This window comes from Choloepus didactylus, chromosome 6 (genome assembly GCF_015220235.1).
Source record: "Choloepus didactylus isolate mChoDid1 chromosome 6, mChoDid1.pri, whole genome shotgun sequence".
NCBI classification, from domain to species: domain Eukaryota; kingdom Metazoa; phylum Chordata; class Mammalia; order Pilosa; family Megalonychidae; genus Choloepus; species Choloepus didactylus.
Window position 1 is genome coordinate 20,650,296 of NC_051312.1, and position 60,948 is coordinate 20,711,243.

At 39.7% G+C, this 60,948-nt stretch overlaps 1 protein-coding gene and 1 pseudogene across 1 annotated transcript; one reads left to right on the forward strand and one right to left on the reverse strand.

Moving 5' to 3' along the window:
* The first annotated feature begins 13,152 nt into the window (after positions 1-13,152).
* LOC119536666 lies at positions 13,153-20,038 on the forward strand (annotated as a pseudogene).
* A 1,787-nt stretch (positions 20,039-21,825) lies between these two features.
* Positions 21,826-56,134, reverse strand: LOC119536236 (fatty acid desaturase 2-like protein FADS2B). The gene is made up of 12 exons (XM_037838952.1): positions 55,814-56,134; positions 46,438-46,548; positions 43,447-43,644; positions 42,075-42,176; positions 36,285-36,410; positions 30,313-30,373; positions 28,507-28,583; positions 28,213-28,310; positions 26,393-26,489; positions 24,469-24,548; positions 23,151-23,276; positions 21,826-21,891 (listed from the first exon to the last, which is right to left on the reverse strand). Exons 1-12 carry the CDS (start codon positions 56,132-56,134, stop codon positions 21,840-21,842), a joined length of 1,449 nt encoding a protein of 482 aa, XP_037694880.1. The 3' UTR covers positions 21,826-21,839.
* Positions 56,135-60,948: the final 4,814 nt, after the last annotated feature.

Genomic DNA, 60,948 nt, shown 5'->3' on the forward strand with positions numbered 1-60,948 from the left:
GCTTATCTGTTCTTCCTGGATTATTGTTCCCCCTTCCTTAATTGCTCTCTACTGCTAGTTCCCCTACATTCTACATTATAAACCATTTGTTTTACATTTTTCAAAGTTCACATTAGTGGTAGCATATAATATTTCTCTTTTTGTGCCTGGCTTATTTCGCTCAGCATTATGTCTTCAAGGTTCATCCATGTTGTCATATGTTTCACGAGATCGTTCCTTCTTACTGCCGCGTAGTATTCCATCGTGTGTATATACCACATTTTATTTATCCACTCATCTGTTGAAGGACATTTGGGTTGTTTCCATCTCTTGGCAATTGTGAATAATGCTGCTATGAACATTGGCGTGCAGATATCTGTTCGTGTCACTGCTTTCCGATCTTCCGGGTATATACCGAGGAGTGCAATCGCTGGATCGAATGGTAGCTCTATATCTAGTTTTCTAAGGAACTGCCAGACTGACTTCCAGAGTGGCTGAACCATTATACAGTCCCACCAACAATGAATAAGAGTTCCAATTTCTCCACATCCCCTCCAGCATTTGTAGTTTCCTGTTTGTTTAATGGCAGCCATTCTAACCGGTGTTAGATGGTATCTCATTGTGGTCTTAATTTGCATCTCTCTAATAGCTAGTGAAGCTGAACATTTTTTCATGTGTTTCTTGGTCATTTGTATTTCCTCTTCAGAGAACTGTCTTTTCATATCTTTTGCCCATTTTATAATTGGGCTGTCTGTACTATTGTCATTGAGTTGTAGGATTTCTTTGTATATGCAAGATATCAGTCTTTTGTCAGATACATGGTTTCCAAAAATTTTTTCCCATTGAGTTGGCTGCCTCTTTACCTTTTGAGAAATTCCTTTGAGGTGCAGAAACTTCTAAGCTTGAGGAGTTCCCATTTATCTATTTTCTCTTTGTTGCTTGTGCTTTGGGTGTAAAGTCTAGGAAGTGGCCTCCTAATACAAGGTCTTGAAGATGTTTTCCTACATTATCTTCTAGGAGTTTTATGGTACTTTCTTTTATATTGAGATCTTTGGTCCATTTTGAGTTAATTTTTGTGTAGGGGGTGAGGTAGGGGTCCTCTTTCATTCTTTTGGATATGGATATCCAACTCTCCCAGCCCCATTTGTTGAAAAGACCATTATGGCTCAGATCGGTGACTTTGGGGGCCTTATCAAAGATCAGTCGGCCATAGATCTGAGGGTCTATCTCTGAATTCTCAATTCGATTCCATTGATCTATATGTCTATCTTTGTGCCAGTACCATGCTGTCTTGGCAACTGTGGCTTTATAATAAGCTTCAAAGTCAGGGAGTGTAAGTCCTCCCACTTCGTTTTTCTTTTTTAGAGTGTCTTTAGCAATTCGAGGCATCTTCCCTTTCCAAATAAATTTGATAACTAGCTTTTCCAAGTCTGCAAAGTAGGTTGTTGGAATTTTGATTGGGATTGCATTGAATCTGTAGATGAGTTTGGGTAGAATTGACATCTTAATGACATTTAGCCTTCCTATCCATGAACATGGAATATTTTTCCATCTTTTAAGGTCCCCTTCTATTTCTTTTAGTAGAGTTATGTAGTTTTCTTTGTATAGGTCTTTTACATCTTTGGTTAAGTTGATTCCTAGGTACTTGATTTTTTTAGTTGCTATTGAAAATGGTATCTTTTTCTTGAGTGTCTCTTCAGTTTGTTCATTTCTAGCATATAGAAACATTACTGACTTATGTGCATTAATCTTGTATCCCGCTACTTTGCTAAATTTGTTTATTAGCTCTAGTAGGTGTATCGTTGTTTTCTCAGGGTTTTCTAGATATAAGATCATATCATCTGCAAACAATGACAGTTTTACTTCTTCTTTTCCAATTTGGATGCCTTTTATTTCTTTGTCTTGCCGGATTGCCCTGGCTAGCACTTCCAGCACAATGTTGAATAACAGTGGTGACAGCGGGCATCCTTGTCTTGTTCCTGATCTTAGAGGGAAGGCTTTCAGTCTCTCACCATTGAGTACTATGCTGGCTGTGGGTTTTTCATATATGCTCTTTATCATGTTGAGGAAGTTTCCTTCAATTCCTACCTTTTGAAGTGTTTTTATCAAAAAGGGATGTTGGATTTTGTCAAATGCTTTTTCAGCATCTATTGAGATGATCAATTGATTTTTCCCTTTCGAGTTTTTAATGTGTTGTAATACATTGATTGTTTTTCTGATGTTGAACCATCCTTGCATGCCTGGAATGAACCCCACTTGGTCATGGTGTATGATTTTTTTAATGTGTCTTTGGATTCGATTTGCAAGTATTTTGTTGAGGATTTTTGCATCTATATTCATTAGGGAGATTGGCCGGTAGTTTTCCTTTTTTGTAGCATCTTTGCCTGGTTTTGGTATTAGATTGATGTTAGCTTCATAAAATGAGTTAGGTAGTGTTCCATTTTTTTCAATGTTTTGAAAGAGTTTGAGTAAGATTGGTGTCAGTTCTTTCTGGAAAGTTTGGTAGAATTCCCCTGTGAAGCCATCTGGCCCTGGGCATTTATTTGTGGGAAGATTTTTGATGACTGATTGGATCTCTTTGCTTGTGATGGGTTGGTTGAGGTCTTCTATTTCTTCTCTGGTCAGTCTAGGTTGTTCATATGTTTCCAGGAAATTGTCCATTTCTTCTACATTATCCAGTTTGTTGCCATACAGTTGTTCATAATATCCTCTTATAATTTTTTTAATTTCTTCAGGATCTGCAGTTATGTCACCTTTTTCATTCATTATTTTGTTTATATGGGTCTTCTCTCTTTCTGATTTTGTCAGTCTAGCTAGGGGCTTGTCAATCTTGTTGATCTTCTCAAAGAACCAACTTTTGGTGATATTTATCCTTTCTATTGTTTTTTTGTTCTCTATGTCATTTATTTCTGCTTTAATCCTTGTTATTTCTTTTCTTGTACTTGGTTTAGGATTGGTTTGCTGTTCATTTTCTAGCTTCTTCAGTTGATCCATTAGTTCTTTGATTTTGGCTCTTTCTTCCTTTTTAATATATGCGTTTAGTGCTATAAATTTCCCCCTTAGCACTGCTTTTGCTGCATCCCATAGGTTTTGGTATGTTGTGTTCTCATTTTCATTCGTCTCTATATATTTAGCAATTTCTCTTGCTATTTCTTCTTTAACCCACTGATTGTTTAGGAGTGTGTTGTTTAACCTCCAGGTATTTGTGAATTTTCGAAGTCTCTGATGGTTATTGACTTCTAATTGTATTCCATTGTGGTCAGAGAATGTGCTTTGAATAATTTCAATCTTTTTAAATTTATTGAGGCTTGTTTTATGTCCCAGCATATGATCTATTCTGGAGAAAGTTCCGTGAGCACTAGAAAAATATGTGTATCCTGGTGATTTGGGATGTAATGTCCTGTAGATGTCTGTTAAATCTAATTCATTTATCAGATTGTTTAGGTTTTCAATTTCCTTATTGGTCTTCTGTCTGGTTGATCTATCTATAGGAGAGAGTGATGTGTTGAAGTCTCCCACAATTATTGTGGAAACATCAATTGCTTCCTTTAGTTTTGCCAATGTTTCTCTCATGTATTTTGTGGCACCTTGATTGGGTGCATAGACATTTATGATTGTTATTTCTTCTTGCTGAATTGCCCCTTTTATTAGTATGTAGTGGCCTTCTTTGTCTCTCAAAACATCCCTGCATTTGAAGTCTATTTTATCTGAGATTAATATTGCTACACCTGCTTTCTTTTGGCTGTAGCTTGCATGAAATATTTTTTTCCATCCTTTCACTTTCAGTTTCTTTGTGTCCCTGTGTCTAAGATGAGTCTCTTGTATGCAACATATTGATGGTTCATTTTTTTTGATCCATTCTGCGAATCTATATCTTTTAATTGGGGAGTTTAATCCATTTACATTCAACGTTAAAACCGTGAAGGCATTTCTTGAATCGGCCATCTTATCCTTTGGATTATGTTTGCCATATTTTTCCCTCTCTCTATTAATATCCTTTATTGTACCCATACCGAATCTCTTTAGTACTGAACCTTTCTCCAAGTCTCTCTGTCCTGTCTTTGTTTCTCTGTCTGTAGGGCTCCCTTTAGTATCTCCAGTAGGGGAGGTCTCTTGTTAGCAAATTCTCTCAGCATTTCTTTGTCTGTGAAAAATTTAAGCTCTCCCTCAAATTTGAAGGAGAGCTTTGCTGGATAAAGTATTCTTGGCTGGAAATTCCTCTCTCTCAGAATTTTAAATATATCATGCCATTGCCTTCTCGCCTCCATGGTGGCTGCTGAGTAGTCACTACTTAGTCTTATGCTGTTTCCTTTGTATGTGGTGAATTGCTTTTCTCTTGCTGCTTTCAGAACTTGCTCCTTCTCTTCTATGTTTGACAGTGTGATCAGTATATGTCTCGGAGTGGGTTTTTTTGGATTTATTCTATTTGGAGTTCGCTGAGCATTTATGATTTGTGTATTTATGTTGTTTAGAAGATTTGGGAAGTTTTCCCCAACAATTTCTTTGAATACTCTTCCTAGACCTTTACCCTTTTCTTCCCCTTCTGGGACACCAATGAGTCTTATATTCGGACGTTTCATATTATCTATCATATCCCTGAGGTCCATTTCGAGTTTTTCAATTTTTTTTCCCCATTCTTTCTTTTATGCTTTCATTTTCCATTCTGTCATCTTCCAGGTCACTGATTCGTTGTTCAACTTCCTCTAGTCTTGTACTATGAGTGTCCAGAATCTTTTTAATTTGGTCAACAGTTTCTTTAATTTCCATAAGATCATCCATTTTTTTATTTAGTCTTGCAATGTCTTCTTTATGCTCTTCTAGGGTCTTCTTGATTTCCTTCATATCCCGTACTAGGGTCTCATTGTTCATCTTTAGTTCTTTGAGTAGCTGCTCTAGGTGTGTCTCTTCTGGTCTTTTGATTTGGGTGCTTGGGCTTGGGTTATCCATATCGTCTGGTTTTTTCATATGCTTTATAATTTTCTGTTGTTTTTGGCCTCGTGGCATTTGCTGTCCTTGATAGGGTTCTTTTAGGGTTTGTAGACCAGTTGAAGTCCTTATCTCTAATTTATCAGATCTACAGCTTCGTGGAGTACACTTTCTCTAACTAACCAGCAGGTGGCGTCCACGAGCCACCTGTTCTCCACAAGCCAGATCTCCCCTGCTTAGCCTTTTTGGTGAGTGGGGGAGTGAGTCTTGTGGGGCCCAATTGGTGTCCCAAGCTTGCGTGTGTAGTTGGTGTTGCCTGCCCTGTATGTGGGGCGTGTTTCTGGGCAGTTGGGGAGGGGGGGTGGCCCTAACAATCAAATCTCCCTGATGATCCTAGAGTTTTAAAGCTACTGCAATAGTCTAATCCTTCAGTTCAGTCCTGCCACAGTTTGTCTCTGCCACTGACCCACAAGTCTTTGGTATTGGTGTATGGCTCCTGAGACTTGCAAGTGGGCCCCTCTTCCAGGCTGTGCACCCCGGGTCCTCTGTTGAGGGATGACTGTGCTATGTCACAGGTGAGTGCCGTCCCCCCAGGGCAGTTCTGGGCTGCTGGGCTGTGTTGGGAGGCTCCCAGTCTTCTCAAATGATGGCTGAATGGGGCTCTGTTAATTCACACTGCTCCCCCTTCCCAGCTCTGGAACATTCAGCTGAGGTTGCAGGGAAGGCTAATGTCCACGCCCAGTTTTGTGGTGTGTGCCTGTTATTTGAAGCACTTCCGTCACACTGGGTTGTCTGGGGCAGCTCTGGGCTATGGGGCTGGCGATGGGCAGGAGTGTTTCCTGTCCACCAGGATGGTGGCTGTGAGCGGACACCCCCCTTTTCTTGGGAAGTTGTGTTGTTTAGTGAATTTTCTCAGCCACTGGATTATTGCCTTTTGTCTCAGAGCTCTCTTAGTTCTGCTCTTGACTTGACGTGCCCAAATTTCAATTCTTTGAAGCTTTCTGTATTGAGCTTCTTAGAGTAATTGTTTTAGAAAAAGCAAAAAGGATTTAAAAAAAAAAAAAAAAAAAAAAACGGCCCTCCTCAGAGATCTAATGGGTTATTGAAATGCTAATAGACAAAGCAACCAGGGCCATTAAGGAAAGGTGCCCTGGGCAGAGAGATCAGCCTTGCTTCGGGATTTGCATATGCGCCTCAAGGCCTGATCTCCGCCCTTCCCCTTTCTGTGTTCACCAGAACTCCAAAAATCCTCTGCTTTTACTTTGGAGCTTCTCGTGTTGTTTTCCTTCTATGCCCGTCTCCTCTCTGCTGGGCTGGCTGCTCTCAGAGTCTCTGGTGTCTGGCCTCAGTCTATCTATGGTTGGAGTTTGAATCAGTAGAATGAGTTTCCGATGAGAGCAGCCACTGCAATTCTCCCTTCTCCTTCCTGGAGCTGACAGCCCCTCCTCCCCCGGGACTGAGCCTGGCAGGGAGGGGCGCGGGTCCCCTGGCCGCAAAAACTTACAGATTTCGCTGATCTCAGCAGTTCCACGTTTTCATGAGTGTTGTATGAAGTATGCCCAAAGACAGATTGCTCTGTGGTGTCCAGTCCACGCAGTTCCTGGCTTTTTACCTACTTTCCTGGAGGAGTAACTAAAACATACAGCTCACCAGTCTGCCATCTTGCCCCGCCTCTCGCTACTGTTGTTTTTGACACAGCCCTGGGCTGTCTTAATTTTATCTTTCTTTTTAATCTATATTAGTCTTGTCTTCTTAATAAAATTGTCAACTCCTCGAGGGCAGAACAATGGCTTGCCATATGCCGTGTACCTATAGTGTGTATTATCCACAATATACGTGCTCCATAGTTACTTGCTGGGTTCTCTGAAGCCTAGCAGCAAAGCTCTTCTTCAAATATTACTCCTTTGGATACTCTCAATGGAAAATGTAAATTCCAGTCAGGCTCAGGCCTTGTACCCTCTGCAGGACCCCTGAGAGTTTTTTTCTGATGGCTTGAAGGAAGGAAAAAGCAGTAATTCAATAACAAATTTTTATTGAGCAACACCCCTGTTCTCAAGGAGATAAAATTGTTTTCCTAGTCTCATTCTCCCTTATAAATAATAAGTACACACTTAGATTCATTTATTCATTTGCTAGGCATTTTTCTGGGTTGTCTTAATACATATTCTAATGAGTTGAGTCTGAAAAATAAATAATTTCAAATGATGTTGAATATTATGAAGGAAATAGAACAGGTTAATATTAGAGAATGGTAAGCAGCCATCATGGTGGGGGAGGGCATAGGGATTGTACACTTAGATTAGATTAGGTATTATGGGAAAGCCTTTGTAGGAGGTGACCTGAATGATACAAAGGAGATCCTTATGCAAATATCTGGGAGGGGGCAAGTAGATGGAACATCAAGTTCAAAGGTGCTGATGAGACTGCAGAGTGGAAGTGGAGAGCATCTAGAAAGCTAATGCAAAAGGCTGTGAATGCTGACCAGTGCCAGGCATTGGACTGACACCTTCACATTCTTAAATTTTTAAAATTGAATTGAATTTTAAATTAAAACATTAAATTAAAATAGAAACAGCATTGCCTTGCATTTTACTCATCTTCTATGGATGAAGGAGGTAATCTCTAGAGAGGAAGGGTCAACCTCCTGATCACACAGATTGTTGGGAATAGATGTGCAACCATTTATAGGACCCAAGTTCAGTGCTCTGGTCACTGCATCCCCATGGCCAGAGACTCCACAGTGTGTCTTAGGACAGCCTTGCTTTCTTGTCTCTTCACCTCCACTCAGCTTTTCCCCAATAAATCATGTGTCAGAATATTGGTGTTATTCTCCACATCCTCATGGTGTGAGTCAATGTTTGGGTTTGTCTCAATGAGAAGAGAACACCCTTATGTAATCTTTCTCAATTAACTGAGAAAAAGGTCCCAAATTACAGGTTTTAAACATTCCATTCACTCAGACTTTTTTTTTTTTTTTTTTCCATCCTCATGCTGAACAGAAAGCACCTGATAGTTGGATTCTGGAGAGCAATTGCCAAGAATTTAGGGATGCTTTGTCAGAAGAAAAAAGGTTAATCATTGTTTTCATCACTAAGGTTACGCCATTGTGCTTTCAGTGCATCCAAGGTATAGACATGAAATTTAATTTGGACAGGATATTTGTTTTTTGGAAATAAGCTGCTTTCTCAGTATATTCAACAAGGAACTTTCAATAGTATAGAAAATTACTACCCTGCCACTCACCCACCCTAATTTTGGGGCAGATTGGAGGGTCCTGGGGGAAGACATAGAGTGGCTGGGAGAGGGGTCTATGGGACTCAGAGCAGTGCCTGTTCACAGGCTGACATTCTAGTATCTCAGTCTTTTAATAAGTTAATATTATCTCTACCAGTAAGATTTGCAGTGAAATCCAGGCATGTGTGCTTTGGTGGTATAGACCAGAGTTTTCAAGCCCATGTGCTGGGAAACCCTGATATGCTTACATATTGATCCCCCATTTCTCTGCTTAGCCAGGTGGGGACTGGGCCTTCACAGTTTCTGGGTGGGTCATCTTGGGGGATAAACATCCTTTTCAATTTATCCTTATATTCCATATAAATATTGAGATTTTAGGTTTGTGTTATTACTGGAAAAAAATTAAAAAAAAAAAACTGGAGGTAGTAAATATAAGATCCTTATCTTTGTGTTTTAAATGATGCCAAACTTTGAAAAGTTACCAAAACAATCCTTTTAGACCATAGTGACATGTTCAGTTCACTTTCTTCAGTCTAGAGGCTTAGTTGCTTCTTGATATGAGCCCAACTCAACTGTTTCAGATTGACCAATGTTAATCAAACTTGAAATTAAATAGGCTTTTCTAGCTAATGCCTCCTCTCAGTCTTTGACTTTGTTAGCTCCATCTCTAAACTTTCTCCTCCCCCACCTTCTGCATCATGTACTCTCTTGATTTTTTTGTTAGGCCTCAGCTGATTTTTAGCATCGCTGGTCCCACTTTCTCCTCTCTCCACTAGAGTGAATACTTCCTTGAGACTATGTGTTAAATTGAGTCTCCTCCTCTACTCTTTCACTCACTGACCTCATGTATCAGCTCTTTGGAGAGTATATCCCTGTTGGTATCTCTTATTCTTCTTGACCTTCCAAATTCCAGGACCACATTTTTCCCAAGTATCTGCTGGGCATTTCCACTTGGACTTCCTATTAATTACAACAAACTTAGTATGTTTAAAAGCAACCTTTCAGTTTCATTCCCAAACCATTTACTTTGTCTCTATTGGATAACATCACCACCTACAATCAAAACCCACGGTCATCTTTAGGCTGCCCTACTTGCCGTGTTCTGTGGACTCGGCCTCCACAACGTTTTCATTGATCCCTTTCAATTTCATATTCTTTACCACCAGCCAAATTCAGGTTCTCATCATCTCTCACCAGGTTCTTGCTTTAGCCATCTACCTACTCTCCTCACCCTCATTATTCTAATTCTCCTTTTGCATTTCTTCAAGTTGGGTATTTCTAAAGCCCTGTTCCAATTACACCAGGCTCGTAGAGTCTTTGTGGACCCATGTAATCTACTGCACCTAGTATATATTTTCCAGCCTAGATTTTCAGTTATGTTTTTTGTTTTTTTTCTTTTCAATATGAACCTAATTTAACTTTCCAGGCTTATTTACCTTTCCTGTAATTCACTCATTCACTTATTAATAATTCACAAAAATATTCATTGAGCAACTACTCTATGCCAAGCAATGAACTGAGGTTGATGACAAAATGATAAATAACAGCATGCAGGGTCCCTTCCATCATAGGAAAAGATAAGTTGCATCAGTGAGGTACACATGGCATGCGAGCCTATAAAGGGCAACTTAGCCTGCTCAGTTAAGTCTGGCAGGTCTTCTCTGAAAACAATTATTCTTAACCTGACACAGAAGGACAAAAAGGGGAGATAGAGCTTTCCAGGCAGAGACTGGAGTATGTGCAAAGGTCCTGTGGTAGTGGGAAGCATGCCAGACAAGGCCCATGTGGCTGAAGCACAGAGAAAGAGGAGAAAGGTATGAGATGGGGTTAGACAAGTGAAGGGGCAATCTAAGTCAGTGTTCACAGCTTTGTCTCTTCCCTGAGAGCAATTCCCATGGCAATCTTCACACAAACTCTATACTCTGCCCAAACCAGAAAGTTTGTTTTCTGAACATGCCCAAACTTCTTCACCTCTGCTTTTATACACGCTGTTTCTTCTACCTAAAGTGCCCTCACGCCCTTTTCTTTCCATGGAAATCCCACTTATCCTTCAGAACCCTCCTTAAATACTTCTCTAGCTAGACCTTTATCAATGAAGTGTAGCATCTCCTTTTGTTCAACTCTATTACATTTTACCTGTACATTCTTAAAACTTTAGTTTCTTGTACTTCAGAAATATGTGTCCATATCTTAATGCCACTTCTGGATCAAAATTTCCTGAAACCAGGTCATGTGACCTGTATATCCATAGAATTCCTCTAGATGGTTGTTTTTTCATTGTATTCACTGAGGAACTCACTCTAGGTATTTTCTACAAATTGTGTTTATGGTTTACAGACACCCTCTATTGAAAAGAAACTTCTCCCAAGAGAATGGGACATTGTTCTCCTCCACCCCCACTGGAAGATTGGGAGTTCTGAGAGGTTAGAGCTAGAGTCTTCTACTTATCTTCACATCCCCCTGCCTTGTACACCTGGCCCATAGTTAAATGGGCACTGAATGGGATAAAAGGGGCCTGGGCAGGGAGCAAGGTCAATTGCAGGGGTGGGGGGGATGGACAGTGACATTTTAAACCTCATTCCTACAGGTGGGATTAGAGCAGTGAATCAAAGATTCCAGATAAAAGTGAAATACTTAGTGGAGAGAGGAGACAGCCTGAGCTGTGCACTGAAGATCTATAATTAGAATTGTGTCTTTTCATGGGCTTAGTGATAAAATTAATATGATAAGTGAAAACTGCAATAGCAGAATAATAATAATTTAAGCAGATGCTATATGTAAGGTGCTGTCCAACACTTTACAAATATTAGCACATTTAGTGAGGTATATACTACTAAAGTGCCATTTCATAGATGAAGAAACCAAGGCACACAGAAAGGTTAAGCAATTTTCCCAAGATTGCACAGCTCTTAGAGCTGAAGAAAATAGTTATGAGAAGTCCTAAAATTACCCATAAATTATGTTGCAAATGGCTTTGCATATACACAATGCAATTGTGACAAAGAGAAAGGCAAATTCAATTCATCCATCTGATGTTCACTCCAGGGTACACCTTTGCTGAGTGGAATGGTGGACAGAACTCCCTTCAATTAAATGTAAGTTGTGTCCATGGTAAATTTCTTGGACCAGAAGACAGAAAGTTCTGGGAAGAGCTAATGGCTTCAAGTCAAATCCCCAAATTAACTGGAAAACAATACATGAGCTCAGATTCTTGAGAATGCTACTCTTACAAACACTGTTTTCACCTACTGAATACATATAACCACAGGAGCAAGTTGAGACAAGGACAAGGTGACTGAAGTAGAGGCAGTGTGGAGTGAGGGTGAAGCAGAAAGAACCCAGGTCTTGGAGGAATAAGACAAAGTGCCTATATTACATTCCTTTAAAGATCCAGCTGCTACAAAGCAATCCCTGGCTCTGCTCCCATGAGCTGTGGCTTTGGGCAAGTCACTGTTTCTCTCTGGATCTGTCCTGGTTTGTAAAATGGGAATAGTAATACTCCTTCTTTGGGCTGTTTAGAGGATTACAACTGAGTACATGATGCATATTAAATGCTCATTCTTTTTTATTGGTGCGAATGTCTTACATGAATAATAGAAAATTATTTTGAATGCTGCTGAGAAGCCAAGTCAGACTATATCCATGACACTGAGGAAACAACCTTGCACACTACTCCACAGCCACGTAGGCCTCCTACTCTGTCCTTTGAACAGAAACTTGTTCCTGCCTCAGGGCCTTTGCACTTATCTCTGATGATCCCACTTATCAGGATGTCAGGCAGGCTCCTTCACATTCTTTTAAGCTGCACCTTCCATGATCCCCTTATCTAAACTATTCCCTTGCCTGCTATCTCTCACAGCACCCTTTATATGGTTCTTCCATTTACTTGTTTATTGGCTGCCTTCTCCAGTAGAATGGAGGCTCCAAGAAGGCAGGGTTCCTGCCCTTGTTGCTTACATCACTGGACACATAGTAGGTGCTCAATAAATGTCAACAAATGAGAGAATATATGCATGGGAAAGTTTCTTCTGATTTGAGTTAATAGTTAATTTTGCAGACTGTATTATATTATTTTAAAGATCGAGGTGTTTCACATTTTTTACCAATTCTTTATGGGGAAGAAAAACTATTTTGTTGTGTTCATATTCTGAGGTTTATTTCTAAAAGTAAGCCCCTGGGAATTTACTTTGAAGTAAGTAAAAAAAAAAAAAAAAAAAAAAAAAAAAAAGCTGAGTTAATGGTGGGTAGATGGGCAGACATGGGATAAACCAAATTTACTAAAATGTTAATGTTGAAATCTAGGTGAGAACTATACAGATGTTCACTGTAAAATTATTTCATCTTTGTTGTTTGTTTGCAGACTTTTATAAACAATGTTGGGGAATAAAGAGTACCTGAGTATGTTCCTGCCTTCAGCAGAGTTTTAGTACAATCTCGCATACTTTCTGTACCTTTAGGATTGTATTAGAAAGGTAGATAATTAGCAAAGAAACCATCAAGAAAGCAACAGTTATGTGCCAGTTAAGCAACAACTGGTATATTTACGTTTGGTAGGATTTCCAACAATGAGAATCGTGCATTCTCATGGTTAACCCAAAGTCTGGGTAAGCAGAACTCCTGGGCTTCTCCCCCTAGAGCCTGGAGTCTAAATGCTGGTCCCAGGAAATTTAGTACAGTGAAACGAGGTGCAGAGCTTGGCTTCTGGGTGTTAACCTGTTGAGACAGGAGAAATCATTTTCTCACTTGTAATTCATAAGCCCCTCCTCTGGGGGGAGGTGCCCTCTCGTTATTAAAATGATAATTTGTCTTTCCGTCCTGTGGGCCTGTGTGGCTCTGTGGCTTTCTTGCATTTTGGGTGTGCCTATGGCGGGAGGAACCCTCTCTATAATCCTAACAATAAGCAGCATCTGAATGGGTGTTCCCAGCTTGTGGAATCATTCCAGTCATTTGGTTTGGTGGTCAGAGTCATGCCACGATGCAGGTTGTATTCAGGGCCACACCCATTTCACGTCTATGGAGACTGGCAGTATGAAGTACGTGAGTGACCTGACCAAGCTCATAATAGGGTAATAAATTAGGGAGCTGAAATTATAATCTAGGTGCCTGATTTCTAATTTCATCATCCTTCCTTAATGTTTGAGTAAAAATGTGGGCAATTTCTCACCACCTAATTTTACCAATGGGAATGAAGCTACAGAGGAAATAGGGTCTCCAGGAAGACTGCATGCAGATAGCCACAGGGAAGATGAGTTTTCCCTGCATTGAATTCACACCATTTTGCCACAAAATCTCAAATCCATTTCTCCATCCTGTTCCTTGTATTTAACGCAGTCTCTTCTTAAAGGTTAAGTCAGTTTGACTCCTCTGAACTGGATCCCCATAGTTCTGTGCACAGACTCTCTTTTAGGACTGGCAAGTAGAAGTTGGTCAGCAAGGACCCTTTCTAAGAAAATGCTGTGTTTGTCACAAGCTCCTTTCGCCTCCCTCCTCTGGCTGCCTGTTCTCACCGAGTGGAAATTTACTTGCCTTTATGCTCGTTCCATCAGCTCCTGGGAAGCTAACAGAGAAATTCTCCAAAAGTCAGCTGCATGTCTTCTAATGCCACTTACTCCCTCTTACTTTGAGTTTCCTACATGGCAATTTAAGAAGCAGTGACTGTGGAGTAAGGCAGTGCTGGGTCTAAACCTTTACCCCATCACTTCCTACCCACTGCCGCAGGCAAGCTGCTTGACCTCTTTCAATTTCAGTGTTTTCATCCTTAAAATGAGGATAATTTATAGCAGCTGCCTCATGTGATGATTAAATGGGCACTGGCCACAAAGGGCATAACACAGTACTTACTGCTTATTTGCTGCTCATAAATACTGATGATCATTTACAAAACAAGTTAGAATACCAAAGTGCTTCTCATATATTTGATAAAATTTTTCTATTTAATTAGAAGGAAGTATATCAACATATTTTTATGATCAGAAAAAAATCTTTCAATTAAAAAGAAAGCCTTTCTTATGCACACTTTAGACAACCCTTTTTAGGTTCTAAAGAATTGGGGTAGCTGGTGGTGGATACCTGAAACTATCAAACTACAACCCAGAACCCATGAATCTCGAAGACAGTTGTATAAAAATGTAGCTTATGAGGGGTGACAATGGGATTGGGAAAGCCATAAGGACCACACTCCACTTTGTCTAGTTTATGGATGGATGAGTAGAAAAATAGGGGAAGGAAACAAACAGACAAAGGTACCCAGTGTTCTTTTTTACTTCAATTGCTCTTTTTCACTCTAATTATTATTCTTGTTATTTTTGTGTGTGTGCTAATGAAGGTGTCAGGGATTGATTTAGGTGATGAATGTACAACTATGTAATGGTACTATAAATAATCGAAAGTACGATTTGTTTTGTATGACTGCGTGGTATGTGAATATATCTCAATAAAATGAAGATAAAAAAAAAAGCCTTTTAAATGATTCTCTAGCTATGGAATATAAACTTAAGCTGCAGCAGTAAAAATTAAGGGTCAGGAGAATCCTCATGTTGAGTTGTTAAACACAAGGATGAGAGCAGCCATGAAACCTTTTTTGTTTGGAGTCCCTTAGAATTAGCATCTCTTTCCTACCCTCTCTCCCTCTGGTCCTTCCATCCTTCCTTCCAGTCTCTTTATTGTGTTCCAATATGTCAGGCAGTCCCTGCCCTCATGGATATTGCAGTTTGAAGGGGGAAGACAAACAATTAGTTAAGGAATCATAAAAAAAATGAATGTAAACTGATACCTGTGGTAATTGCTACAGAGCATATCCCAGGAGTCCTTGGTTTAGTACGGGAAGCCTGGGAAAGCTTCCCTGAGGATGTGATAATGGCACTGAGATCTGCAGGTGAGTAGAGTGGGGCCAAGGAGGGTGACAGAGACGTTCAGACACTGGAATCAGGAGGAAAGAACTTGTGGCAGAAGGGAGTGGGGTGACTTGAAAGAAACCAGAGAGGCCAAAGCAAAGGGCAGTGGGGGGGAAGTCTTTGGTGGTGGTGGGGGGAGCTCAGTGGAAAGAGCCAATGCAGGCAAAGTCTCTGGCAATGTTGGGGTTTAGTCTTTATTCCAAGAGCCATGGGAAGCTATTGGAGGTTTTGGGAAGGACTAACATAACTCCCAGGTGTCATTTAGTTTAAAGAGGCAGGAGCCTATTTAATTAAGCCACCTTCATTTATATGGCCATAGAGTAGAGGGCTATAGAGCACAAAGAACAGAAATTAAATGATCTGGAGGATCGATATTCTAAATTTTAACCCAGTGCTTGGTGGTCTAGGGAGTTCTGAAAGCAGCAGGCATTTGGTTCACCACCTCTGGGAAGCTAACTGAACAGGCAACATAAATACCCAGTCACTTTCTCTGCCAAATGCAAATATCAGTCACCATAGTTGAGAGAGAAAAATCATTTGAGATATTGAATTCAGGAAAATGATTTTTTTTGACCAACAAACCATTAAGCTGATCATCAAGTGTTTACTGAAGGAGTAAATTTTAGTTCTTACCCAGCACTTTCTAAGAACTGATATCACATGTCCTCCCTACATAATCTATCTAAATGAAAGTTGAACAGTAACCAACTCCATTTGGAGAACTACAAAGTTGGACTAGTTTTGACACTGAAGGGGGAATGCCTTTGAGGTAGCAAGTTTTTCTAAGGAGTGATCTTGTTGCTATTTCTAACCACCAGGAGAATAAATAGTGCTTGAGCTTCTCTCTGGGAGTAAGGCCAGGCAAGAGAAAGTATCCCACTCCCAATTCCAACACTGATTTCCTGCAGGAGGAATCATCTATATATCTACAAGCAGAAGAATCTGGGCTCTTGCTGCAGATTCATCTGGGACTTGCTGCAGTCCATCTGGGACTCATCTTAATCATGAAGTCAACAGAACTTTTCATTCTTCTCATCCCCTGCCTACCTCTTCCCTACTTAACACTATGGCCATTCAAGGCTCCTTCCTCCCAGGCAATGGATTCTTGTTTTTTTAACTTTGATATGCATGGCTAACTTCCCAGGAGCTGTGAGTGATTAAATGTGTTGTCCTTCACTGGGGATTTAATTAAGAAACATGAACAAGAAGTGTTTTTTTAAATATTAATTTTTTTTTACTTTTTTGTGTTTTTTTGGCAGAGTTTGGCGTAAAGAAATGAATGCTTACTAGTAGGATTAAAGACAACTGACATAAACCAACAGTGTTGACTTATCGGGATCTGGGAAAGGAAGCCTGTCATGTTGTGCTTTCACACCCTGCAGACTGACGTCAGCTTGAACCATGTCCCCCATGAATAGATGAGAAAAAGTATAGACACTAGAGTTCAGTGTGCTACTGAGAATGCCCACTAACCTTTCCAGCATTGGTATTGGTGAGATCACTATCATCCTAAGACATGTTAAATTTGGAGCCATGCTAGAAGAATGCCTTGACACAGACTGGGGCCAACGTATAGAAAACAAGATCTTTCTTTCATCAGGGTCACCTGATAATGAGGTATAGTGGTTCTGCTGTGGGAGCTAGGGAGTAGGTGGTCAAATGTCATCCCTGGGGACCTTAGCAGAACACAGAACACCCTTTAAATATAGAATCTTAACCTGCTTGATCAGTTGCCATTGGTACTGGATGCAGGAAATTTCTTTAAGAGATTAAATAGAAATTCTAATTTCTCCCCTTGGAATCAAAATGTATACACACACTAATTATACATACACAATTACAATAATGAAAATTCCAAAGTGAATATTGAAATATTTAAAGAGATTTTAATGTTCATTATATTCAATTTTTATGGAAAAGAAGTTCACAAATTTTAAAAAGAAATCAGCAGAAATATGTGCTCAGCAGGTACTTCTTAAATCCATGATTCCTTTCTAAGAGCAACCACAATATTTTCCAACATACCCTTATCAGATATTTCTCCTTTGGCCCACTTTGTCCATTTCATCAGTAAAACTTTTACTTGATTCCTATGTTTATACCCCCTTGGCAGAGATGATCCAACTAATATCTCTTGGTAGGACTAAGTTCAAGATCTTACTGAAAAAATAAAACCACTGGACTCCCATTTCCCTTTTGTCACCCCGGCCAAAGTCATCTGTGCTTCCTCTGTTTCTTAGAGAAGACTTTGAGGAAGCTGTTATCATCCTTGGGCTTTGCACTCCTGGCACACTGAGACATGCCAATGGCACTGGCAGTTAAGCAGGGAAGACCTCTTGCACCTTCACCAACCCCCTTCAGAGATGCGATTAAATGAGCATTGAGGACAAAGAGAGTAACAGCCTGGGGCACGCCATGCGGCCGGGTCGCAAATAAGATGGCGAGGGCGAGTTAAGTGAGTACATTGTTCACCTCTCGTAATTGAGCTCTCCAGAGTCCATTGTTCCCGCAGGCCGCCTCTCAGCTGGCGGGAACTGGTCGCTGGCCCGGTGCGGGCGGAGGGCTTCCCAGAGGCGCGACGCTGCCACCCGGGCCGTGTGAACCCTGGCCGCCCTTCGTCTAGAGTGGGGCGGGGGAGTGCGCTGGCAGCACCCGCCCGAGAATACCAGCTTTGCTCACCTACTGCCTGTCTGGTTGTTGAGTGAAAATCCAAAGGAAGACAGTTGTCAGCTGAGCTATTAACAATGCAACCACAGGAGTTAATGTCCTTCAAAGATGTAAGTGTAGACTTCACCCAGGAAGAGTGGGCATTGCTAGACACATCCCAGAGACAGCTGTTCAGAGAAGTGATGCTGGAGAATATCAATCATCTGTTCTCAGTGGGATGTGAGGTCTGCAAATCAAATATGTTTTCCCAGCTGGCCCAGGGAGAGAGTGTGGAGAGAAGGAAATGAATGTCTCCAAAACCAGAGCCCAGATATCTCACACTCAGAAGAATACCTTTCAGTGTAATTATTTGCAAGAGGATTCCACCTGCAGATCCAAAGTGACCAAACATGCATTAATTCCCATGAGAAAGAAACCATATTTAAGAAAACCACTTGGAAAATTCCTCAGTGACCAGTCATCTTTTAATAAACATGAGCAGATTCACACTAGAATTAAATCCTATGAATGCCATCAAGATGCTAAAGCCTTTATTAAAAGCACTGGCCACAAACAATACAGTAGAACTCAAGCTGGAGATAAACCATACAAATGCTTTCTATGTGGGAAAGCAGTCATTGGATTTATTGATTTTAGACAACACAAGAACAAACACTGGAGAGAAACCCAATGAATGTAACCTATCTGGAAAAGCCTTCAGTCAATCTTCTAATCTTCAACAAAATGAGAGAACTCACTCTGGAGACAAACCCTATGAATGCAATGCATGTGGGAAAGCTTTCATTTATTTTTCTACCCTTAGAGTACATGAGAGAACACACACTGGAGAGAAACCCTATGAATGCCATCTATGTGGTAAAACCTTCAGCCAATATTCTCATGTTAGATGACGTGAGAGAACACACACTGGAGAGAAACCTTATAAATGCCATATTTGTGGGAAAGCATTCAGCCAATCTTATTATTTTAGACATCATGAGAGAACACACACTGGAAAGGAATGCCCTGAATGTCATCTATGTGGGAAAACCTTCAGTCATTTTTCTTCTCTTAGGCAACATGAGAGAATACACACAGGAGGAAAACCATATAAATGCCATATATGTGGGAAAGCCATCAGTGGTTGTTCTACCCTCAAACAACATGAAACAACTCACACTGGAGAGACACCATATAAATGCCATATATGTGGGAAAGCATTCAGTGGTTGTTTTTGGCTCAAACAACATGAGAGAATTCACACTGGAGAGAAACCCTACGAATGCCTTACCTGTGGGAAGGCCTTCATTGATATCTATGCCCTCAGACAGCATGAGAGAACTCACACTGTAGAGAAACCCTATGAATGTCACTCATATGGGAAAGCCATCAATGATTGTTCTACCCTCAAACGACATGAGACAACTCACACTGGAGAGAAACCCTATGAATGTCTTACATGTGGGAAATCCTTCCTTGACATCTATGCCCTGAGACAACATGAGAGAACTCACACTGGAGAGAAACCCTATGAATGTAATCTATGTGGGAAAGCCTTCACTCATCCTTCTAATCTTCAACATCATGGGAGAACTCACACTGGAGAGAAACCCTATAAATATTTCTCATGCTCAGAAGAATTTCTTTAAATGTAATTATTTGCAAGAAGATTCCATCCTCAGATCCACAGTGACTCAACATGCATTAATTCCCATGAGAAAGAAACCATCTTTAAGCAAGCCACTTGGAAAAGTCCTCAGTGACCAGTCATCTCTTAAGAAACAAGCTGATTCACACTAGAAGTAAATCTTATGAGTGCCATTGAAATGCTAAAGCCTTTATTAAAAACACTGGCCAAAAACTACAATAGAACTCAAACTGGAGATAAACCATACAAATGCTTTCTATGTGGGAAAGCATTCATTGGATTTACTGACTTTAGACAACATGAGAGAGCACACACTGGAGAAAAACCTGATGAATGTAACATATCTGGAAAAGCTTTCAGTCAATATTCTAATCTTGAACAAAATGAGAGAACTCACTCTGGAGACAACCCTATGAATTCAATACATGTGGGAATGCCTTCATTCATTATTCTACACTTAGAATACATGAGAGAACACACACTGGAGAATATCCCTATGAATGCCACCTATATGGGAAAACCTTCAGCCAACATTCTCATCTTAGATGACATGAGAGAACACACTGTAGAGAAACCTCATAAATTCCATATATGTGGGCAAGCCTTTAGCCAGTCTTATTATCTTAGATCTCATGGGAGAACACACACTGGAGAGGAATGCCCTGAATGGCATCTATGTGGGAAAAACCTTCAGTCATTTTTCTTATCTTAGGCAACATGAGAGAACACATACTGGAGAAAAACTGTATAAATGCCATATATGTGGGAATGCCTTCAATGATTGTTCTGGCCTCAAATGACATGAGAGAACTCACACTGGAGAGAAACCCTATGAATGTCATACCTGTGGGAAAGCCTTCATTTGTATCTATGCCCTCAGATGAGAGAACACATACTGGAGAGAAACGCTATGATTGCCATATGTGTGGGAAAGCCTTCATTTGCATCTATGCCCTCAGACAACATAACTCACATTGGAGAGAAAACCTATGAATGTAATCTGTGTGGGAAAGCCTTCACTTGGTCTTCTAGTCTTAAACAGCATAAAAGATCTCACACTGGAGTGAAACCCTATGAATGCTATACATGTGAAAAAGCCTTCATTGATTTTTCTACCCTCAGATAACATGAGAACACTCTGGAGAATCCTGGTGAATGCCACACATGTGATAAAGCCTTAATTTGGTATTTTAATCTTAAACATGAGAGAATGCACACTGGAGAGAAAACCTATGAATGCCATCTATGTGGGAAAATCTTTGGGCAATATTCTAATCTTACACACATGAGAGAACACACAGCTGAAGAGAAATCTTATGAATGTCACATGTATGGGAAGGCCTTCGGTCATTGTTCTACCCTCAGACAACATGAGAGAACTAGACTGGAGAGAAAACCCAGGAATATCATCTATGTAGGAAAGATTTTGCTCATACTTCTGCCCTCAGGCAACATGAGAGAAGGCTCAGTGGACAGAAGCCATAAGAATGTCATCTGTATGGGAATGCCTTAATTTTTCTAAACTTAGGCAACATGGAATTATTCAAACTTGTGAGGAAGTCAATGAATGTCATCAGTTTCAGTCAGTATTCTCACCTTAGATGGAATGAGACAACTCACACTAAACATCTGAAATATGGAAAAAATTTCATCCATAGTTTTAACCTTTACACATCACAGAATTCACATACTGAAAGGATTCTGTGTAATCAGTATGATAGCACCCTTAGTCATCAGCTCCATTTTAGTTAATATAGGGAAACTTGTACAGGAAAGAACCCATAGGAATATCATCTTTGTAGCAAAGCCCTAAGTAGTTTGTGTGATGATATGCCATATTAGACTACTCACAATATACAGCTAATGGAAGCTGAAAGTCCTCATCTATCACTGAAAGGAAGCCAGAGTAATTACATGTGAGGTATTCTATGTACTCATTATGGGAGTGCCTTAATTTGTAAATCATCCTTTAAAGTGTGGACTCCATAGGAATGAATCACTAGATATGTAATTACTCTGTACTGTTCACTGAAACACAATGCCGAATTTGAGCATAACCACAATACCATGAATTGAGAGGGAAATGTCACAAAAACAAAACAATAGGGAAATGTCTTTATTAGCAGGATGATATCCTGTAAGGAAGATACAGAAATTTCATGATAGAGAATGTATTCAATTTAAAATGATGGTAAATCATTTATTAAGTAGGGGAGGTTGTGGGCATCTGTTACTGTGTCTCATTGAGGATTATTGTTTGAGGGGATTGGACAAATTATTGGCTATTTAATGGCTTAGTTATATAGACCAGTGGTGGAAATGATATACTTTGGGGATGGGATAATGTGAAGTCTGTTTTGGGAGTTTTCTAGGGTGAACGAATATGCTTCTTTGGTTGCCTCTAGTGGATCAGTGATGGACATTTTTTGTCAGTGATTAAATTTCTGAAGGGTAAAAAAAAAAAAAAAAAAAAAAAAAAAAAAAAAAATGAGCATTGAGGCTGATATTCTGTATCATGTCTCATAATAAGCTTCTATCCAGAGGGCTGCAGATTTCTTCAAGGCCCTGTGAAAAGAGTAAACAAAATCATTAGGAGGTGAGATTTGAAGGTAAAGGAGCTCCTCGATGGGACATTTGCTCCTATACCTGGTTTTAGGCAACTTTGTCATGTTCAGGTTTATCTGGCTCCTGGCAGAGGAGTCAAATACACTGAACTGTTTTTAGCAGGTAAATTCATCTTTCCATTAAGGATGAGCTTGGGTTTTTTTGTTTTGTTTTGTTTTGTTTTTTTTCTATTTTATTGTCTTCTGTACCCAAACCTTCATCATAACTTTTTCTCTAATAGTAAATAAACAAACAAACAAACTAAACTCTGAGCTCTAAAAAATCATGCATATACCTGTATATCACCCCACCATCTATATCTACCTACTCAAGCTGTTTTACAATGTGAAATATTTTTCCAGACTCTGGGAATGTAACAATGAATTGGACAGAAGTGAGTCCTGTCCACTTGGAGCTCTTGGTTTAGCTTGGGAGACATATATGCAACAATTTATTACCCAATATATTATCAAATCCCTATTATGATGAAGATCAGGAGTGAAGAGAACCAAGTGCTGCAAGAGCATGCACCAAATATAATGCCTGGTGGGTACAGAGGGAGGTGGGGAGCTGTGGTGAGTCCAAAGCTGGAACACCAGGCCTCATACATGATTCTTTCTTTTTGTTCCCCCAAGCAAAAGGAATCTTTTAAAAATTCTAATTTCTCCACCTGGAAACAAAATGTGTATGTAACTGGCTGTTAATTTGATGGGCTCAGTGTTCTTTAGGAAATTGTATGTGAATGCCCAAAGAAGGAGGGTGGATTTTCAGTTCCTGCAGCCCCACACATCTTGGTCGGTCACTCCAGCTGGTTCACACATTGAAGTCCCTGCAAACCCTACAGGCATCTAAGCATCTTAAGTTTGCAACCCTGGAGCTGATGACTTGAGAGTCCCTTCTACCACTTGAGTTCTAAAGCATGTACAAGGCCTTCTGGGAGAGACATAGTTAACATATCACCCTGGTTTCAAGAAGCTTAAAATCTAGTATGGCAGTAAAGCAGTTTCCCTAAGAATACCTACAAGGAAGTGGGTAAGTGGGATTGATGCCATCGTGGTGGTTGTTATTATTCTCTGTTGAGCCTTCTGTACCTTCTGGGCAAGTGGGTGCCCCTTAATCAATGACTGTTGGATGAATGCTTCAAAAGCCAGTGAATAGTATGGGGACCCCAATAATGAGGAGGGCAATGAGAGATGTGAACTGAGAGAGGATGTTATTACCTGGGTATATCGCCAAGCGCCTTCAACATGGACTTATTCACGTACTGCAATCCATGCTTCTTGCACAGTGACTTCACCAGAGGTGCCACCTTGTGGTAATTATGCCGTGGCATTGTGGGAAACAGACTAAGGAAGGAGACAAGGGAGACTTGGGTTTAGACCTAAGGAGAAACCCAAAGATGTTTTCTTTTCCTATTACCAAATAAAATCATATCAGTAATACAGTCCCAACCTTGACCTTGCACAATACATTTTTTTCCTGGGCAGTTCAAAAACTGTGACCCAAACACTATCATTTTATCATGTAACACCTTCATGAGCTCTGTGGGCTGCAAATGTTTGGGAAATGCAAAAAAGAATAAATACTAGTCCCATTAAATATGTTTATTTTTGGCCAGGTCAAATAAAGGGTATAGGGTTATTGATCATTTTGAATTGTCTAGGAGAGGTGAAGGTCTCTCTCTCTCCCTTTAATAAGTCAACCCTTGACCCATGAATAGATGAGCATTCAAAAGTTCCAGTCCTGGTATATGGGGAAAAGTCTTAGGGGAGCAATAAGAAGTGAGGAGATGTGTGTTTTTCATCCAAGGTTTTTCACTAATCAGCCAGGTGACCTTCTTGTGTTTTGAGTTTGTCATTGATAAAATATCAGTAATAATCCTTTCTTGTTTTGCTGAAGCTCTTAAGAATGAATATGAAGCAAGGGCAAGAAAATCCATGAATAGGTGTAAAATCTCTCCTCTCTGTCGATCCCAGAAATGGCAAAGTAAAGAGGACCCAGAAAAGATCTCTCCTGAATATTCTGGAGATGTTGAATCTCAGAGTTTCTCTTTCTTTAAGACATATTCATCTAACTAACCCATTGGTAAAGTATTTCTAGATGCCATTTGGAAATTGCCTCAGAGACTGGCTTACATTGTTGAGGGTTTGTAACCTCAGCTCTAAAGAGATAAAAATTTAAATTAAATTTTAATTAAGTTTCAACACAACTTGGTTACCCAAGTAGTATAATTTTGGGAGGGTTCAGAAACAAACCAAATGCAAAGGAAACAATCACCAATAGCTAAGCCCGTAGGAACCTGGAAACTGAGTCACTGGTACATTTCCAATATTCCACTTCATTTACTTACAAGTGTCATGCCTCCTTCTTGTCTTTCTCCTCCCCTTACCATTGAGCCTCCTAGAAAGATGGCAATGTTTGAAGGAGCCTGGCTTATATTTTTTTCTCTGAGACCCTGAGGGCTTTGTTCTGGCCTTTATGAGGACCTGTTACCAGTAACTGTCCTTGCTCCTATCCTGGACTGTTTCTATTACTCACTGGTGTTCAATTTGGAAGTTCAGATGCCCAGTGAACCAGTCATTGAAAAAGGACTGCTCAATATTACAGGTGGCCAAGACCTGCAAAGAAAAAGTCTTACATTAGATATAAATGGGCTCAAGTGTCTAGCAAAGAAATGTTTATTTTTTTATTCCATCAGTCTTTCAACAAATGCTTATAGAGTATGTACTTTGTATAAGACACTGTAAGGGATATAAAGGATATACATTCAGAGGTCTGAAGGAGATTAAGGCCAACACAGCATTTTGCTAAGATGTATCTACAAAGCAAGACCTATGAAAGAGTTGAGGGGACTAAGCCACTAGCAGACCCTGGAAATGGCAAAGACTAAGGTGTTGTGGCTGAGGACTGGGTGTTTCATAGAATTTGGTAGATGGAAATGAGATTGTAGGGATTAAAGTCCCATAGGATGGACTGGAAAGACTTCTAAATGAAAGGTAAAGCAATCAAGGGTTCTAACAAGGGCTCTGTGGATGGAAGTGTATTTCAATGTGAGTGGCTTCCTTTGTAATCTCATGTATTTTATTTTATTCATTAAAAAACATTATCCTGAAAACAAGTTCATGGGCTTTTCCAGACTGCCAAGGGGACTAATCATACAAAAATGATTAATAATGCCCATGATCATCATCTTATTCAACACACTTTCAAGGTTTAATTCTAGCTAGGATTGTTGTTATTTCTGAGGAGCTCTATGCCAGTGTTCCTCAAAGTGTGGCTCAAGGAACCATGAGGTTCCCCAGGACCCTTAACAGGGAATCCACAAGGTCAAAATTAATTTCATAATACTTCTAACACATTATTTGCCCTTTTTATTCTCATACTCTCATACTTGTGCAGTGGAATTTTTCAGAGGCTACAAAACATGTGACGATATCAGCACTCTGGCGTTAATATGTATTGGTCTTATTCTTGTGATTTCAAAATGGATAAGAAAATAAAATATTTAAAAATGTCCTGCTTCTAATTTCTAATACTGTAACCAGCAGCAGATATAACCTACATAAATAAAAGCTCTTTGAGATTCTCAATAATTTTTGAACATAAAGTTATCCTGAGACCAAAAAGTTTCAGAACCACTGCTCTATGCCCTCCAGTGGGTCCACTTAGTTGTAGGTATGAGCTTGGAGAAGGAATCAGTATAATGATTGGTTTTCCCAGTCAATTGCAACATGGCTCAGTGGAAAGGACATTCATCTTAGAATGTAGGGGTGTTTTAGGATGGTCACAACTCTGTTCAACATTAATGGCATGTTTGGAGAAGAGGCCATTTCCCCTCTTGAGTTGCTTTATCTTTTAAATGGAATGAGACAATTCCCAGGTCCTCCTAGTTGTAAAATTATTCTGTAATTCTAGGAGTCTCAGATTCACTTGGAGGAGTGCTATGATTCAAGAGTCTGGGTCATGTGAGGTTTTGAGCAGGGATTAGAAAAACTCTTCTGTAAGGTGCCAGATAGTAAATATTTTAGGTCTCTGCACAGCTACTTGACTCTGCTGTTGTAGCATGAAAGCGGCTACAGATAATATATAAATAAATGAGTATGGTTGTGTTCCAATAAAACTTATTTACAGAAAAATGTGATAGGCTGGGTTTGGTCCCTAGACTCTAGTTTACTGACTCCCTGGTTTAGAGCAAAGACTCTGAAATCAAACTGCCTAGGTCTGAAACCTGCCTGTACCAACTGAGTGATCTTGAACAAGTTACTCAACCTCTTCAGGCCCCAATTTTATCATCTAGAGAGAGGGAATAATCATAGTGCCTACCTCATGTAGTTATATGCAAAACATATAACAATACCTGACCCCTGGCAAGCATTTGATAAGTGTGAGTTATTTTATTTTTCAGTAACCAGACTGTAAATCAGCATGGTGTGAAGAATCTTCTCAGGAACTCCATCATTACCTGAGTGCTGAACCAGTCATGGTTCTCCTCTGTGCTCATTTTCATTGGTATGTGGCTCATCTGGGTAACATATGCAATCCAGGGACTTTCAAGAAACCTTCAGAGAATAAAAGGAGGAAGTGATGACTCTTTGCAGAGTTTCAGTTCCAATTGCAGGTCTTGCATAACCCCTGGCAGAGCTGGCTGAGAACTGGAGGTCATGGAAGGGACTCAGGTTCCAGTAAAATGTAGGTGATTTGTTTTCCTACTTGGAGTTCTATTGCAGGGCCCTTTATATCCAGAGTGACACACTTGACATTCAGCCTCATGACCTGCTCTACCAAAAAAATTGAAAGGAACAGTGCCTCCATTGTTTACTGTGGCACTGGTGCAAGGATCAAGATACCTGGGGAAATTAGGGGCATAGGCAAAGAATTTGGAAGCCTGGCATTTCACCATCAGTTAGATCTGGATTCAAGTTCCGGCTTTGCACTGGCACTTGCCTTTACTTTCTCTAAGACAATTGAGAAAGTGATTTAATCTTTCAATCTGACTTCAGTTCCTTTAGCAGAAAAATGAAGGTTATATTATCTACATTGCAAGGTTATTTGAGGATTACATCAAATAACACATATGAAGCCTTTAGCAAAGAACCTGACACACAGTAGCTATCAATATCTTTACTATTATCCAGTATTTAGAATAATAATGCAACAGAATGAGGGAGGGTAAATAGGAAAGTGGAAGAGGATTATTCAGTCAAATGATAATCTGAAGTTGCTTTGATTTGGTAAAAATCTCTAGTCATAAAAGAACTTCAAGAAACTCCTACCCTGCCATTATTTCTGACAGAGCTTAGGTTGTCCAACTGGATTAGAATTTTTAAGGACTTGGGGATCAGCTGGAGTGCTGCAGTTGTGAGCTTAGCAAGTGAAGACAAATGGAGATTGGGCAAATTCTTCTTCCAAGCAGTTTATCTTGTTCCTAAACTTGGCATGAATCTTCAAAATCATCTTTACTTGCTGCATTGTCTCAGACGTGATAACTGAGAGGCCTAGCAAGGGGTAGGAGGTTTATACGTGTCGGATCGCTTACAAAAGAGACTTCTGAAGTCATCCCCCAGCACTGAGGGCTCTAAAGTCATAGGGTGCAACTTCTTTCTTTCCTTTAGTGTGTCCTACTGATTTGAAGGGATAATGAGGATTTTAAAATCACTTTAAAAACATGTTTTAAGATTCTTGATATTCCAAGTGCCCCAGGCCAAGAGCCATGGCATAACCTGGGAATTTGTGGGAAGTACAGAATCTCAGGCTCCCACCAGACCCATTTAGTTGGAACTTATATTTTAATACTTTAAAGTGTCAAAAGCAGTGCCCTTGGCCTTCTTTGAGCCCTTAGCAGCTTGGATAATTCTATGGCTTGAGAAAAGCTCAGCCATGCCAAGACAATGTGGAAAGAGCTGCAGGGTAAGAGTCAGGTTTCTCTCTCCTTAGCTCTCTTTTGTAATGTATTTGGATTCATGCTATTTGGTATATAGACCAACTCAGTCACTGCACTGAATAGCCATTCTAAGGCAGCTTTAGGCAGTCCACTCTAATCACAAGATTGTCCTTGACAATCAAAAAAAAACCTCTTTTTTAAGTAGAGGAGAAGGGAGCAGACATTTGGAGAAAAAAGAAGCCCCAGTTTTCTCAACTATTTCCTTTCACATTTGCTTGGGAAAGACTCAGTTCCTGGGAATGAGACAGGGTGCCATAATCTGCTAAACATAATCAGCTCTGATAGGGAAAGTAAAGGATCATCTGGATTGTGGGAATAAGAGAATATTCTTGCTTTCTTACTTGACCAAATATATGAGCAATAATGTTCCGAAGATTCCATAGAAAGGGCTAAATGTGAGGAAGTGGCGGATGTAAAAGCTGCTGACCATGGCGATGTCCTGCAGAGAAAAACACTTGAAAGTCATATGCTGTGAATACAGTTACATTTCTCCTTGTTTGGATCAGGGTCCCTTCACATACTGGCTAAATCTTATGCTCTGTTATTCAGCACAGCTACATCTGGAAGATACCAAATATTTTTGGTTCCCCTCTTCTACTTGGTTCTGGTTTTAGAGAATGAGACAAGTTACTCACTGCCCAATACCTTCGAAGGTACATAACTTGCATGGATTGCCCGTTAAAATATACAGGCATGAGAAGGGGAAGTCCAACTGAAAAAGAACAGAAAAAGAGGGCGAATAAATGAGCAGAATGAGACCTCAATGCAAGCCAGCAAGCTATCTCCTTACCATGTCACCCTGGAGTGTTGCCCCTGAGAAGGTGTACAAAATGGAGATCCCAGAGCCATATATTAGACTCCAGTGGGCTTTCTGAGTCTCAGAAGATGAACCAAAAAAGGGTCTGGTCCAAAAAAGACTCAGGAAGCTCCGTGGTTTTGGCTTCAGGTTCAAGCTCCCTCTAGGGACTAGGGAACCTTTGAAGATTTGAGACATTTTTAATGGAGATGTCCCAGAAGAACTTCTCTGTGAACTTTCAAGCTTTTTCAAGGGCCATGGAATCCCTCATCCCTCAAAGTCCTTGGGATTTGGTCCTGTAATAATATATTAGGATGTCAGAAATAAACAAGGTGCTTTCATATTCCGGACAGAGAGTTAGTTACCTGCATCTCCCCCAGGACCAGGAGGCTGCCTGAGAACAAAGGAGTCTCAATTGTACCTGAGATGCTAAACTGGCATTTGAAGGAAAGGACACAGTGAGGAAGCTCTTGGTGTTAGTGTGGTCTGTGAGGCAGGCATTCAGCAGTGAATCTGCACTTCTCATTCATTCCTTATGAGCTAAGGAATGTCTCGACATACAGACAGGGAGGTAAGATACACTACTCAAAAAAGTTTGGGGAAGGAACTCCAACAGCTTTTTTTACATGAACATACATCTAGTTAAGTTAGGGATCAGCTAAAATGGGGCACCAATGTCCTCATACCCGTTTGGTCATATGAGAGGAGGGGTGAGCAATTAGTATAAGATGGGGACTCTAATTCCAGTAGTGGAAGGGACATCAGTGATGGTCAGCCCCCACATCTCAAAGAATGGGCTCACAGGCCATCGTCCTCAGCCAGGCTACTGGTGGTCACTAGTGGCCAACACTTAGGCTAACCTGATCATCCATAGTAGGGTTTCTGATCCTCAACACTATTGACATTTTGGGTAGGATAATTCTTTACTTTAGGGACCTGCCCTGTGTATCTTAGGATATTTAGCAGCAACCCTATCTTCTACCCTGTGGTTATCAATGCCACCATCCTCCCCTCCATTAACAAAATGTACCTAGACATTGACAAGTGTTCCCTGGGGGACAAAGTTGCTCCTGCTTTAGAATGCTGGTATATGGGAAATATTTGGGTCCTTCCCTGAATTTGGTTTATTTCCCAATTCCACAAGAATGTTTTGGATGAGAAGAGTTTGGGGCTTCTTGAAATCTTTCTCTGTCATGATTTTGGTTGAGAGCAAAGCCTGATCATTAACAATGTTCTTTTATTGGTATCAGAACTACTCAGGTACACATCTTTTCTTTCAATCCTGGGCCCAGGTTCATATGTATTTGCTATGTATAGGCCTCTGTCTGCCAAAATATCTTCTTGCAGCTATATGGAGGCCATGGCAAAAGTTAATTTTTTTCTCTTCAGACAATCTGTAGGTGACTTTTATTCCCAGACTTCTACCACAGTGATGAGATGCTTGTATAAAAATGCCCATTCACTTCTCTTCTTTCCTTTTTAGTTTTTTACCCCAGTCAATCTGAAGCAAGACAAGCTGCCTTTCTCAGTACCCAGAAGACATGGATTGGTCTCTTTGTGAGAGGATTCCAGTCATGCCCTCTGGCTTGACAACTACTTGCCTCAAGGAAATGGGATGATGGAAGGTGGTTCCAAGGAGACTCACCTAAGTAGAAGTACAGGTGCTGCTTCTCATAGTCAATATATTTGATTTTCTTCTTGCCATACTGAATGGAGAGAAAATAAAACTAATATAAGAGACAACACAGAGGTCATTACACTCAAAGACATGTGATGATATTATACATATATAATCTCACTACTTAGAATTTGAATCATTTCCTAAGGGGGGAGGGTCCCTTTAGTTAATTTAGCATATGCTTAGTGCACAAAGACAAAAAACACCTTTATATAGGAAGTATAGAAGTAATGGCTGTATTTCCAGGACCTGGCAGACACTCAATAAATGCCAATAAATGCATGACAATTCACATCTGCTCTATATTTTTGCTGCATGTTCACTCAGTTACAACACTATGGAGCTGTTCAATACTTGCTTACCTCATTCTTTTATATCTTCCTTTCTAACTGCAGATTTCTTTTGTCAGTCTAGCTAAAAGCTTGCTGATTTTATTGATCTTCTCAAAGAACCAAGTTTTGGTTTTGTTATTTCTATTGTTTTTTGTTTTCAATTTCATTTATTTCTGCTCTAATTTTTCTAATTTCTTTTCTTATTCTTGCTTTGGGATGATTTTGCTGTTCTTTTTCTAGTTCCTCCAGGTGTGCAGTCAGGGCTTTGATTTTTAATGTAGGTGTTTAGGGCTATAAATTTCCTTCTCAGCACTGTCTTCACTGTATCCCATAAGTTTCATGTGACATGTTCTTGATTTCATTTGCTTTAAAATATTTACTGATTTATCCTATAATTTATTATTTGACCCACTGATTGTTTAAGAGTGTGTTGTTCAACCTCCATATATTTGTGACTTTTTCAGTTTTCCACCTGTTATTGATTTCCAACTTCATTCCACTTATGATCAGAGAATGAGCTTTGTATAATTTCAATCTTTTTAAATTTATTAAGACTTGTTTTGTGACCTAACAAGTTGTCTATCCTGGAGAATGATTCATATGCACTTGAGAATAATGTATATCCTGCTGTTGTGGGGTGCAATGATTTGTATACGTCTGCTGGGTCTAGTTCATTTATCATATTATTCAAGTTCTCTGTTTCTTTATTGATCCTCTGTCTAGATGTTCTATCTATTAATGAGAGTGGTATATTGAATCCTCCAACTATTATTGTTGAGGTGTCTATTTCTCTCTTCAGTTTTGCCAGTGTTTGCCTCATTATTTTGGGGGCAACCTGGTTAGATGCATACATATTCATGATTGTTATTTCTTCTTGATGGATTGCCCCTTTTATTAATATATAACATTCTTCTTTTTCTCATTTAATAGTTCTACATTCAAAGTCTACTTTATCTGATATTGGTATAGGTACCCCAGCTCTTATTTGGTTACTGTTTGAATGGAATATCTTTTTCCAACCCTTCACTTTCAGCCTATTTATAACATCGAGTCTAAAGTGAGTCTCTTGTAGACAGCATGTAGATTTCTCATATTTTTAATCTATTCTGCCAGGCTGTGTCTTTTGATTGGGGGAGTTTAATCAATTAACATCCAATGTTATTATTTTAAAGGCAGTACTTACTTCAACCATTTTATCCTTTGGCTTTCATATGTCATATTTTATTTTTTGTCTCTCATTTTACCCTTTTAGTTACCCTTACTGTGCCAGTTTGAATGTATTATATCCCCCAAATGCCATTATCTTTGATGTAATCTTGTGTGGGCAGATCTATCAGTGTTGATTAGATTAGAATTCTTTGAGTGTTTCCATGGAGAAGTGCCCCACCCAACTGTAGGTGATAACTCGGATGAGGTAATTTCCATGGAGTTGGGGCCCTGCCCATTCAGGGTGGGCCTTGATCAGTGGAGCCATATAAATGAGCTGACAGGCAGAGGGAACTCAGTGCAACTGAGAGTTATATTTTGAAGAGGAGCTACAGTCTAGAGGGACACTTTGAAGAAAGCACAGGAGCTGCAGACAGGAGACAGTTTGAAGACAGCCATTGAAAGCAGGAGCTACAGCCAAGAGGGACACTTTGAAGAATGCACTGGAACTGAGAGAGGAGCTTCAGCTTACAGAGACTTATTGAAGATGGCATTTGAAAGCAGACTCTTGCTCCTGAGAAGCTAAGAGAGGACAAATACCCCAAGTGCAACTAAGAGTGAGATTTTTGAGGAACTGTAGTCTAGAGAGGAATGCCCTGGGAGAAAGCCATTTTGAAACCAGAAATTTGGATCAGATACCAGCCATGTGCCTTCCCAGCTAACAGAGGTTTTCCGGACACCTTTGGCCATCCTCCAGTGAAGGTAGCCAATTGCTGATGTGTTACCTTGGACACTTAATGGCCTTAAGACTGCAACTGTGTGACCAAATAAACCCCCTTTTATAAAAACCAATCCATCTCTGTTGTTTTGCATTCTGGCAGTATTCGCAAACTAGAACACTTAACTGATAATCTTCATTTCCACATTCTCCTCCAAGCCTCTTTTGCCTGTTTTTCCTTTCAGCCTGCAGTATTCCCTTTAGTATTTCTTGTAGAGCAGGTCTCTTGTTAATGAACTCTCTGTTTCTGTTTATCTGTGAATATTTTAAACTCATCTTCAATTTTTGAAGGATAGTTTTGCCAGATAAAGGCATCTTGACTGGTAGTTTTTCTTTTTCAGTATCTTAAATATTCACCCTACTACTTCCTGCCTCCATGGTTTGTGATGAGAAATCTGCACTTAGTCTTGTTGCGTGTCCTGCATTTTGATGAATTGTTTTACTCTTGCTGCTTTCAGAATTCTCTCTTTATCATTGGCATTTGACATTCTGATTAGGATGTGTCTCAGAGTAGGCCTATTCATATTTATTCTATTTGGAGTATGCTGTGTTTCTTAGACCTGGATATAGATGCCTTTCATAAGAGTTGGGAGATTTTGAATATTATTTCATCAAATATTCTTTCTGCCACTTTTCCCTTATCTTCTCCTTCTAGGACAACCTTGACATGTAATGTTATGTGCTTTGGTGTTGCACTCAATTCCCTGGGACTCTTTTTTATTGTGTTCCATTTTGGAAGCCCTGTCTTGTAACTCACTGATTCTTTATTCTGCCTGTTCACATCTGCTGCTGTATGCCTCTAATGTATTTTAATCTCACCTATTGTGTCTTTATTCTCACAAGTACTTTTTTTTTTGCATGCTTTCAATTTCTTCTTTGTGCTTACCCAGTGTCTTCTTAATATCCTTTATCTCTTTAGCCATATTTTCCTTCATGTTCTTGAATTGATTTAGGATATTTGTTTGAATATCATTGATTAGTGGCTTCGAATCCTGTGTCTCATCTGAAGTGTTAATTTGTTCCTTTAACTGGGCCACATCTTCATGTTTCTTAGTATGGCTGGTCTTTTTTTGCTGATATCTAGGCATCTGATTATCTTGATGGGTTTACTCTGATGTTCAGTTGCCCTCTCTTGCCTAGGGTTTTATTGTTGATTGACTTTGTGTTATGGCTCTTATTTGACTCTTGGTTCAGCTTATTCTAGACCTTTAGAATTGCCTGTGGTCAAAAGCAGAGCTAGGGACCCATGAATGGGGCACACATCAGTTCCAAAGGGCTTAAGGGGTAGGTATAGGAAAGATGAAAAAAAGTCTCTTTTTTTTCCTTTTGTCTCCCCAGAGGTGCTCTTTCTTGGCAGAAGATCAGATAGTCCTCTGCTGCAAAACTTTCCCTGCAGCAGAAGGAGCGTATTTTTTCAACCTCCTTGGGCAGTGTTGAAACAGTGGCCACTGAAGTCCCTTTTCCTGGCAGGCTAGAACAGCCCTTCAGAGCTGGAAACTAGCAGTCCAAAATAGCAGATCAGAAGCCTTGCTAGGGATTCGACCATGCACCACTCCCCCAACCCATTCCCAGGAAGGAAGGCTTTCCCACCCCTATCTGTCTGTGGAGGCAGCTATGGACAATGCTTGAAGCAAGCCATGAGGCTGCGGGTTGGGCTTCAGCCCTGCAGGAGCAACTGACTCACAATTTCTGCTGCACTTTTCAGTCTTCTTGTTCTGCTCTTTCCTGGGTGCTATACAGTGCTCCCTGGCCTCCAAAGCCCCAGAACCATTGATTCAGACAGTTTTGTCCTATACTGTAGCTGTTTTTCATAGAATAAATGGACCCTATCATCCCCCAATGCTGCCATCTTGTCTTCCTCTAGATTTCTTTTCTTATCTGAATAATAGAGTTGGTCCTTTCTTCCTTAATTGTCACAAATAAAAAATCTCATAGTGATGAAGTAACAATAGTTATTTAATCCTTGCAGTTAATCCCAAGCCACCACATTTTCAAATAATGGGAAATATGGAAGAGGGACTAGGTAGAAAATGCTTGGGAGTTGGCAAACCTAGAAGGAGGGCTGATTTTGACTTTCACCACAAAAGAGAACCCGATGTCTTCCAAGATATAAGCACATTACCAGGCACCTAGAAGATTTATCAACGCTTATTGGAGGAATGAATATTTGAAGAAAGTGGTGGAAAGACTGGCAGTAAAGTGGGAAAAAGTAAAGATCAGGGCTCATCTAACTATTTTTTTTTAATTAGAGAAGTTATAGGTTTACAGAAAAATCATATATAAAATACAAAGTTCTCATACACCTATTTTTTGATGTGGAACATCACAACAATCTTTTGAGTTTAAATGATTTTAAGTGATACCTTGCCCAGAAGCTTTGAAACTATCTTATATAGAACCTTAAGGTTCTAGGGATATGTCCCAAGCTTAGCTGCAGAACTTGAAGGGGTGACCTCCACCACCAGTGAAGAGGCAGCATGTGTATTGAATGCAGCTCTAAAGAAGGGGATCCTAGAGAGCATCATGCTGCTTCATGAACTTTAGTTAGACAAACCTCCCTTGCTCTGGGGAAACTGAGATAAATCAACATGCTTCAACTCTAGAGGTGAACATAGGAGTCCACAAATATCAGGGATACCCCACTTGCTGTGGAACCATTGCAAATTTGTGATCATAGCCAAGGATTATATATATATTTTTAAATCTAGGCAAGAGACTTTGTTTCCTGATTCAGCTGGAGAAGAGGATAAGTCTCTCAACAATGGGAAAACCTGTTTACAAAGAATGGAACAGTTTTTGGTCTGTTTACCACAGGGCTAGGCAGCAACTGACAAAGCTACACTTTGTTTTCTTCTAGATGAAGATATCAACCTCTTCCTAATTAGCCAATTCTTAGGATCCAGCATTTCCCCCTTAGAAAAAGTTAGATACTTTTCTCTGGTCATCCTTATACCTCCTTTGTTTAAGGAAGACTCTCTCAGAAAAAGCTTGGTAATTCAAATAGTCCTTTACCTGATGGTTTAGGGTTAAAGTTTAAAGGAATCAATAATGGAGAAACACTAGATATGGCATTTTCCCTTTGTTTTTCTATTGTCCAAGAAGCCCAAATTAGAGGTGAGTATTGTAGGTGTCTTACAAGGCATTTGGGCTGTAACCAAAATGAGCATGAACAACAGAAGCACAGTTTCTCATCTAACTAGGTTAGAATTAGTTGAGAAAATGAGATATTTAGATGTTGGTGATCTAGTGCTTATTCAGTGTAGTGACCTATTTTCTCTGGGTGAATGTCTCTCCATGTCCTTGTCAAACATGGGAGAGCCTTTACCAACCTCAGCCACCTAGTTCCATGATACAACATTGGCTTGTGTTGCTTAGAGGAAGTGAGCAGGCACTGGGCAGGGTCCCATGTGTCACTGGGATTGCTCAAGCAAAGCAATATGAGTTCTCATATTTCCTCCTTTGGGAATTTGACCTTTAAGATCACAGTCATATACTCCAAATCTCCTTCTTGTCTTACAAACCCAGAGTCAGTTATTTCAAATATATACCTTGGACCTACAAGTCGAGAGATGATCTCAGATGTACTAGAATCTGGAATTTCCAGATTGATCTTTCCAAGACAGGCTGGAGAACTTTCCAGGAACCATTTTGCATTTCCCTGCTATCCAGGAGCCTAAACATACCTTGACAGGTTGTGAATCTCCAAGAAGAAAAAGTGGGCCCATGTCAATGTCTGGGTCTTTGGGGTAGATATTTGGTTTTACATGATGCTGGAAGTGTCGGTAGTTCCACCAGTCTGCTGACAATCCCTGAGGAGAAGAGAGTGTTCATTACCTTAAAGATATACCTGAAATAGCCTCTATTATCAGAGTTTTCTGCATGCAAGCCCAAAGTCAAAATAAGATATCTGAGCTTTTTTATCTTGCCCCCACCACTGGGTCAGAATGATTCATTAGACAGAAGCTCTCATAGCCTATAAACAAATAAGTATTTGGCCCAGGAAGACACCTTCAGGCTAAAACAATTCCTGTTGATGAAAATCATAAAAAAGCTGTTGAAATCAGATGTTTATCCACCTTTTATTTATTTGATCTTCATTAAAAACAAAACAAAACACAAAATTCTGAAGGTAGGTGGGGCAGAGATTATTATTCCTACTTTACAAATAAAGAAACATTAGCTCTGAGACTTTAATTAGTTCTGGGAAAAGAAATGGCCCCAGGTATCCTACTTCAATGAATATTTCAAAAAATCATGGATCTGAAGTGATCTCAAGAGGAAGACTTGGCTCAGATCACTGCATGTCAAGGTTTCAATGTGCTCATATAAAAATAAATGAGAATAAAAGTCTTTTAGCTGGTGCCAGGCTTGAATCATTTTTGATTAGGTTGTTTGTGATTCTTTCTCAGTGAAATTCTCCAGTGAAATTCTGCTGGTTTTAATAGACCAAAGAATTTGGAGGCACATCAACCTAATCTCATATATTGGCTGCACAAATGCTGGCTTTGTGGTTTAGGCAAATTCTCCACCCTCTTTGAGGCTCAATTCTCTCTCAAGTAAATATAGTATAATGTTGACATTTACCTCCATGGGTGGTTTTGAGGAGACATGAGATGATGTATACAAAATGCTGGTACATAGGAAATATTCAATTTCTTCCTCCTTTCCCTACTATGTTAATCAATTATGGAAGAAAAAGCAGCAATGTTAGTTTTCTGTTGTGTATTTGGATCTGTTGATAACTAGTCTATACATACTGTAGACTTGTGCTGTCCAGTGTGACAGCCACTAGCCACATGTGAGTACAGAGCCCTTGAAATGGGGCTAGTCATAGTAAGATGGGCTGTAACTGTAAAATACACACCTGATTTTAAATTCTCAGTACAGAGAAAGGAATGCAAAATATTTCACTAATAATACTTTATTTGATTAAGTGTTGAAATGATAATATTTTGGATATGTTGGGTCATAAATTTACTTTCAAAAATTGTTAGAACATTCAAAATAGTATATATCATTTTAGTGTGGTTTGCATTATTTTTCTGTCAGACCACACCGGTCTTGACACTATACATCTGTGGCAGAGGAGGGTGGATATTTTTGGAAATCTCTAAGTGTTAGCACTGTCTTTCCATCATTTTCTTGGAGGGATTCTCTCTTGCAACCTGCCCCCACTCTCCTCAGCAGCAGTATTCCCTTGTCATCTCTAAAATTCTACCTAACACTCTTACAGTGAAATCTCTCTCTCCAGGCCAGTTGTCTCTCCTGAATCTTATTCCAGTATGGACAATCACTTTCTGAACATTTCCTTTCGGATGCCTCATGAGATCTTATACTCAACCATGCTCATCAATTTCTTTTCCCTTTAATGGGACCCATGACACTGTAAACTTCTCCCATCGAATTGCCTACCACCCACTCACTCCTTCATTTGTGCATTCATTCATTTATTCACCCATTCATTGTTTAGTTTGAAGTACATGTTTTGTGTCAGATACTGAGCTACATATTGGGAATACAAAGATAAACATGATAAAATGGAGTTTCCAAACTTATGGAACACATAATGCAAAGGGAGTAGTAGACAAACAGGGACAGTGCAATGAGCAATGATTTTGTCTTTCAATTAAATCCTCTGAGACCCAAAGTTTTGGCTTCTTCCACCAGCTGATGGTTACCCTTTTCACTAACAACCTGCTGTAGTTGTAATAAGGGAGACAGGTCTTGATTCACCATTAGTCAGGGAGCAGCTCTTAAGCTCAAGGCCCTGGAGCTTAGAACAATTGTCTGCCACCAGGGTTATTATGGATGTGATCTAAGCAGCTGGCTCCACCCTGCTCCCCTCTGTTTGGAAGCTGGAAATACCAGAGACAGGGAGAGAGTATTCCATGGGAAAGGATTATCGGCTTCATGCAAAACATGCTACCTTGCCCCAGGTTCTTTACATAAACCACCTTAAGTCATGCCTTATTTGCAAGTTAGGCCCTTTCTTGGTGCAGTATAAAGAACCCCGGCTTTGGACTGAAATTGACTTGAGTTTAAATACCCCACTTGGCACTTAGCCCACTACTGTGGTGTATGACTTTGGATAAATTCCTCATCTGAGAAGTAGTAGAAGTTTGCCAAGAGGATTACAGAAAATGACACCTTTGACAGTCCTTCCCCCCAAACTGTTTTAGAGTCTACTCACAGAAACACTATAGGCCAGATTTTCTAAGAAAGTGTTAATTTCCATTATTCTGCTCCAGTATCCCTGAAAGAACACTTGATTTTTATAGTTTTCAAAAGGTGCACACTGGGTAGTTTGAAAAAAAAAATATGCTACAGGGGTCTATTTTGATTTTACTGTTGTATACAGGTCCAAAACATATGCACACATTTCATGGTTTAGTTTTCAGAAGGGTTCTTTTTGTTGGGCAAACATGCAAAGACCAACCATATATATATTTGCGCAGTGAGTGAATGAAAACTTGAAAGAATCTGAATATCTGTGTCTTTTCTGGGGAAGGGATCAATTGATGTGAAATCAAGTTCCAAAATTATAAAATTATGATGCAAGTATAAGACAGGGATGTGGCAGTTCATATCATAATTTTCTTTGTCACCTCTTTCCTGCACACCTTTCCTACCCACAGGTAATTTTCTCTTCTGCACAGAATTGAATCCTACATTCATTTTGCTCATGAATCACTGATTTTGCCTGCAAAAAGGCAGAGTACATGTGATTTGTTTTTACAGCCATTTCCCATTTCCTCACTTTATTCACAAGTCATCGAGTTTATATTCATTTCACCTAGTGTAAAATTGTTTCTGAAGACACAATTTATATAGCTGCATATAAACTTGAACCAATGGAAATGAAGTAATTTTTAAAAGTACCAGCAAGGGTGGAGCTGATCTGTAATATTCACCTACTGGTACCAAATTCAACTGCCAATTACCACTAGGGCAGATGAGTCTCACATTTTCTGCATCTCTGACTCCTCAGAAAAGGGGAGGGAAGGTCGGACTAACTGTTCCTTGAATCTCACAAGGACATGAGAAACTGTCTTTGCTTTCGGTCTGTGGTGAAGCTTTCTGAGTGAATACAGAAATACCTCATCTATCTGACACTCATGGCTAAGGGTAGAAGAGCATGTCTACAGGAATTTTCCAGTTAAATGAAACTTGTCTCTTAAAATGACTGTATATTATCCATCTAACCATTTTGGAGGATAGATGTATTTCTAAGATGAATTGAGACCCAGCTCTGAGTTATTTAATCTTCTTAAGTTCCAGTTTGCTTAACTGAAAAGAGTAGATAAGATTAGGTGACTCCACAGACATCCAACTCGATGATGCTCTGACTTATTGTCTAGTTCTTTACCTTCTTAATGCTATTACAACTGAACATTTTTCTTTATGATTCTGCATCCTCATTTTCATATCTGGAAAGATTGCTTCTAAATTAATAATAGCTAACAATGATTATTTCCCATACGCCGGGGACCCAGGTTAAGCATGATGCATGAATACCACATATAATTCTAAAGGGCCCTATGAAGTTGAGGCCATCATCACTACTGTACAGTTGAAAAAACTAAGGTTCACAGATATTAAATACCTTGTTCAAAGTGACCTGGCTAATTAGTTTTTGATTTCCTACTGAAGCCAGGTCTGTTTTTAAAGCAATGGTTTCTAACTCTGGCTGCAGATGAGAATCATCTGGGAAGCTTTCAAAATCATGCTGACCCCTAGACCCCATCATAGATGAATTAAATCATAACCACTAGAGATGCTGCCAGGCATCACTGTGTTTTAAAATCTCCCCAGATGACTTTGAATGACAGCCATCATTCATCAAAGGCTTACTGAAGGCCTATGATGTGCCAGACACTCTTCTAGGCACTGCATGACCATGGTGCATAGGACAGTGTTTTTCAAAAGCTCCCCAGTTAACTGTTGATGACAGCTAGAAGTAAGAAGCACTGCTCTGGAGCCTATGCTGTTTAATCCTGTGCTATGACTTCTTCCATTTACCAGTTTATGGGATATTGGCTTAAAGAGTTAACTCCTTTGAACATCAGTCTCACCTGTAAAATAGGGGTGTTGTAATCCCCATGTGATCAGGGGACTGTAAGAATTACATGAGACAGTAGCCTAAAGGGGCTAGTTCAGAACCTGGCACTTGGCAGATTCTCATCTGCCCTCCTTTATCATTTGATATCGGTAGTAACTGCTCACTACTCTCAGTAGGCCTTTTGTTGGTCACTTCCAAGTTGCCAGGTAACCTGGGCAGTGTAGAAATAGATGTGTATATATAATCTACAGATAGAGAGAAGATATCCCTGTCTATATGATATGTCTATGTCTACATCTATATAGATCTATATCTACATCTCCCTAGTTATCTGGTTTTCCAGATATCTATTTATCTCTCATCTATCTGTCTGTCTTTCTATCTATCTATCTATCTATCTATCTATCTATCTATCTATGATGTTTTTTTCTAAGAGGCCCTGGCTTAGAGGCATGGACTTGGCTTAGTTGAAGACTCAGAGGCATTTCCCCTCATTTTGGGCCAGAGCACATAGTTACCAAATCTTAGAATGTCATAGAAGAGCAGAGATATAGTTTAATTCCTAATATCACAGATGGGAACACTGAGGGGCAGATTTAGAATGTGACTTACCCAAGATCACAGAGCTAGCATTGTCAGAGCCAGCACTAGAATCTGTACTGTTACCTTAGTTCATTTGTTCATTCATTCATTCATTCATTCAACAAATTTTTATTGAGGGTCAACTATGTGCCAGGCAGGCTTCTAGATGCTGCATTGCAGTGATGCAGAGAACAGCATTCCTGCCCTTCTGGAGCTTACACTAGGAGGACTAAGACCAGCTGCCATCATTGCCACCTGCTTTCCTCAGCAGTCTGGGTTTCACAACTTTCAATCTTGAACACAGCCATTTGGTCTTCCCTGCACATTCTTTCTCTTCCTTTTTAATATTTATCTGTTCCCCCACATCTTTGCCTTTATTTCTTCACAGCCATATCCTTCCAGGGCTAATCAGGCCTTCTGGGGATTCTCCTACATTCTCAGCAACAAAGTGTCCAGAACCCTTCTTAGAATATTCCCATTCCTGATTTTACAGGCACGTCTTTATTTTGAAAGGCACAACAACCCTTCTCCTGAGGAGTGGTTTCTTTGGGGAATGAGGTGCCAGGAATTGGGCAAAATAGTCTATTGGGGTAAGGAACAAATATTAGGACTTCCTAGAAAAATAAAAATTTTCTTCATAGACATTTGAAATTCTATTTTAGTGTATATTTTATAATATTGTGATATATGTTATCTACATTGTTAGTATATTTATAATACTAACATACTTTTATTGATAGGAGTGCACAATTAAAAAAAAACAATTTGGATACCACTGCCTTAAGGAATGACTTTCAAGAAATTCCCATTATTCTCTCTGAATATCCTGTACCTTGAGATGACCCATCACAAATCTGTGCATCAGATGATTCCACTTGGTTTTCTGAAATACGGAAAGGTGTCCTATGTCATGCTGCAAAAATGCACTCTGAGCCTAGAAGAGACAAAGTCATTGTTAGAGAAGTCGGCAATCCAAAAAGAAATCAGTAACTGAGCCCATCAGGGCATTCAGGAACACATTTGAGAACAGTGGGAGATCTCATTTAACCTCAAGCCAAGTTTACTTTGTATTTCTCATACCTGTCATGTTCTTTCCCACCTTCGTGCTTTTGCACAGTTTGTTCTCCCAGCCTAGAAAGCTCTCCTGGCCCCTGTCGAAATCTTCCCATATTTGATTCGCAGTTATCCTGTGGTTCTGAAGCTCAGTTTCTCCCCTTATAAATGGGGATAATAACAGACTCATAGGGCTGTTGTACAACTTAAATATGCATAAAATCCTCTGCTTATAGTAAGCATCAAAAAAAAATCTTTGCTTCTCTTCTTGTTTCCAAATATCACTCTTTAAGGTGTAAGGTTAGTTGGCTTTTCAAGAAAAAAAAATCAACATAAAAACTTCTGGAATCTGGACACACGTTGCTGCTAATTCTCTACCCAGCCTTCTCCAGTTGTTCCAACCATAATTAAATGCCTCTTTCTACTCCAATGGCACATGAGTTTTTCCTCTCCTTGGCACTGATGCCATTCTGTCATGTAGTATACTCAGTTGTTTGAAAGACTGTCTCTCCCATTGGATGACACTTTTCTCAAGGTCTGGGACCATGTACATTTCTCTTTGCATCCACAGCACAGCATGTAATACTCATTGAAGGCTGAATTCAGAGGTTCATATTTCATTCAACAAAGATTAACCAAATGCCTTGTTATGTGCTGGTTGCTATAATGTCAGTCATGGCAGACCCATATGTTCTTATTCTCTTATAGTAAGTTATAGTCACTGCCCTTGAAGAATTCATGGTCTGATGCATTGATAAATGGTGGCTGGTTAAAGAATGAAAGATAAGGATGAGTATTGCATGAATGAGGACAAATTGTCAAAGACTGAACTTGTGTGGAAAGATGGGGCTAACAGTGGCAAGTATCATTAATTGAACATGTACCATATACCAACCACTGTGTAGGTGTTTTATGCGTTAGCTTGTTTTGTACTCCTCAGACTAATTCCATAAGGAAATTACTATCTCCATTATACAGATGAGGGAACTGAGGCCCAGTGAGGTCCAGTAACTTACTGGTAAGTGGTACACTGGTGAGAAGCTTGCCAGGAAGTGTCAGGCAGTAGCTGACACATATCTAAAAAGAAGACAGGAGAAGAGCCTCTGAACCTTTCCCCAAGGCTACTGCCTGGGCTTAGGATACCTGCTCACCTGAGAAATTGTCAGAAGAAAGGAAATGAGTATTGTAACAGTCCAGCCACTGCCAAAATACCACAGTGTTAGCCAAGCCAGGGCTTCCAAAATCAAGATCTGGGCCAGATGAAGGAAAAAGAATCCCAGGTTGGCTTTGAACATGTTCATATCCTCTAATGATCTTCTCAGTTCTTGGAAATCTTCCACCAACTGGGACTTTGAAATAAATATGCAAGAAAGAAATTAGTATCTTTAGGGGAAAGGGTACACAAATCAACATATTAATAATAAAATAGCTACCATTCATTGAGCTCTTACTATATGCTAGACACTCTGCTAGGTTGCTAAGTGTTTTAGCAATTCTCACAAAATAATGAGGTCAGTACTATTATTTTCAAGCAAAAAAAATATATTTTATTGAAATCCTATCTGTGAAAATATCACTTAATTTGAGACCTCTCTCTCCACAATAATTGGGTCAATTGGCCAGAATTAAAACCAAAGTACAATGAACAAAGAAACAAAAACTTGAAGAAAGATTATGCATTTTTTTCTTTCCTGAAGAAGAGAGAGATAAGTAGCTTTTTTGTGAACTGTTTTCAAACTGCTGTTATGGAACTCAGATTTCTTTTTTCTTGGAGGGGGAAGGGAGTGGAGGTGTCAATAGAGATATACATAGCCTTAGAGTTGCCTTCTCAACAGCAATGTTATTCAGAAGTTGATTGGACTCCAATTATACTTTGATGAACTTAATTATCTAAATGGATCTGTTACCATAGTTACTCATACAGTTTACAAAGTGCTTTCCAAGTCATCAGCTGTTAATATGTGGAAAAGACTCTTTCATAGAAGATGGCAGACACAGAACAATGGAGTTCACTCAGATTAGCTCTAAGGATAAATTTCCTGAGATCTGTTCAGAGGATTCCCAAGAACAAGACAAGTTCACCACTGGTGTTAAAGTGTGTCTGCTGGTGGGAGTGGCCCTGTATATGTATGTTATGTGTATGTGTGTGTGCACATGTGTGTGTGTTCACTAATAATGCTAGCAGTGGTTTATAAGCTTTCCACATTAATCATTTGGTTTAGTACTATAATGGGTTTGAAAATACAATAGTTGAGAAAGTGAGCAGGATATGAGACAAAGGACAGGGTTGTACAGATTTAAGAAAGGAAAGACAAAAACAGCTATGATAATAATTCTAGAAGCCAAAAATTTCATTTCAAATTTCACTTCTGCAACTTTTAAAGGGCCTGGGAAAGCCTGGAAAAACTTAAGAGTTGTTTCTCTCTCAAGCCTCCATCAGCCTTGCAGTTCTGTGGCCCTAGAAAAATTTAACTCATCATCTCTAGCATGCCTTCCTGCCTAGTCATCTTTTCTAGCCCATTTATTGTACAGAGTAGGGGTCACCAAGATTCAGAATAGAGAGTGACTGATTTCAAATCAGCAAGTCAGCATAAGACCCTGGACTTCAAGTTATGCCTCCTGTCACTCAGTCATGTGCTCACACACTAATTATACGTATACATATATATACCTGAATATCTACATAGACATACTAAAGAGAATTTATGGCAGACATTTACTCTCAGAGACCAACACCTTTTTTGATAATGGTTATCTTACAGCTCTCAGCCATTAGTCATTAACAGGATTTTTCCTTTCCTTACAGAAAAAATATTAGGAAAATCAATTAATTGTTGCAACATTTTTTAACATAAGGCTACCTGTCCCAAATGATGGGGACATACCTGGAGGTCTTTAAATTACTAGTTCCCCTTTTGAGTTCATGATAACAATAATATTTAAAATTTACTGAGCATTTCCTAGGTGTCATACTTGAAATGCCTTTTACTCTTTCAGTTATCTTTCCATTAATTCTTATGATGTGGTACTATTATTGCTGCTGTTTTAAAGATAGAGAAACTGAGCCCACAGAGAGGTATCGTAAGTGGCCTAAACTCATACAATTTGAATGGTCAAACTTCAGAGCCCCCTGTCTGAAGCACAGAGCTATGTTGCCCAGTACGCAGCATGTTGGCTGCATATGGACCTAAGCTGTGAGCTGAAGTGTTAGTCTCAGCTATGTACACAGCTGTTTCTGTATTCTCTGATTTGACTTGCTTCCCCTATGCATCTATTTCCTCATTTCTTAAAAAGGGAAAAAATTGTTACTCTATCTGCCTGATAATGGTATATGGGGAAGGGGGAGTACTTTCTACAAATTATTTGAAAAGACTTAAGAATTATACAAATGTCAGTTGTTGTAAAAAACAAATTGCTCAGTATTAAGTCAAACCTTTTAAAATTTGTGTGAAACCATCTAGGCAATTTTCTGTCTTACAGAGACCCCGACCTTTAGAAGACAGTATTTTGTGTAGCCAAAGTATAAGAAAAAGAAAGAATGTCAGCCTTTCTTGGGAAGGCCAGACAGCTTTGGGGTCAGAGAGAAGTGATTTGGAGTCCCAGACCTTAGGCTGACCAGTTGTGGGACTTTCACAAGGTAACTTACTCTCTGAACTATAATTTCCCCAAATGCAAAAAGGGCTGTAGTTAGGATATATTTGCATCTTTCACTCAGTAGTTACTTATGGAGTTCCTACTACATGTCTGATGCTGTGCAGGTTCTCAGGAGACAGGGGTGAGTAAGCTAGGCAGCTATCATGGTTTATAAGGAATCATAGACAGTAAACAAATCATTACAATCAGTCAATGAAAAAATTATAAGTATAAGTTGCCTGGCCCAAAAGAGCTGTGGATTCATGGCATCACTACTTGGTGAAGAGCCAAGAATTCTATTCCTTTGTTTCACAGAGGTTTAAGAGTTCTGAGACACTAAGAAGTATGAAAATGTCTTGAAATATGTGGAATCCATTTGTTCAGTCTATTTCAGCCCCACCCAAGGATGGTGGTTGGTTTGTCACACAGAATAAAAAGTCAACCTTGAAATATTCCTTGCTTGTCCCTACCCTTCCACTCACACCCTTGGGTCCCAAGGTCTCACTCACATTTTTGTTTCTCTCCTGGCTAGGCTCTTCTGGGGCAAGCTCTCCAATAAGCAGTGGCTTAAGGTACAATTGCACAGTGTCAAGATTTGGATGCATAGCCCTGAAGACATCCTGTAAATCAGAGAGATGAGTTAGAGGCTTAGAAGAGCTGTGCGTATCCACAGATTAGTCTCCAACCTTATCTCATCCCTGGGAACCAGCATGGGACTCCATTGTAGAGTATTTGCTTTTAACTCCAGGTTGATGTTCCAAATTAATTGATCAAAATTACCCTTGGAAACCCTTTATGAAAACTTCATAATAGAGGCCCACATACTGGATGCACCACTTTTCCAGGAAAGTCCAACACAGCCAGGTTATCTTCTCATATTGGAAGAAATCACTGTGTCTCTTATTGAGCCCCAGAAGAAATAGGTAGGTTGAGTTTATGCGCTATGATGAATCTTTCAATTACTGCACCAGGCTTGCTGTGGACATTGCTTTCCCTATCTGAGGCATGCAATGACCAAGGCTGGCTATGCAAATCATGCTTCCCATCAAAGATGCCCTCTTGTTTCTTGACCAAGTCCAGAGAATGAGAAGCTTGCATTAAATTATTTCTAGAGAAGGCAAGTTGATGACAGCAGGAAGACAAAGGCATGAGAGAATGTGGAAGCATGGCCCTTGAGCTTTGGGTCATGCTTGGTTAAGTTTGGCACTGAAGGAGTCACATTGCTCTCCCTAAAAGAAAAAATGCTATAGTGACCTGTGCAGGGACTTGTGACAACCAAGTAGAGAAGAGAGCTGACCAACTATATTTTTCCACCTGAGGTCAACATGCATTAGCAATTCCAGGTGGCTATAAGAAGTGATGGCATTTCCTATATCATGCTTATTTTTGAAAGTAAGATATATTACACCCCCTGCCAGGGAATTAGACAGTTTTGGGGAAAGAAAGATTTTCCAAGAGGGAGATATTAGACTTTTTGATGATATGTCTTCAGAGGTTTAAGTGATTAAAATGAAGAAATATAACCAAGGTTGTAACTTGAATATATCTACAAATTGCTCCAGAGCAGTACTGATTAAGAAATGGACCCTGGAGACAGACTTCCTATATTCAAATCCTGACTTTGCCACTTACTAGCTGTGTAATCATGAGCAATTCTTCTGATTTGTCTGTGCTTCAGTTTTCTCTTGTCTAGCATGGTGGTGATGATAATAACAACTAAATTCATGAAGTTCTTATGAGGATCAGCTGAATTAATTAGAACACTGATTGGTATATAGTAAATTCTCAAAAATATCAGCTATCATTCTTACCTGTGTACTCCTGGTGATAAAAAATCAGTACTTACCTCCTCTTGCATACAATTCAGAGTTTTTCTTCCTATATCTCAATGCCTAAGTGGAGGGAGCTCTGAACTCTTCAAGTGAATATAACAAATTCTCCTTCTTCAAATCCTAAAACAACTTTAGATTTACCCAAGAACTACATATGAGACTATTTTAAGAAGGAGTTTATACAGTGACAAGGTTAAATAGAGGGGTGCAAGGTCAAGTCCATAGACTCATGTCACCTAAGAGTCCTTAATTCAATGAGGTAGAAAGACCTTTGCACCCAAGGGAGCCTCTCCAGCTTCTACAGTTCATTCTGCTTGTGTGAATTCCCCTGACCTGCCTTGGGAAATGCAAATGAGATGACATCAAAGGTATTTTTAAACTGTTGCTTTCTATGATTCTAAAGCTTAGCTCCCCTAAACAGGAAGAGGGTGAATCAGTGATTAAGAAGATGATTCAACCATCTCAGGGCAATCCAAACTGAAAAATCACGTTCTGCTTGCTGTGTAGGAGGTTGGAATGGGAACAGTTTGGTGGATCAAGATCAGGGTGTAGAGAAAACACATCACTGTAATTTCTTCTTACCCTGGGCAGTCATCCAGAGTCCTGCAACAGTGTGCTAACAATAATATTCTAGGTTCATTGTTTCTCCTGATCCCCAACAACATTTATAGGTCAGTATTGTGACAATGGATATTGAAGACCCACAGAATTTTCTAGAGTAGAAGGCACAGGCCCACTACCTAGAACTGTTTTCAGTGAATTCATGTGCAGTACAACAAAGGAGTTTTGGTAGTTTTAGAATACTCTGTCTCTTTAAAAGACTTCCCTAATAGAGTTTGCAGAATGAGTAAGTTTTGCAACCCTCTTTTTGAAATGCCTGTGAAAACAGGTTCTGATATCAACATTCTTGGGCAAGTATGGTCCTGCTGAAGTAAGGAGAGGGGATAAAATGAAGGGGAAAAATGCCAGCATTTATTGAATGCATCACATGTACAAGTCATTTTACAACCAACTCCATAAATGTCACTTTCGATTTGTGAGGTTCCATTACTTCTGCTGTACAGATAAAGTTACCAAGGGGAGAAATGCCTTGCCTTAAATGACAGTCAGTAGAGTCATGACTTGAAATCAGAGCTATGTGACTCCAAAGCCAAGGAGTTGTAAGGTCCTTCACAGCCTTAAATGTATAATTCGTTTTCTGAAATGCTGCTCAAAAAAAGGACAATGCCATATTGTTTCTAGATGAGGCTAAAACCAGTTTCTTCTGGGTAGAGAGTAACAGTGACTTGCTATCACAGGTTTTAATCCCAAGAAGCACTGACCTGTGTCTCCAGAGTTGGCTTCCACCAGTACCCATCAGACGTCAACTTCTCCACTGGACTGCTCCCCATTCAATAAACCCCAGGCCTCTCCATGACTCTGAAGCTTTGCACATACAGTTCCCTTTACCTTGGCTCCTTTCCTCCCTTGTCTCTACAAAAAAGCTTCTCCTCATCCTTCAACATCCAGCTTAAATATTGTCTCTTTGTGTGGCTTTTCCTAACTCACTTTGGAAAGTTGTTCATGGTCTTTCCTGAACTCCCAGGACATTTTGGTCATGGAGCTTTCACCACAGTGGTCTGTGAGGTTTTAAAGCTGGGGGGACCATGTGGTATTAATCCGTGTATATCTAATACATCTCCCTATGCCTGGAATATGGCATGTGATCAATAGATTCCTGATGAATGAAGGAAAGGTTGAATAAATAGATGAAATAGCATTTCTGTTACTGGGAGTTGGGGGTATTAAAGTGCTGAACTCAGAGGTTGCAGGTCTTAAACACTGTCTCCTTTTTCTCCTATACTCAGCATCTCCAGTTCCTGACCTTTTTGTTATTCTAGCAGTTCTTATTTTCATCTTTTAGCATTTTGAATTCCTTCTCATTATCATCTCTACTCCCTAACTTATTCATAAATTTGTATTATAGCTCATCAAGAAATAGGAAAAATGTGATTATTACTATGCATTCACAAATCACTTGGAAATCCCATTAATTTTTGCTGTGTTTTACAGGAGGATGGAGGGGCATGCTTTGCTGTAAAAGCATCATGATCCTTAACTGGAAGGAGAACAGGACATTAAGTCAGAAGGACCAACAAAAAATCCTTCCTTTACAGCTTAAGAGCTGTACACAGGTTGTGCCCTACACAAAGACACCTGGCCAAGAGGGTAACAACAGGCTGAAATCCAGCCAGTGCTCTGCTTGCCAAGTTGGGCCTATGGAGCTGCAATCACCCAGAATGTTTCTTTTCCTATTTCACATTAAGGTACAATATGGGGTAGTTGAGGCCTAGCTTGAGTCATATTGGGCAAATTACTTAATTTCTCCAAGTCTTAGTCTTTCCTTTAAATGTGCATAATAATAATACCTAGTCTGCCTCAGGGGCTCACTCATCCCTCAATTCATTTATTTAGTCTTTCTAAAATCTTTATCAAGGACCTAGACTAGTGGTTAAGAGCTTGGGTTTTAAATGGCAGTGATTGTATATTATTATTACTTAGTTCATCTGAGATGGGTCAAAACTTCCCCAAAGAATTTTACTAAGGGACATAAATTCAGAAAATAAATCACCAATGGCTAAGTGTGTAAGTAGTCACAAAACAAGATAACTCAAGTACACACCCAGATTTACTCACTTTGAAGAGCTCACCAGAATATTCTATACCCAAACACAGATAAAGCCCCCCACTCTCACATCTTCATGTAATTCTTCTTCTCTTCTCTTCTCAGATCTCATCTGCATCAAGGCATTGACTGAAACAACAGTGTCCTCACATTTCACTGGGAGAGTGAACTGTGAATAGGCTGGTTTTGGGGTAGAGTGCAGTATTCGCTCTTCTAGGGGAAAACTGTTTTGGAGCAGAGAAGCCATCCAGATTTTCCTTCATCCACAGGGATAAACAGAAATTCATTTTTCCACTGCAAATCATTCTATTGTTTGAGAACTTTCATTATTAGAAAGTCCTTCATTATACTGAGATTTTTTCCACCTTCCTGCCTTCTCTATCCTGTAATGGATATCACCACCCACCTAGTTGCCTAAGCTAGACATGGATAACTCATTGTAGACTTCATCTTGTTTACTCATCCAGTCTTTCATTCCATCTTATAAATTATGTTTCCTAAATAGCCTTCACACCCACCAGCTCTTCTTCATTCCTGGTGTCAAGCCTCGTTCTGGCACCTGGACTAATTTGCAGTTGTCTTCCTGTAACTCCTGGTCTTCCTTCTTTTCAGTCAGCTACTCTCAAGTTCATTCTTTCCTCCTCATGGCCCATTCTCATCTGTTACTGTTAGCACTCTAACCCTCTTCTCCTCCAACTTCTCTACCTCCTATTTTTAACACCTTCCATGGCTCAGAAATGGATTGCTTATGGAATTTTGACAACCCAGAAAAGATAAAATTATTGTTGATTATTATTTTCCTTTCACCAATTGCAGAGAAATCTTGGATGATTTGTGTTGGGATAATGAGGGTGAAGGGGGTGCTGTACTAGAGAAGTAACATTCTGTATAGTGGAAAGGTGAAGACATGCAGTAAGGGTAAAAAGCAACTCCTTAGCTCAGCACTCAAGGTCCTTTCACACTGCCTTCTCCTCTTCTCTCTCCCCTCCCCCTTCTCCTGATCCTCCGCCCTTTCCTCTTCTCATCACCACAACCTTGGTAGTTACCAACCTTACTTGAGCACGTACTATCTGCCAGTGTTGTTCTAAGCACAGGAAATGGGTAAACTGAGAAGCCCATTGAGCCTGTTTGAATGTATTGCACCCCCCAAACACCATTATCTTTGATGCAACCTTGTGGGGCAGACATTTTAGTGCTGATTAGATTGGAATTCTTGGAGTGTTTCCATGGAGATGTGCCCCACCCAACTGTAGGTGATAACTCTGATGAGATAATTTCCATGGAGTTGTGGCCCCACCCATTCAGCATGGGCCTTGATTACTGGAGCAGTATATAAGCTCAGACAGAAGGAGCTAGCTTGCTACATCCAAGAGGGACACTTGAAGAATGCACTGGAACTGAGAGAGAAGCTTCAGCTTACAGAGACATTTTGGAAACAGCCTTTGAAAGCAGACTTTTGCTCCAGAGAAGCTAAGAGAGGACAAATGCCCCAGGAGCAACTAAGACTGACATTTTTAAGGAGTTGAGGCCTAGAGAGGAACGTCCTGGGAGAAAGCCATTTTGAAACCAGAACTTGGAGCAGACACTGGCCATGTGCCTTCCCAGCTAACAGAGCTTTTCCAGATGCCATCAGCCATTCTCCAGTGAAGGTACCCAATTGTTGATGCCTTACCTTGGACACTTTATGGCCTTAAGACTGTAACTGAATAACCAAATAAACCCCCTTTCATAAAAGCCAATACATCTCTGGTGTTTTGCATTCTGGCAGCATTAGCAAACTAACACCCATTCTGACTACACGCTTACTCATAAAAATCATATCTGCACTCCACCTCTGTATACATCCTCCCGTCCCCATGCCCCAGCCCAGCCTCTGCTCATCCCAAGCCACTTGGGATACTGGAGTTGCATATAATTCTAATCTCTTCCACATAATAGTCTTCCAAATAGCTGAAATGGGCTCTGCTCTGTTTCCCCTAAATTTTTGGCATCCCTTCTCTGTCATGTTGATTTATGACTCTCATGGGACAGAACTTCAGTTTCTTAGTGTCCTTCCTAGAGTGCGGTGTCCAGAGATAAGGAGAGGGCTGATCAGCACACAGAATAATAAAACTCCTGTTTTCTTTGTTTCAGACATGCTGCCTCTATGTATGCATGACAAGATGCAATTATTTCTTTTGTGGATCACAGAACATACTATTGCCTTTTACAAAACTTGTAGCCAACTATTTATTCCTATGAATTTTCCTGTCAACAACAAGAGCTTATGTGCCACTTAGGTTTTATGGATGTATTTTTCTTAGTAAAGTTCTTTGGGAGAAAATTATAATCCATTTTGGAAGATCTAAATAATAGTAAAATAAAAGAGCTGCCATTAGTTGAATATTTAATCTGTGCCAAACACCATATGAGGCACTTCATATATTTTATCTCCTCTGACTTTCACCACAACACTGAAATGAAGGTATTATTATCCCAATTTTCTTGATTAGAGCACTGAGGTCTGAGGGCTTAGGCAACTTCCTCTAGGCATTCCTCATAAGTGGGGGAGACCAGATGCAAAGCCAGAACTGTCTCATTCCCAAACTTAAACTATTAACCATTAGATTGGGTCCCAAACAAAGGTTCTGGAATGTCTGACTACAGGAATGAATGAGTTCCTGACCCTATGATACAGAGTGCATAGATATTATCCACAAATTAGAAAGAGGATAGAGGCCTGGAGAAAGGCTCCTGTGTAAATAAAAAGACACCCCCTCCAGACAGGCAGCTATGGGACCTAGGCTGGCACATGGTCTTTATTTCCATCCATACTTGATTCTCAGGCACAACTTGCAAGAGCTCTTAAGTCGTAGGGTGTCCATTTGCCTCAGGCCCTCTGATGTTATGTCCTGTGCTCTTTTACTAGAGAGTGGGAGGCTTCTCCACTACATACCCTTCTGCTCCCAATCAAGTGACACCAAATATAATCCGGATTTCTAAGCTGATGATGAATGGAAAGTAATCATCATATTTCTGAGGATACAGATGCTGGTTGCATGAATGGTGATAGCAAATGTAATGAATCCTTATCATGTGCCTGGCTTTGTGCTAAACAAGTTTACCAGCATTAGTCCTACTTAGCTTTCACCATAAACCAGTGAGATGGATAATGCCCTTTAGATTTATGAAGATGAGGCTGACAGCATATCAGGAACTTTCCCAGGGTGACATAACTGATTCCCAAGCTTACACACCCAAGACCCTGAGCAGCCCTGGGGTATTGTGGTTTTCAGAATTTTACGCTTCCATTCTTCTTCAGCCATTCTCTGAACATTTTGCAGTTTGTTTTCCTAAAGTCTAAGGGTACATGGCTGACCATGCTTTGAGTTTTCTTCCTTGAGGATTTATGAATCCTAAGGTGGCAAATTTATTTTCCCTTAAGGTTGATTGTTTCAATTTTATTAGTAAATAAATTATTCTTTGTTGGCTAGAGTTGGATACAGTATTATGGCAGTTTTTTTTTTTTTTTAAATAACTTTCAGGAGATAAAATTCATCAGCAAATCACAGACTTATTGTCTGGGCTGCCTCAAGCTGAATGAGACTATAAGGACATTTTTGAGGTGGTTGAAGGCCCTTATGCTTGTGAACACATCCTCCGAGCTAATTCTGCAAATTTTATTAGAAAAGCATCATCCATATTTTCTCTGTGTTTCGGGGTGGGGCTGATGGCTACATAGGGACCTGTAGTATTTTTTCATTATACTTTTGTCATTTTTTCTTCTTTTATTCTCACCCCAATTCTCTTCTCTCTGCTTCTTCCACCCTTAGTTCTCAGGATTCCTACACAGTGTGGATTTTCCTGCAATTGCTACAAGCTCAGGCTTATTTACCTAAGGGAATCCCAGACATTATTTTTAAAAAAATCACATCTGATAGAAGTGGTCACGTGTAGCATGGGGGTGTTCAGAAAGGCATGCATCTCAATGTAAAATCAAAATAGGCAGGTGGTTGAAGAAAAAGATGTAGTCAGGGAAGGGGGGGATTGAGAAATTGGGGGAAAAGATGTCCAAAGCATCAAGAGACAAAAGCTTGCCTACTTTACAAATTTGCCTGGTGCTTGCAAATCTCATTATGATTAGAGCAGTACAACTTACAGGCTGGTACTTAGTGAAATAATGTTTTCAATCCTATGCTTTCAGATCAGTTGGATAAATTATATGGTGAGCTATGAGAAATACAGACAAAGTAAAAAAGCCAAAGTTCAAATTTCTGTTCCATCATATATTAATATTCTGATCTTAGGCTAGTTAACCGCTCTGACCTTCTGTTTCTTCATCTGTAGAATAGGAAAAATGAAATTCCAAACTGAGTTGAAAAGAACTTCCTTTTAGATTATTTTTTAAGGGATTCCTAAATAGACTTAAAAGGTTGGGAGACCTCCCTGTGTAATATTAAATGGAGGTATTATATTTTTAAGGATCCAGGTACAAAGGCCTTTATTGTCAACCAACCTGATTTCAAAATTTGGTACTATTACTTGCTATGTGGCATATTATTTACCTCTTTGCACACCTCTGTTCTCATCTGTATTATGGGAATAATATCCACTTTTCTCATAGTGAGGTTTAAATGAGATGCTGCATTTGAATGTGTCTATGGTATTCTAATACCCTGGGTACCCAATACATGTATTACCTTTTTTCCCTTAGCTGTTTCACTGAGGGGTGGATGATGAAGGAGAAGAAGTGAAGAAAAGTAGAAAGACTGGAAGTTAGGAAAGATATGAGGTTCTGAATCCCAGATTAGCTGCTGGGTGACCTTGGGCCAGTCACATAATATCTCTGATTTCAGTTTCTTCTTTCATGATAAGAGGGTTGTATCACCTGGATCACCTTGCAAGCTATGGGACGCAAAAGAGCTTTGCAAACTCTAAAAGCAAATGTAATTTAAAGTTTTCATTATTATTTTTAACAACATTTCAATGCCCATTGATCAATCACTTTCTGTCTTTTAGACACCCCAATTATGAGAACCTGAGAAATTTCTACTTGGATATAGACTTTTTTCCCCACAATTTAACTCCCCTATTTGTAATTTTCTTCTTACAAGAAAGCAATCTCACTTGAAACAAAACCGAAACAAAAACAAAACAAAAGGCAGAATATACAAACATAGTATGTGCTGTCAACATCTGAGCTTGTCCCCAAACTGTTACAGATAACAGCTAGACTTTGGGGCTTACTTTGCTTCCCAGCTCTTGCTGGAGAGGAATCCTGAAAAATTGGTTTGGGAGGAGACAAACGATTGTGGAGCCCAGAAACGTACGTGAATGATTTTGGGAAGAGAGCCAAACTCTCACTCACCCAGTAGCTGGCACAGAGGGCAGAGCTTTTGAGAGACTTACTGTGGCATCTTCCCCAGCATAGTGGTTCAGGACCCGGTGCCCACCTGGATGCCTGTCGGCCCAGCTGGTGATGTTGTAGACCTTGCGGTTGATCACCACCCACTGGTCGGTCTCCATGTTGTGCCTCTGGATCTCCTGCCAGGTGTATATGTTGAGACATTTCCCTGGCATGTCAGGCTTCCCATTTGCCTCCTGTTTTACAGAGACTGTAGCTTCCCCATTTGCTACTAGTTTCCCATTTGTGTGAGCCTTCTCTCCCATGTGCTGCCGACTTTTTCCTATGAGTTCCATGTGGCTATCACACTTTTCTTCAAGCTGCATCTCCATTGAACCTTGGGATTTCTGGTTGATGCCTGAAATCCCTAATTCTCTCCTCTGATTGAAACCTAAAATGATCCTTTTCTTTCTTTTCACTCCATTGCAGCGTGATAGCTACACAGATAACATCTCCTTCTTTTAGCTTAGTTGTCCCTCACAAAGCATCTAGTGAAGTGCTTTTCCTGCCTCTCATTTCTCTCTCCTGAACCTTTTCTGCCCCTTGTCTTGGGAGGCAAAACCACATCTCCACTTCAAGTCTCCTCTCCCTGCAGTCTGGCCTCTTAGCAACATCCTCCTTCATCATTAAATGTCCCTTGGTTAAGAGCTGGGGCCAATTGCTGTCTGGCTGGACTTGCTGCCTGCCCCCTGGGAGGAGGGGCTAAACTTGGATCAGGTTGATTCTCCTACACTGCATCTACCTGGGCTGGGTTCACTAGCCTTGTGACCTGCCTGTGAATGGAGACATTTGGATTTGTTAATTCAACACATGAGCAAAAGCTTTCAAAATCCCCAGGTGTCATAAATGTTTGGTTGGCTTGGGTAATGGTCTTTTTGGCAGCTGCTGTTTCTCTCAAGGGCTTTAAAACTGTTTTAAAAGAAATATTTGGGTTTCATTTCAACAAACTAGTTTTTTTTTTTCTTTTGTCAGTTCCCTACTAAAAATGTCTAAATCTGTAAGCATGCCTAAAGATAACAGCAACTGGTATTTGCTAGAACACACTATAGCTTACAAATCCCTCATCACATGCTTTATTCATTTAATCCTTGCATCAGTTTTCTCAGGGAGGTGCTATGAGTGTCCCATTTTCCAGGGGAGAAAAGAAGCTTGAAGACTTCAGGTAACTTGCTGGAATCACCCTGTGGATGAGAAGTAGCCTGTTGCATGAATCCAGATTTTCTGATTTCAGATTCTAAGCTCTTTCATCTCTATTCCCACACTCAGGGTCTAAGATACATATAATAACTACCTGACTCCATGATTTACAACAAGGCAGAATAAGAGATTCTTGGGTGGTAGTGGAGAGAAAAGTCTTAGTATTTAGAACAAAAGGCAGCATGCAATAATAGAAGCACATTCTCGTATTTTGGAATCTAACCTAACTAAATCATCAATGATTCAGTCCAAGACATATATACAAAGAGATTTATTTCAGTAATAGTTTTCATAGTTAAAAGTCAGAAATACCTAAATGTCCAACAATAGGGAAGGAAAAACTGCACTACTTATGTATATACTGACTATTATAGAGAAGGTTTAAAATTAAAAGTAGTTTTAGTAGCATTATTCATGGCATGGACTCATACTTACCAATATAACAGGTGAAAAAATTACTTTATAAAGATATATTTCCTGAATTGCATATGATTCAAAGGAAATATACTAAAATGGCATCAGTCTTCTTTGGATTATAGTGTTATTAAAGATTATTTTCTTCTTTGTTACTTCTGGTATTTCCCAAGTGTTCTATAGATTGGTACCTACTACTTTTACATTTTGAAAAAGTCTGTTTTTAACTTTTTAATTATAAAATCAAAGAAAGCAAGAAAAAGCATGAATTTTGGAGCTAGACGGATCTGGGCTCACATTTTGACTTCAACATTCATTAGCTATAGGATATGAGGCAAATTTCTTTACTTCTTTGGGCTTTGGTTTTACCATCTGTAGAATGTAAAAAAAGTGCAGCTTTCAGGAATACATTAAATTACCCTAGATGCTATCATATTTACAGAAACCCTTAGTAGTTTCCATAATTTCTGTATGGGAGTTTTATAAATCCACCATATAAACATTTTTGGTATTTATAGATCATATTCCTAAATTATGTATAACTTCAGAATTTCAGTATGAGAGGGGTCTGTGCTGGTTTGAATGTATTATGTCCCCCAAAACACCATTTTCTTTGATGTAATTTTGTGTGGGCAGATGTATCAGTGTTGATTAGATTGTAATTCTTTGAGTGTTTCTGTGAAGATGCCCCCCCCCACCCAATTGTGGGTGATGACTCTGATTGGATAATTTCCATGGAGGTGTTACCCCACACATTCAGGATGGGTCTAAATTAAATCACTGGAGCCATATAAATGAGCTGACAAACAGAAGGAACTCAGTACAGCTGTGAGTGACGTTTTGAAGAGCAACTGAGAGTGACATTTTGAAGAGTAGCTACAGTCAAGAGGGGCACTTTGAAGAACACACAGAAGTTGAGAAAGTAGCTGCAGAAGAGAGACAGTTTGAAGATGGCCATTGAAAGCAGACTTTTGCTTCAGAGAAGCCAAGAGAGGACAAACACCCCAAGAACATCTGAGACTGACACTTGAGGGACTGCAACCTAGAGAGGAACGTCCTGGGAGAAAGCCATTTTGAACCCAGACCTTTGGAACAGATGCCAGCCACATGCCTTCCCAGCTAACAGAGGTTTTCCAGACACCACTGGCAATCATCCAGTGAAGGTACCTGATTGTTGATGTGTTACCTTGGACACTTTATGGCCTTAAGACTGTAACTGTGTAACCAAATAAACCCCTTTTCATAAAAGCCAATCCATCTTTGGTGTTTTGCATTCCAGCACCATTAGCAAACCAGAACAGGGTCTGAGGGCAACAATGTAGTTGGAAGTTTGTTGGGGGGTAGTTAAGGGGCTTGTGCAGGGAGAGTTGCCCAGCAGTTTAGGTAAGCTTGAGATAGTGTTGTTACCACATATGATGCTGATACACTGATGGGAAATGTGTGTGTGTCTGTGTGTGTTTGTGTGTCTGGGAGGCCACCTAAGAAATTTTGAGTCCCTCTGTTGGTGTTGCCATTGTAATCTTTTGGTGCATAGCAGAAGCTCCAGTGTCATAATTCTTAGTTTCCTATCTGTGCCTGTCTGAGTATCAGGTAAACTATAGACAAAGAAACCCACTCTTTTTAAATGTTTGTACTTGTTTTTGTTTTGGAGGCAAGGAGGCAGTTTCCAATATTGGAAATAACATAGGCTTTAGAACCTAAGCTGAGGATTTCTTACATAGACTTTTATTATTTCTGTACCTCAGTTTCCATATTCTATGAGAAGGGGTGAACACAAACTAGATTCATAAATTTGCAGCCAGGGATGAATTGTATTACATATGGGCAGAACCTAATGTAGTGTCTAATGCCCAGAAATAAAATATGTGGCAGCCACTCTTATTGCTATTACCTATGTTTTCTTCTGCTCTAGAATGCAATTTCATGTCTATTTGTTACTCTCTCCCATGGCCTCAGATTTAATTTTTTTAATGTTGCAATTTAAATGACCATCATTATTAAGGCCTAGGAGAGGAGACCAGAGGTATTTGACTATGGGAGTTGAGGCTATGTGATTTCACCTTTTGTTGACTCCAAAACAAGGGGTCAGACATCTGGGTTTCTAGGCTAGAAATTCTGATCTACATTCTTTCAATTTGAACTGGCTTCCAGTAGATTCCATTCTTGTTTTGCTCAATGTTATGGAAGACAGGGAAAAGGAAAGTGGTGGAAGAAATGGATAAATATGAAAAGAAACAAGAGAGGGAATGGATGAGAAAGAAGAAAGTTTATGAAGTAGAGAGAGGAAGTAACCCTTGTAATGATCAAAAGTATAACGAATAGGTCACAAGTATTCTGGTGCTGGCTTGGCCCCAACTAATACTCAGTTTCCTCACTTGTAACATGGGAAGTTGAAATCAATGGACTCCAACTATCCTTCAACCCTTAAAAGTCTATGAAGGAGAGGGCAGGGCAAGATAGCAGAGTGGTGAGGTGTGGGTTTTACTCCTCTGAAGCAGTGGGTAGAAAGCAAGGAACTGCATGGAGTGGACATCACAGAGAAATTTGAGTTGGGACATACTTCATACAACACTCACAAATGCATGGAAGAGCTGAGATCAGCAAAACCTGTAAGTTCTCATGGCCAGGGTCCCATGCCCCTCCCTGCCAGGGTCAATCCTGTGGGAAGAGGGGCTGTCAGTGCTGGGAACCAGGAGGGAGAACTGCAGTTGTACCACTGATTAACAAACTCAGACTCTGGAACAAAAACTCCAACCATAGATAAACTGAGACCAGGCACCATAAAATCTGGGAGTAGTCAGCCAGGTGGAGAGGAGATAGGGCTAGCAAAAACAGCAAAAATAAATAAATAAATAAATAAATAAATAAATAAATAAATAAAACCAAAATAAAAACAGAGACTCTCTGGAGTTTGGGTAAACATAATATGGAGAAGGGATGGTCTTGAACAGAATCAGGCACATATACAAATCCATGGGGTGAGGGCCCTTGTCTGAAAAGCCAGTTTCTCTGCTTTCTTGATTATTCCTTAATCACCCTCAACTCCTTATCTTTTAGCATTTCAATAGCCTATTAGATGTGCAAGGACTATAAATTGTCCATACTGGGCCCATCTTTTTCCCATAGTACGGGATACAAAGGAAATCAAGAAGACCCTAGAAGAGCATAAAGAAGACATTGCAAGACTAAATAAAAAAATGGATGATCTTATGGAAATTAAAGAAACTGTTGACCAAATTAAAAAGATTCTGGACACTCATAGTACAAGACTAGAGGAAGTTGAACAATGAATCAGTGACCTGGAAGATGACACAATGGAAAATGAAAGCATAAAAGAAAGAATGGGGAAAAAAATTGAAAAAATCGAAATGGACCTCAGGGATATGATAGATAATATGAAACGTCCGAATATAAGACTCATTGGTGTCCCAGAAGGGGAAGAAAAGGGTAAAGGTCTAGGAAGAGTATTCAAAGAAATTGTTGGGGAAAACTTCCCAAATCTTCTAAACACCATAAATACACAAATCAT

What these genes read in the sequence shown, in the direction of transcription:
- LOC119536236 (XM_037838952.1), bottom strand. Translation starts at nt 56,134, where the DNA reads ATGCAGCTTGAAGAAAAGTGTGATAGCCACATGGAACTCATAGGAAAA. An exon ending in TTCTTCTGACAATTTCTCAG is followed by an intron (nt 42,177 to 43,446) that starts GTGAGCAGGTAT and finishes TGTCTCTTCTAG; the next exon opens with GCTCAGAGTGCATTTTTGCA. An exon ending in GCGCTTGGCGATATACCCAG is followed by an intron (nt 21,892 to 23,150) that starts GTAATAACATCC and finishes CTCTTTTCACAG; the next exon opens with GGCCTTGAAGAAATCTGCAG.